The sequence below is a fragment of the Durio zibethinus genome, chromosome 2 (genome assembly GCF_047325235.1).
Source record: "Durio zibethinus cultivar Kanyao isolate XHJ-2024 chromosome 2, ASM4732523v1, whole genome shotgun sequence".
Taxonomy (NCBI): Eukaryota; Viridiplantae; Streptophyta; class Magnoliopsida; order Malvales; family Malvaceae; genus Durio; species Durio zibethinus.
In genome coordinates, this window is record NC_143163.1 from 5,995,836 (window position 1) to 6,065,830 (window position 69,995).

At 32.1% G+C, this 69,995-nt stretch overlaps 6 protein-coding genes, 1 long non-coding RNA gene and 1 pseudogene across 16 annotated transcripts; 2 read left to right on the forward strand and 6 right to left on the reverse strand.

The window, feature by feature from the left end:
* Positions 1-10,374: 10,374 nt before the first annotated feature.
* Positions 10,375-11,895, reverse strand: LOC111308338 (uncharacterized). Its single transcript, XR_016326969.1, has 3 exons — positions 11,634-11,895; positions 11,135-11,514; positions 10,375-11,051 (listed from the first exon to the last, which is right to left on the reverse strand). It is a non-coding gene; the product is annotated as an uncharacterized LOC111308338 (long non-coding RNA).
* A 6,923-nt stretch (positions 11,896-18,818) lies between these two features.
* LOC111309068 (dynamin-related protein 3A-like) lies at positions 18,819-26,807 on the forward strand. The gene is made up of 20 exons (XM_022907892.2): positions 18,819-19,313; positions 19,894-20,176; positions 20,268-20,296; positions 20,400-20,501; positions 21,398-21,466; positions 21,554-21,613; positions 22,095-22,208; positions 22,302-22,350; positions 22,459-22,568; positions 23,093-23,185; positions 23,335-23,427; positions 23,516-23,653; positions 23,805-23,918; positions 24,018-24,113; positions 24,255-24,297; positions 24,557-24,705; positions 24,801-24,947; positions 25,553-25,605; positions 25,711-25,810; positions 26,063-26,807. The coding sequence occupies exons 1-20, from the start codon at positions 18,948-18,950 to the stop codon at positions 26,339-26,341; spliced, it is 2,487 nt and encodes an 828-aa protein (XP_022763627.2). The 5' UTR covers positions 18,819-18,947; the 3' UTR covers positions 26,342-26,807.
* LOC111308065 (putative glycosyltransferase At5g20260) lies at positions 26,368-29,215 on the forward strand (annotated as a pseudogene). The gene is made up of 10 exons (XR_016332026.1): positions 26,368-26,373; positions 26,417-26,478; positions 26,552-26,614; positions 26,697-26,790; positions 27,127-27,217; positions 27,262-27,578; positions 27,714-28,000; positions 28,185-28,417; positions 28,575-28,732; positions 28,940-29,215. The product of XR_016332026.1 is annotated as a putative glycosyltransferase At5g20260 (transcript).
* A 254-nt stretch (positions 29,216-29,469) lies between these two features.
* Positions 29,470-35,689, reverse strand: LOC111309070 (GATA transcription factor 24-like). Of its 4 annotated transcripts, none has more exons than XM_022907896.2 (11): positions 35,298-35,689; positions 34,131-34,217; positions 33,910-34,043; positions 33,188-33,283; positions 32,976-33,090; positions 32,127-32,186; positions 31,897-31,965; positions 31,594-31,662; positions 31,090-31,158; positions 29,962-30,030; positions 29,470-29,832 (listed from the first exon to the last, which is right to left on the reverse strand). In XM_022907896.2, exons 1-11 carry the CDS (start codon positions 35,538-35,540, stop codon positions 29,785-29,787), a joined length of 1,059 nt encoding a protein of 352 aa, XP_022763631.2. In that variant the 5' UTR covers positions 35,541-35,689; the 3' UTR covers positions 29,470-29,784. The 4 variants fall into 4 exon arrangements, with proteins under 4 accessions (XP_022763631.2, XP_089604107.1, XP_022763633.2 ...); XM_089747981.1 differs by having other exon boundaries at positions 29,962-30,038; positions 31,089-31,158; positions 35,298-35,688; XM_022907898.2 differs by lacking the exon at positions 31,594-31,662 and having other exon boundaries at positions 35,298-35,688.
* A 1,395-nt stretch (positions 35,690-37,084) lies between these two features.
* LOC111309071 (synaptotagmin-1-like) lies at positions 37,085-43,190 on the reverse strand. Of its 2 annotated transcripts, XM_022907899.2 has the most exons (12): positions 42,856-43,190; positions 42,235-42,333; positions 42,064-42,114; positions 41,840-41,963; positions 41,162-41,280; positions 40,949-41,050; positions 39,955-40,029; positions 39,553-39,629; positions 39,205-39,451; positions 38,775-39,125; positions 38,147-38,278; positions 37,085-37,495 (listed from the first exon to the last, which is right to left on the reverse strand). In XM_022907899.2, exons 1-12 carry the CDS (start codon positions 42,964-42,966, stop codon positions 37,367-37,369), a joined length of 1,617 nt encoding a protein of 538 aa, XP_022763634.1. In that variant the 5' UTR covers positions 42,967-43,190; the 3' UTR covers positions 37,085-37,366. The 2 variants fall into 2 exon arrangements, with proteins under 2 accessions (XP_022763634.1, XP_022763635.1); XM_022907900.2 differs by lacking the exon at positions 38,147-38,278 and having other exon boundaries at positions 42,856-43,137.
* A 1,305-nt stretch (positions 43,191-44,495) lies between these two features.
* On the reverse strand, positions 44,496-54,850 carry LOC149519935 (GATA transcription factor 24-like). Of its 4 annotated transcripts, none has more exons than XM_089748005.1 (8): positions 54,739-54,850; positions 48,032-48,363; positions 47,163-47,246; positions 46,930-47,063; positions 46,705-46,827; positions 46,425-46,530; positions 45,098-45,169; positions 44,496-44,990 (listed from the first exon to the last, which is right to left on the reverse strand). In XM_089748005.1, exons 2-8 carry the CDS (start codon positions 48,359-48,361, stop codon positions 44,892-44,894), a joined length of 948 nt encoding a protein of 315 aa, XP_089604131.1. In that variant the 5' UTR covers positions 48,362-48,363; positions 54,739-54,850; the 3' UTR covers positions 44,496-44,891. The 4 variants fall into 4 exon arrangements, 3 of the variants coding, with proteins under 3 accessions (XP_089604131.1, XP_089604132.1, XP_089604130.1); XM_089748006.1 differs by lacking the exon at positions 54,739-54,850 and adding an exon at positions 49,393-49,501; XR_016330086.1 differs by lacking the exon at positions 54,739-54,850 and adding an exon at positions 45,744-45,811 and having other exon boundaries at positions 44,929-44,990; positions 48,032-48,570.
* LOC111309072 (KH domain-containing protein HEN4) lies at positions 53,544-59,135 on the reverse strand. Its single transcript, XM_022907911.2, has 7 exons — positions 58,183-59,135; positions 56,358-57,053; positions 55,987-56,262; positions 55,249-55,545; positions 55,044-55,126; positions 54,739-54,850; positions 53,544-53,982 (listed from the first exon to the last, which is right to left on the reverse strand). The coding sequence occupies exons 1-4, from the start codon at positions 58,786-58,788 to the stop codon at positions 55,396-55,398; spliced, it is 1,728 nt and encodes a 575-aa protein (XP_022763646.2). The 5' UTR covers positions 58,789-59,135; the 3' UTR covers positions 53,544-53,982; positions 54,739-54,850; positions 55,044-55,126; positions 55,249-55,395.
* Positions 59,136-59,990: 855 nt separating this feature from the next.
* LOC111309074 (Inositol monophosphatase family protein) lies at positions 59,991-62,433 on the reverse strand. Of its 2 annotated transcripts, XR_002692342.2 has the most exons (4): positions 61,798-62,433; positions 60,982-61,378; positions 60,262-60,732; positions 59,991-60,095 (listed from the first exon to the last, which is right to left on the reverse strand). XR_002692342.2 is itself a non-coding variant. In XM_022907915.2 (3 exons), exons 1-3 carry the CDS (start codon positions 62,212-62,214, stop codon positions 60,332-60,334), a joined length of 1,215 nt encoding a protein of 404 aa, XP_022763650.1. In that variant the 5' UTR covers positions 62,215-62,433; the 3' UTR covers positions 60,138-60,331. The 2 variants fall into 2 exon arrangements, 1 of the variants encoding a protein (XP_022763650.1); XM_022907915.2 differs by lacking the exon at positions 59,991-60,095 and having other exon boundaries at positions 60,138-60,732.
* Positions 62,434-69,995: the final 7,562 nt, after the last annotated feature.

Sequence of the window (69,995 nt, forward strand, 5' to 3'; positions counted from 1 at the left end):
TAAAGACACATATGTAAAATAACGTTGAACTCCTCAAATCAAGTCACTAATAGACTGGAGCCACATCAACTTTACGTGTATTAGAATTCGATCATGGCTGGTATGAGGTTTTCACTTCATCATTTATTCATTTTAATTTTTAATTCTTACAATTTGGCCATCACTCAGCTCACCTGAATTATATTCAGTATATTCTATTATATTCAAGTCATTGATAGACTAGAGCCATATCAATTTTATGTATATTAGGATTCGTTCATGGCTGGTATAAGGTTTTTACTTAATTATTTATTCATTTTAATTTTTAATTCTTACAATTTGACCATTATTCAGCTCACGCTGAATTTTATTCGATACATAGTTGCTTTTATTATTCTTTGTCAATAACTAAATATTGTTCCTTATTTTTCTCTATTCAAAGAGTTTTTCTCTTTTAGAAAATATCCTAGTGATAGCAAGTGATTTTATATCACAGCTCAGCCAAATAAAAAATTTCTCATCGATTATCTGAGCTCAATAAAAAATTAAAAGCTACTTTTTCTATACCTTGAAAAATAAAAGGCAAATAAAGATTGTAAGCTCAATGTTGAGGCCTGAGAAATAAGAAGTACACTTGTTCCTTTGTGGACATGTTGGTGACCCTTTTCATCATTGATTTATCAAATCTAAATAAGATTTTAGATTTTATACATAGGAAAAACTCATTATCAATGCTTACAGGCTGACCTCCCCGAAAGTAATAAGCAATATAAAGTATTGGGGTAAATTTGAGATAACTTATATGGTTTTGTTTAAGTTAATTTTTCTTCTAATTATTAGCTCTATTTTACAGAGATGGCCAATGATAAGAACTTCGATGTCTTGTTATACCAACATGCCTCGATGCCCAAAATGGGCCAAAAGAAGATCCAACTCAAGGCCACATCTTGCGAGAGAGAGAAGGTGGTTAGTACCTTTATACCTCACTCTTTTTTATGTCAAAAGTTAAAAACTAAGGCAGGTCAGGACTGTCCTCTACATCAGTACTAACACTATTTTTTCTAGCCAAAAGACCATGAGTGAAGACCTTTTTCGTTGTTCCTAAGAACCCTGAAGCTAGGGTGCTAAGGCTTAGTTTAGAGAGAATATCCGTGAAGTTAGAGTATGCTCTAATGAATGACTCTATCTCTAATTTTGATGTTGTGAGGAGGTTCTACAAGGTCATAATTCCTCTTTTGGATGAATATCTCTTGACCTTAACTTGCTTTCTTGTTATTATTTTTATTTTTATTTTTCTAAGTCTACGATTTTTTTGTGCAATCTAAAAAAAATTATCACCTCAGCTTGTGAAAAATAACAGTTAGACCCTTCGTCATACTTATCTTGCTATAGGATATATGCTGAAGGTTAAAAAAGATATGGCTACCATTATCGATGAGCACAAAAAGAGCTTAAAGGCATTGGGCAACGTAAAATTGAGCCTCAGTGTGTCCCACAAGAAAGAGGCCAAACTGAAAAAAATATAGACAAGCTGGAGGCCATCTTGGTTAAAAAGGCCTTAATTAAATCTATGAAAGAACAAGCCAAGCTGAGGCTTAATGATGCTTAAGTCGAAATCACAAGGTTGAGGTTCAAGCTGAATGTGCGGGATAAAAGGGAGAAGGAGCTAAAGGTGAAAGCTGTGGATGAGTGTAAAGCCTCTGATAAGTGTCTTCGGGTGAAAGTAGAGTTTTCAAAAAAAATGTACTTGGTGCTTTCCAATTGGCCAAAGATAAGGTATAATTCAAATTCTTCTATTTTAATCTCGACTTCTATGATATTGACATTAACAATATCAAATTGAAGCCTTATTCAAATCAACCTAAAAAAGATAAGAAAGAGGAAGATGAAGATGAAGCCCTAAATGATGAGCTTAAAGTTACCCTAGGGATAAAAAAAGAAGTTATGAAGGTAATCGAAGGTGAGGTCATCCCTTCTGCTCCCATTAATGAGAGTGCTTCCCTTACTACTACTGCTGCTGATGAATAAATTCTATAATTTTTTATTTTTAACTTTGTAAATTTTTAACTTTGAGGTTAGCTTTTTGTAATGACCTTTCATACTTTAACATATGTATTTTGTTACAATAAAATATAAAGGAAAATTTTTTCAAGTTTCAACTTTGGTTTACCATCATTTTTTTTTATTTACACAAGTTTGAGAACGATTAACCAATCTAAAGGTGGATAATTGGATTGAAGACTTATATAATTGCTTAAATCATTTGAACATAATTACAAGTTCTAGATCATATTTTTTAAATCACTAAAATAAAAGCTTGCTAAATATAATTTAATTCATGTGTTCGTATACAAAATAATACAAGTGTAAGCTCGATTTGAATTGATCTACTGGCAATAAACTTGACTTGTATTTCACATCCTTGAGGATGGCATGCTATTCATAAAATAATGCAAGTATAAGCTTGGTTTACACGGTGCTACTGATAATAAATCTTTAAGTTATTTGTAGTTCACGTTCTTGGGATGATGTCACCATTTAGATACTGTAATTTGCAGGTCACGTCATGAATGACCTTTTTAACAATATATGATATTTCTCACTCTAGGGCTAATTTGTCACCTCGATCATCTACCTCTAAAGCTTTAACTTTTTTAAGTACTAGGTCACCCTTTCTAATATGCTTACATCAGACCTTCTTATTATAATAGTTGAATACTTTTTACTGGTAAGCTATAATCTGTGTTAGAGCTATGTCTCTTTATTCTTCAATAAGCTTGAGGTCGGCCTTAAGCGTCTTTTCATTTTTTTTCTTTCGAAGCCAATTCAATTTTTAAGCTCGATAAACTGATCTTAACCCACACTATAGCCTTTATTCCAAATGTTAAGTGAAAAAAGGTTTCACTAATGGGCACCTTTGTGGTCATCTTCAGGACCTACAAAACTTCTGGTAGCTTGTTGGTCTACTTTTCTTTTTATCACATTAAGCCTTTTTTTTCAAAGCTTTTAATATTATCTTATTTGCAGCTTTGGCTTGCCCATTGGATTGGGGGTAGACAATTGACATGAACCTAAAGTCAATGTGAAGATTTGAGCACCATTCCTTGAACCTTGAATTTTTGAATTATTTGCCATTGTCCATTATTATAGACCAAGATAATTTGAATCTACAAATTATATTTTTTCACACAAATTTCTCAACTTATGCTTTGGTGGTAGTGGTTAGGGCTTTGGCTTTTAACCATTTTGTAAAGCTATCTATTACTATTAAGATAAATCTCATCTAACTCGTGGTCAGGATAAATGGTTCGAAGACATCCATTCTCCACTGCATAAATGGCCACAAGCTAATGATATGAGTTAGCTTGATTGAAGGGACATATTGCACGTGGATAACTCTCTAACATTTGTCACATCTTTTAACCAGTTTGTCATATCTTTTCTTATGGTAGGTCGATAATAGCCCTACCTTAGCACTTTATAGGCCAAAGACTGAGGTCTAAGATAACTTCCACATATTCCTTTATAGTTTTCTTGTAAGATGTAGTATGCCTTTTATTCGTTAACACATCTTAAGTAGGGTAAGCTAAAGGATTTTCTATATAATTTTTCTTTAATCATTGTGTACTAAGGGGCCTTTCTTATCAGTACCTTAGCCTAAACTCTTTCATCAAGTAACACTCTCGTGGTCAAGTATGTTTTAATTAACGTCATCCAGGTTTCTTTCACTGTGACTTATACCATGAACTTGTCTTTAGTGCTTTTATTCGTTAGTTTTTCTACTAGAACTTGGTTCGAACTTCCCATTACTGCTCCTAAAGCTAACTTAAACAGAGAGTCTACTATTAAATTTTTTAAACTCGATATCTTTTTACCTTAATTTTTTTAAAGCTAGTTGTCAAGGCTAGCGCTTTATCGAAATACCTTTGAATTATGTCTTTTCAAGCTTTGAACTCTCTATTTATCTAACCAACCATCAATTAAGAGTTGTTATAAACAATTATATGTTGAATGTTTAGCTTGGTTGCCAATCTTAAGTCAGTTATCAACGTCTCATATTTCGTGTTATTGTTAGATGCCCTAAACTTGAATCTCAAAGTATATGGGAAATGTGACCCTTTTAGGCTGATTAGAATGAGGTCGACTCCTTCATCCTAGCCTGTAGTTGATCCATTAACATAGAGCTTCTAATCATCTTTATCTAAAGTTTCTTTTTTTTTTCTCATACTATCCTTCCTATTGTACTAAGGTGCACTCTATTAAGGTTATAAATGAACCAAATCGAGCCAAGTATTACCTTGTTTAAGTTCAGTTCAGTTGGAACTAAGTAAGCTTATAAATGAACGAACTCTTTTCGAGCTAAAAAAACATAAGTTCGAGTTTGATTCACCTATTTTTAATGAGCTTAAGCTGAACACGAATAAGCTCAAGTTTTATTTTAATATTTAGACTTACTCCTTCATACAGCCCAAAACTTGCTTTACGTCACAATATTTGGACTTTTTTCTTATTAAACCCATAATCGTGATATCCATAACCAACTAATGAATTGGTTTAATGAATAAGAGAAAGAGGGTGAGAATTTATAGGCTTTACCCATCCATTATTTTGGTTTTTAAGCGATGTAGGATTCATTCAAACACGAAGAGATGTCTAGTAAAGAAAGATGATGGGAATATATAAGCTTTACCTATCACTTGTTTTAGTTTTTAAGCAATATAAGATTTATGTTTATGCACATAGGTATAGTAGTGGAAGAAGATTGAGATTTATAGGCTTTACATATCTCTTTTTTTCGTTGTTAAGTGATGTAGGATTTAAGAATTTATACGCAGATGTGCGACAGTGAAAGAAGATAGAGATTTATAAGCTTTACCTATTCTTTCTTTTTTGTTGTTAAGCGATGTGGGATTTAAGAGTTTATGCATAGATGTGTGGCAATGAAAGAGGATGTGAATATATAGGTTGTACTTATCCCTTCTTTTCGTTATTAAGCGATGTAGGATTCAAGATGTATAGCAAAGGAAAAAGATGAGAATTTATACACTTTACCCATATTTTGTTATGATTGTTAAACAATGTGAGATTCATTGTATATGAACATATGTGCAACTGAGGTTGAGGATAAAACCTTATAAAATTTACCCATCACTTGTTTTAATTCTTTATCTATGTGAGATTGTTAAAAATAGGTTTCTATTCTTTCAAACTTCATTCAAAGTTATTATCCAATTTTTAAGGATATAAAAAAAGTTATTTAGTAATAATATTTTTAAAATGTTAAAAATTATTTTTATCTATGTCATATATAATTTTTAATGATATAAATTTTATATGATAATTTATAGATTAATAAAAAATATTAATCTTTAAATAATTAACTTTTAATGTTTTAAACAAATTAAATCAAATTTGTTCATAGACATTAAACGAGCTTATTTGTGAACATAAACGAATCGAACAGACCTCTGTTTATGTTTGATTCTTTTAACAAATGAACATATAAATGTTGTTCAAGATCATTTGTTAAGCATAATAAATGAATATAAACGAACAAAAATTGAACATGTTCATAAATAATTCGTTGAAAGCTCTATTCATTTACACCATTACCTTTTACAATTAAATCTGTCAACACTCATGATTTTAATGTCGATATGGGTGAAATGTATAAATCAAATTCACTGAGCTCTACTACCCATTGATTAACTTTTTTGGCATTTTAAGCTTCTGTAAAACTTACCTTAATGGTTTATCAGTCAAGATGTGGATCATGTGGGCTTATAAGTAGAACCTAAGTTTCTTGGTCGAGGTGACAATGGCTTAGCCTAATTTTTCTATGTCGTTGTAGTTAACTTCAGGCTCTATCAATACTTTACTTATAAAATAGATTGATCATTCTTTTTTTTTCTTAGACTAAGATCAAGCTAACAACTTGATTTGTACTGGCTAAGTATAAGTACAGTGTTTCACCAATCCTTGGTTTAAACAAAATAGACAGGGAGGATAAGAACTCTTTGAGTTCATTAAAAACTTTTTGGCATTGAAGAGTCCACCTGAAGTTAGAGACATTTTTTAGAATTTTGAAGAACGGTAGACATTGTTTTGTTGATCCGGACATGAATCGACTGAAGGTGACTATTTTGCCTGTTAACCTTTGCACTTCTTTTATCAAGATTGGTGCTTTCATTTCTAGGATTGCCTGAACCTTTTCGAGATTCGCTTCTATCCCCCTTTAGTTAATCATGTACTTGAGAAACTTGCCTAATGTAACCTCAAAAGCACATTTGCTTGGGTTAAATCTCATATTATACTTTTGTCAAAGTGTTGAAAGTTTCTTTGAAGTCCTCTAGATGCTCGATCAAACTTTTACTTTTGATACATGTTATTTACATATACCTTTATATTATGGTCGATCTGGTCTTTAAATACTTTTTTCACCAATCTTTGGTAGGTCACCCCTGTATTATTTAATCTAAATAGCATGACCTTGTAACAGTAAATGTCTTTTTTAATAATAAAGGTCATTTTATCCTCTTTTTTTTCAACATTTTGATATGATTGTAGCTAGAATAGGCATCCATGAAGCTAAAAAGGATACGTTCGGCACTATCAATTACTAGTTAATCTATGCTAGGAATGGGGAAGCTATCTTTCGAACAAGCTTTATTAAGTCGATAAAGTCCACACATATTCTTTATTTTCTACTATACTTTTTTATTATGATCACATTGGCTATCCACTCAAGGTAGTAGACCTCTCTGATAAAGTTAGCTCGTAATAATTTGTTAATTTCTTCCTCAATGGCCTATTGTCTTTCAAGGGTAAAAGTTTTTTTTCTTTTGTTGAATTACTTTTACCTCGAGATTAGTGTGTAGTCTATGAGCATCATTTTAGTATCAATTTCAGGCATGTTAGATGGTGTCTAAGCAAACAAGTCAGCATTATCATTTATGAATTGAATCAATTGTTATTTATGTTGGAGCTTGGCTTCGATCTATATTTATTATTAAGGAATGTTTTTCTAGAATGAGATTGTCATGAAGTCCTCAGCTGACTTAGGTCAGTTTGTGTCTAATTCTAATCTTTAATCAATTATTTTTTTGTACAATTAGGTCAAGATAATTTTCTACAAAAATAGATCTCGCGTGATGATTAATTTATTAAAAAACTTGTTGAACGTATTAGTAAAAGTAAAGTATAATCTTCATTTCATGTTGTACTTTAGCCTGCATATTAGCTTTATCCAAGTAACATCAAATTATTCACACCGATTTAAGAGCTCGATCGTTTCTAATGTTGTCTCAAAAAATTTTAAAAATACAACAAAACTAAAGTTTTTTAGAGCTTAGGAGCTCAAAACAACTTAAAAGTGCATTTCTCCTAGGTTGATCTTACTTTTTTATGCTTTTATTAGTGATTTCCAGTTTCTTATTAATTTTTTATGTTGGTTTTTCTTTGCTTTCAACCTCAATATTGATCGAGCTACTTGTCTGCTTCCTAGTCCTACCCTTTATTGTTGTGACGTAACATTGTTGTGTCATGAACTAGTCTGTTTGAACTTTTCTAACCCTTCAAAGTGTTAGAAATTTCACTTTCAAATGGAGAGTTAAGCTTATAAACCATATAACAGATTGGCTTGGTTAACCTAATATCATGTTATAGGTAGATGGGGCATCCACTATTATAAATTCTACAACTGAGGTAATTATCTTTATTTTAGTCCTTAAGAAGATCAGGAGCTTGATAGTTCCTCTTATGGGCACCTGCTCATTCCCAAACGCCACTAATGTGGTGGGGATTGACTTCAATTAATCTTTGCCAATCCTCATTTTCTTCAAATAATCGTAGTATATGATGTAGGTCAAACTGTCATTATCAAATAGGATTATTTTGACCACATAATTATACATTAAGGCTGTGATCACTATGGCATCATCGTATAGGTGTTGGATTTCCTCCAGATATTTCGAGCTAAATGAGATCGATTTGTCTCTTTAATCTTTTTCTTTTTTGGTCGAGGTGCCTACTGCCATTACCATGCTGGGGTTAAACGTTCTTTTCGTCGAGGTAAAGCTACCTCCTGTGATTATATTAATCACCTTGACAATTGGCCTACTATTGCCAGCTCGACCTTTTTTCTTAATTTGGCTCTTTTCTTTAGGCATTCTTTCTTTCCTGCTCTGTTCTTCTTTTTTTGCCCTGAATAGGCACTTTGTGGTCTTGTTTGTAGTTATTCTAAGTTGGTCTTTTCTTTTCTATCCTATAAATCTTTTCAACTGACTTTGTCTTATCAATGCTTCAATCTTGTTTTTTATGTTGACATAATCTTCGATATTATGATCGATGTCTCTATGAAAGGCATTTTTTTATCAGATTCTTGTGTTTTGTCTTAGTGGCTTAGGCCATCTGAGGTCAAAATTTATTTTGATTTGCATCAAAATCCTCTTATAAGAAGTATTCAATACAATGTAGCTTTTTTCTTTACTGGAGCTTCTAACCCTATGTCGTCTTCCTATTAGGGAAAGATCGTAGAAATCTTTGCCTTTTTCAAATCGAAGAGGAAGGATGAGCCTCTCTCACTTTGACCATCAAGAAGAGGGATAAAGGGGGATGAGCCTCTTTCGCCTTGGTTAGTTTTCATTGTAGCTTCAGCATTAGTGTATTTCTCTACTATTAGTAGGATGTTGGCCAGAGTTTTGGGTGGTTCTAGCGATAATGTTAGCTTTAAGTGTTACTTTTTATCATTGAGTTTACTTGTCAGTGTGAAAACAGCAACTGTCTGTTCCAAATTTTTAACTTGTAGAGCTTTTGCGTTAAAGCGTGTGACATAACTTTTCAAAGTCTCATTCCACCCTTAATGAGTTGACGTCAAACTTACAATCATTTTTTTTGCTCTTCGACTACTCACAAATTTGGACAAGAATGAGTGGCTGAGCTCTTTGAATGTAATGATTGACCTCAACTTCAAACTACTATACCAAGATCGAGTTGTACCTTTTAACATAGTGGTTAGACCTTTGCACCTTAAAACCTCGTCTACCCCCTATATATCATCATGTTGGTTCTATAAAGTTCTAAATAATCAAAAGGGTAAAAAGTACCATCATATGTCTCCAAGGTTGCCATTTTAAATCCTTTGATAGGCATGGCTTTGTCAATTTCCTCAGTAAAATGTGAGATATCTAGGAACTTGAGTTCATCCTTAAATGCCACTGCCTTCGTTTTCAACTCTTTTTTCATGGCTTGCATCTGTGCTTCCAAATCTCTGTTCGATTGAAATCATGGTCTGTTTGTTTGGATTTATGGGTTGTGGCATGTGTGGAATTATGGCTTGGGCGGTGATGAGTTTGGTTTATATGTTTTTCTTCTCTATAGGCTAATGAGGCTTATGCCTTTTTGTAGCTTGGTTATCCCATAACGGCTTCTTAGCCAGGTGTGATTAAGTTCAGCATTTTTGAGACTTATGATGGGGTTATAATTTGCAGCATCTGCTTGAGAGCTTGTATTTGTTCTGTTAGGGCTTGAAATTGTTTTATGTTTGGTTTCACCTGTCATTGAGCTGGGCAGATAAAATGTTGGCTAAGGTAAGTTTCTGTTCCAGCTGGGATGGCTACCTTTATTTCCTTTAGGTTTTTTTTTTTGGTGGCATTGTTTTGTGCTTGGCTAAAATGAAATGATCCCCTACCTAGCGCACCAAATGTAGATGCCAAGTTCTGACCTGAGGGTATTTTTGTAAATGTAAAAGAGAATGACGATTACTGGCAAAGGCATAAGGTGTTCCCTGCGTTTGCACTTTAATGTGCAAATCAGTAAAGATCAAGTTGGGAAGAAATAAGAAAGAGAGAGATAAAGAAGTAGGATGAACATGACTTCATAGTATCTAAATTTTTATATTTATAGGTAAGTTGAAAGGAACCATAAAGGTACAATTAAGATAAGGCTGAGTTGAGGTGGCACTAACTATGTCAAATCAGGTTACACAAATGACAAATATACCCTTGGCTATCTGCTGAAGGCTTATAGAAAGGGAAAAGATCATTATACTTTTTTGACCATCAAATGCCTCTAATAGTTGAATATGTGGTGATTAGCCCTAAAGATTGATCTAATCAGTTTCATTCACATTTAATAATTTACAGGAAAATAATTTATAGGAAAAGGGCTTGTTCAATCTGAGAGATACAGCTTGGGAGTACAAGAATATATATTTGATAGTGATAAAAAATAAGGAAATCGACATTAACCCATAGATCAGTTCTTAATTAGTTTTTTGGTTGAATAAACTAACATAATAAAGCAAACAACAAGAAATAGATAAAGAATTTTAAGCACATAGGATTGAAACAATTGATCAGACCACGATCATCTAGCCCTGATTCATTAAATATTTAACGACGCTATGATCAAGCAAACTCTGAACAACCTGTGTTGCAGTGGGCCTATCAGTTTGAAAGTGTTCGATGCATCGCATTGCGAGCTTGGAGACTGCATCTCCGTCCCCAGCATCATAAGATGGTTCTTTTTGAAGGGTTTCGTGTACAAGAGAGACCGACTGCTGATCCATTCGGGATCGGATTGGGAACATGAAATCATCCGATCTATACTCGTTATCGGTGCAATTTATTTGTTTTGCTATATGGTCGTCTGACCAAGCAACAAGTCTTTTACTCAGTAGACTTAGGAGAACGATCCCATATGAGTAAACATCACATGATACTGTCGAAACATACTATGCCAAAAAACTTAAATTCAAGATTATTATGAAAAAAAAGCTTAAATTTGTACACAAATATTACCAGATTGTCTAGATTTTTTTTTTTTATTTACGATTGAGATTCGAATTAGAGACCTTTAATGTTGAGTCGATTTCAATATTATTGAGTTAAATCAAACTATCTATCTATTTATATAAAGATCGACTAAGCAAACACTTCGTAAATACTAATCATTAAACCTGTATGACAGGGAAACAAGCAAAATTTATGAAGTCCATGCGTATCAGCCTTCTTATATTCGCCAATAATTCCTCCTTTTAACAAACCGAAGTCAATTAACATAGGGTTGAAATCCTGCCCAAATTAAGAAAGTAAATCTTTTACAGTTAGATGGAATATTAGTTTGAAAACTGCAGAAGAAATTAACAAGGTCCAACCTGGTCAAGCAATGGATGTGCAGCATCAATATTCAAAACCAGATACGGTGAGCTTCGATTGTGCAAAAATTCCAATAGACGTGCCAGCCCAAGTGCTACCTTCATTCTTTGCACCCACGTAAAACTGTCTGAATTAAATTATAGAACAATTTTAATGGATGCAAATTTAAAGTTTTAAGCAATGAAAATTTTGCGAGGAAAATTAAAGTTTAAATTCATACTGTTGTCAAACCTTTATCTATTATGTTCTGCAATGTATCTTCTGGGTTTATATCATAGACAGCACCATATATTGTTGTATCCTGGCAGCAATGCCCTATTAATTTCACCATGCCTGGATGGCTTTACACACTTGGATCTTTCAGGAATTTCATTTCATCCTAGAAAAATACCAATATATGTGACAAAATAATAGAAAAATTAAAAAAAAAAAACACAATTAAAACATGCAATTTTAATATATAAAAATGGAGGGATACTGGTCTTTGAATACACAAACTTCAAGTCTACTATTCGTGTCATCTGGAGAAAGATCAGTGCGGGTTGTATTTGCAGCATCTTTCTATACCTTCACCGTCCCTTTTTTTGCATCCCTCGAGTTTGAGCCTTTTGGAATAAACTTTCCTCTGTACAATTTCCCGAACTGGGTTCTCCCCACCAAGTTTTCTTTGCTAAAATCTTCAGTCATATGTTTTAAATCCTCTGTAGATAATTTAATTGGTGCCATTTCTTTGTTCATCCACAAAATTAAAAGACACAAGTTATAAGTTAGACATTTTTTCTTGAATCGATCATAATGATAACTAATTGTGAGATTTATTGATAAAATATTAAAATTTTAATTTTAATGATTAGAGTTTAAATAATGAAACTTTAATTATCCCAAAAAAATTTTTTTTTTTGATGTTTATTTTACTAGATATATATAATATTAGATATTTAGAGACCTTGATTTTTTATAGAAATTTCTTAGAATACATTTTCTCTTAGCTCCTGGAAAATGGTGATATTATTGTCAAACAAGTAAACGTAGAAAAAAAAAACTTTTTCCTTGGTGGTCGTAGTTTGCAAGCAACATTATAAAAGAGTATTATATAAGTTAAGGTTTACGATGACATGTATAATTTTGAATTGCAAGATTTAAAGCTCACCACGTATGTATATAAATATTTGTTATTTTTAAAAAATAATTAAAAAATAAAAAATTACACGTATCAAGATTTGATTTATTCTCGTACTATTTACTAGCTAGTTAATTATTTGGCATGCCTTTTATTTTGTTGACTTATTCAATCGATCTAGCATCTATATCGACTCAAAATTGTATTATTTAAAATAATTAACAAATAATTAGCTGGTAGGAAATTGCGTGCAATCCAAAAATTAATGCCACAGTTAAGCTGGAAATTCCATGGTAATGATAATTAAGCACGTAGCATTAACTCGCAGACTCCCTGCACCAAAAAATGGATGAATCTAAACATCAAACTCAATATTTCATTGCACCAATTACAAAATTATGAGAATCTAATTAGCTTTAAAAGTATTTTTATTAAATATCAAATTAGATTTTAACTAAGATATATTCGATTTTTTGCCAAAAAGCTATAGTTTAATTCGAGTAAGTGTTAAATTAAGGTATTATTAATATTCAAAGTAAAATTTGAAAAAAAATCAATTTGAAGTTTTACTATAGTTAATATTTCAAGAGACATAAATATATTTTTCAAACTAATAGCTATAAGTTATTTTCAATAAAATTTCATGGATGATAATTATATATATATATATATATATATATATATTATCTTCTATCTTTCCCTCTTTTTTCATTAGTTTTTTCTTTTAAACACCTCCGAGGATTTAGTGTAGTTTTTTATCATTGATAAGAAGAGTTTTTCAAACTAAAAGGGGTAAGAGAAATTTTCACTAAATTCAATTACTTTTCCATTAATTAGTGTTTGATATCTTTTACATAATCATCATAGTAATGTAATTATTGGATGATTTATTATTGAGATGATCTTAACATTCATAATTTGAAATTATTTTATTTGATTAAAAATGATTAATTATTAGAAATTAAAGATCATTATATTCGGTGTTATTAAAAATTAAACATTATTTTATTTAAAAGTACAAAAAAAAATCTTGCATATTTAATAATTACATAAATTAAAAATTTTATGGTTGTTCAAATATAATAATTTGTAAAATATTAGTAATATTTGTTATTTTATAATAAAATATAGTTAAATTATTAAATTTATTTATTGATAGATAAATTTATTTTTATAATATAAATTATAAAAAAATATTTAAATTAAAAAATGAAACCAACTTATTAAATTCATAATACAAAAAATTATATGATATATAAAATATTAAAAAGTAAAAAATATATACAAATTATTTTGAACTTGTTATAATAAATATTAATTTGAAAATATAAAAATTTATAATATAAATAATTTAAATTTTAAGATGCAACAAGATTTTAATTCACATATTAAATAGATAAAATTAATTATTATTAATTTTACATATCAATTTCTTTCGAAGATAAAAATTTCTTATAATTTTATATGAGAATTAAATCACCTTCCAAAATAGTGATCTGATCACTTTTGGTGATCTAAGATCACTGTCATTTATGATCATCAAGTGCTTACCAAACACGATTTAATTATCATGTGTAAATCATCCTATTTTTAAAATGATCACTTTATACTAAACATTACCTTAGATAATTTCTATATTCACAAGTTGAATTTAGCTTTGGAAAGAGAAAAAGGCGCAAGGAAATTGTCATTATGCAAAAAAACAATGGTAATAGTAAATATTTGAAATAAAATATAATAAAAATGATAAATTTACATACCAACAGTTAATCTAAAGATAATTTTGTCATATTTCAAGATATTTACTATTTTTTTTTTTCCAAATCATGCTTCGCCAGCAAAAGCACCGACAAATGGCTTTTGCTGTTGATCAAAAGATACTGCCAAAAAGTGCTTTTATGCCTCCTTAATTGTCAAGATTATTTTCACTATCCTTACTCTAGATGGATTTGGGGTTTTCATATGTTTTAGGTTAGTAACGGACTTTATCTGCGGCTAATTCAATAAGGACTTGGTGGGTGGTAAATATTAACAATTTCATATAAAATACTAGGTTAAAATGATATAAAAACCCTAAAATTTTATAACTTTCTTTATATAAATTCCTATATTTTTATTGCACCAAAATAAACCATAAACCTTTAATTGTATTCAAAGTCCTTAATTTTTAATTTGTACCTAAAAAAGCTTTTAACATGATAAATAATTCATATAAGATATCAGTTTCTCACAGTCATAAATACTTGAAGTAAAATTTTTACTTATATAAAGAATTCATTTTTACATGACTACAAAAACTAGAAAAAAATTGCATTAATTAGTTTGAAAAAATAGTTTATTTGGATACAAATTAAAATATAATGACTTATTTAAATGTAATAAAAATATAAAGATTTTTATAAATAAAATGATAAAGTTTAAGGGTATCTTAGTTTATCAATTCTTATATTCTTAGAAGAAAAGTGATTTAAGGGGAAAGTGATATTGAAAGAAAATGTTTAACTCTTGAGATTTTATTGAATTAAAAAATATAAGATTTTTATGTTTAATTCATAAGAATGTAAGGTTATCTAATAAAATATTTTACTATGTTGTACTTAATAACATGTAACATTTATAATAATGACATGTGAATGACATATCACACGTAAATAATAAGTTGTTTTCATTAAAATTAAGTAATTATGAAAAATCATTTTTATTTTTTTAATAAATATAATTTTATAATTCTAATTATTATCATAACATTAATTGGTCTTATGCAAAAAAAGAAAAAAATGTTGGTCAACCTTCGTGATAAGATTGACATGAAGGTTGAAAAGGAGTAGTAAACCCCCTTTCCAGGGGTTCTAAGGGCGAAGCTCCCAAAGGCAAAGCTCCTTAAACAAATTTTATATATAATAATATTACGTAAATATATTTTAGATTTTATATGTAATAATATTAAGTAAAAATATTTTATTTTTATTTTTATTTTTTTCATATTTTCAACAAATATTATTTTTTTATTTTAGAAAAGTTATTTTTTTAACAAAAATTATATTTTTATCTTAAAAACATCATCTTTTATTAAATTCTGAAAAATATATATTTTTATTTTTTAATAAAAATTATTTTTTTATCTTAAAAATATCTTCTTTTCAAGAAAGACTGCATTTTTTATTTTAGAAGCATCGTTTTTGTTGAGTTCTGAAAAATATTTTTTTTATGTTTTGAATAAAGACTGTGTTTTTATCTTTAAAATGTCATCTTTTAAACAAAAACTAGTTTTCTATTTTAGAAAATTGTCTTTGTTTAATTTTGAAAAATATTTTCATGTTTTTAATAAAAGGCTATGTTTTTTTTTTTTAAATCTTAGAAGCATTATCTTTGTTAAATTTTGAAAAAAAATATTTTTTTATATTTTCAATAAAAATTACGTTTTCTATCTTAGAAATGTCGTCTTTGTTAAATTTTAAAAGATATTCTTTATATTTTCAACAAATATTATATTTTTATCTTAGAAATGTCCATGAATCCAGCGAATTCATAAATTTTAAATCTAAATCAATATCACTTTCATCTTAAATCACTTTTCATCTTTTAATTATTATTTTTTATCAATTACTAAGTTTTCGTACTAAAAAATGTTGTTGATATTGAAAATATAAAATTTATTTTGTTATTATTTTTTACCATCAATTACATTTCATATATTAAAAAAGTAACACTTTTGAAATTATAAAAAAATCAAAATTAAAAATTTTTAACAATCTATAACATTTTTATTTTAAAAATGTTTTTATTATAATTATTTTTTTCATAACATATTACAATATATCACTATATTTCTAACATAGTAACATTGTGTAAATGAAAATTTTTGAATTTATTTCGATTTTATTTTATATAAGATCAACTACATTGTATAATTATGAAACATTATCTTTCTAAAATTTTATTAGTTACAATCAAATATTTAAATTTATAAATGTTCAATTACACTTGATTATTGCTAGGTATCCAGTCATATGGTTAGAAATGAATCTGTACATGTTAGAATAGGTCTTGATTTTATCATATAATTACATTGATTTTTAAGGATAAAATAGACAATAAAAAATTATTATTGATGGTAAATGTGGGACAAATTTTACATTCCATTAGGAAATTTAAAAAACCTTAGGGAAATATGGGTTTTTAATTCAAGGCTATCACTTTAAAAAAAAAAAAAACTATTGGGAACCTTGGAAAACCTTAAGAATTAGATTTCATCAACTAAACTAAGAAACCAGATTACGAAAAGTAAGATTTCAACCAGTAATCTAATTTTTCTCGAACCAAATACCTTCTAAAAACATTTTTAGCCTTTTACCCAAAATATTATTATATTAATAATCCATATAATCACTTTTTTTAAATGATGTTCATTAAATTTAATATTTAAAATTTAATATCTCTATATTTTTTTTATTTTTAACTATTATCTCTTTTATAAAAAATTAATTAATACTCCTACTAATCTATACAACACCAGATTAAAAAGATCTCCAAAGATCCTGATCTTGACATCTAACATTTTTCTATTTCAATGTTCTTTTCTATCTTTGTTTTGTAAATGGGGTGTGAATGTGTAATTCGCTCAAATGATTTTGTGTTAGCAAATGAAAAAATGTTAATTGATATTTGTTATGTTGTATGCTAAATTAAGTTGACATTTGGTATTATGAAGTTAACATATGTCATATAAGTTTTTAAAATTAAAATAATAACATAAAAAAATAAAAAATAAAAGGATACATTTCTAATAAATAACAAGGATAAAAAAAAAAAAAAAAAAGAAGTGATATAGCAACTAGCCAAATATAAAAGAGAAAAGCGGAAGAACCAAAAAAAAAGAAAAGAAAGTATTGGTGAAAAAGAGGAGAACCTCTTGGATGAGTAAGTTTTTTTTTTTTTTTTTTTTTTTTTGTTATGAATTGAAGGATTGAATTTTTTTTTTTGTTTTATCTTTCAGGTTTGAATAAGAAAAAAAAAAATAAGTAAAAGGTTTTGTGTTAGATTTTTTTTTATTTTTTTGAGTTTTTAAAAAATCTTTTTCTAATTTTGAATTAATGCAAGTATAAAGTTGAAAATAAAATATTCCAATGAGATCAATGTTGATAGTTTGCTTTATGTTCATGATATTTTTTGATTTGACAAATGAGTATTTTTATCTCTTATCTCTTTTTTTTTTTTTTTTCATTTTTACAAAATTTTTAATATTCCTTGATTTAGGTTTTTAGTTTTAAGTTAATTAATAAAAAAATTTTGCTAATGATTAACAAGTAATCAAGGTGAAGCCATTTGTCCAATTTGCTTTAAGTTACAATACTTTTATTAATAGTATTTTACGATAGATTTGATAAATTTTATTTATATAATATAAAATATTGATAATTTATGTATTCGTATTATTTTTATATAAAATTATATGTCATAATTCGTATTAATATAAAAAAGATAATATCCCATTTGAATTAGTAATTTGTGTATTTATATTATTTTTATATAAAAATTATGTGTTATAAATCATATCAATACAAAAAAAAAAATAATATCTCACATGACCTCCTATGATTTATTACACTTTTCTAATGTAATACCTAAAATTTTTTTAATCCGGTATATAAACTTTATTTTTGTGTATTAAATTATCCAACCCCTTAACACCAATAAAATAATATTAATGTGACATTTAAATACTATCATAGGTTATATATTATTGTCATGTAATTTGAGATATAGCAATCATGTATTATTTTTTAAAATAAAAAAAATTTGCAAATATAATTTGAAAAAATGATACATGGTAGTCATATTATTGTTACATGATAGTCATATATCATATACATCAGTATTTAAATATTATATCAATATTATTTTAATAGTATTAAAGGTTGAAACAATTTTATATGCAAAAAATAAAGTTTAGATATTTAATTAGAAATTTTTTTAATTTAGATATTATATTAGATAAATTATAATAATTCAATGTCAAATGAAATATTATCCCTAAAAAACCAAAATATTTATTTTTTAATTTTTATTAAAATTTTAACTTGTATTATTTTTATGTTTTTATTTATATTATTTTAAAATCATATCAGTATTTTAAATTTCCTTAATTTATTTTATTGTGCTGCTACGTGACCAAAAGCCATCTTTCTTTTCCGTTCTGAATGTTTTGCGTGAGGCTTCCTACTTTGAATTTTCATTTTTCTTTAAAAAATAAAATAATTTTCAAAACTTAGTTTCCGCACAAATAATTTTCCTTTAAATTAATTTTTTTTTCAAAACCCTTTTTTTTTTTAAAACAAAAACACATAACCTACTAATCTTTATTTTCCATCACCTATCTCACTAGCGATTAGTATTCTTTTTTAAAAACAAAAACACGTAACCTACTGATCTTTATTTTCCATTACCTTTATCACTACTGTTTAGTAGTAATACCTAAAAAATACTACAGTAAGTAATTTTATTTTTTAAAAAAAATCCCCCAAAATATTTTCAAAACCAAGATTAAATTTGCCCCTTTAATCATACGATCAAAGATTCAAGATCTCTCTCCCTCTCTCTAAAAAAAAAAGTTCCAAGATCCTAGGGTTCATAAAATTTTCATCTCTAATTCTCTTATCTTTTTCGTCAATCGATCAATCATTTGAAAACCAATGGCAGAAGAGGCAGCAGCATCGACGCCCCCTCAATCATCCGCGGCTCCATTGGGATCTTCCGTTATACCCATAGTGAACAAGCTACAGGACATATTCGCTCAGCTTGGTAGCCATTCCACGATAGAGTTGCCGCAAGTGGCGGTGGTCGGAAGCCAGAGTAGTGGCAAGTCCAGCGTGCTTGAATCTCTCGTTGGCCGTGACTTTTTGCCTCGCGGTTCCGATATCTGCACGCGCCGCCCTCTCGTCCTTCAGCTCCTCCAGACCAAGCGTAAACCTGATGGTTCTGAGGAGGAGTATGGCGAGTTTCTTCACTTGCCTGGCAAGCGCTTCTCTGACTTCTCCGAGATTCGCAGGGAGATTCAGGTTCTTTATTGCTTGCCTTTTATGATTGAGAAGTTCAAAAGTTAGGCTTTTTTATTATTCAATTAAAAAAAGTTAGGGTTTTTAGTATGTGTTTTTGTGAAGTTCGGTCTTTTTGAATTTTCCTGTGCTGACTGGTTGCTTAAGGAGTATTAGAATTGCGAGATAAATATTGAAGCGAGAAAGATATTAATTAGATGATTAAGATACCGTAGCTGGTGGCACAATAGGTTGTGGTTAGGGAAATTGAGGGCTTGCCAAAAGGAATAATTAGGCTTTAGGTGACAGTGATATTGAATTCAATACATAGTTTTTGGGCTTTAGATGGATAGTTACAGCGAGTAGAAAAGAGAATCACTTAATTTAGAGGTTCTTGGCTGAGGATCTTAGTTAGATTTTTTGGCTTTCCCATTAGGTATCTAACAAACTCTAGCCTTTTATTGCTTGCCAGTTAATAATAGTTTTTATCAGATCAAGAACGAAAGTTATATAATATGTGGCATTGAGGTTTTTTTTTTTTTTTTTTTTGTATGAAAAAAAATGAAAAATATCTTTATGTTAAGTAAATCTCTATTGACTGCAGGCTGAGACTGATAGGGAGGCTGGAGGAAACAAAGGTGTGTCAGATAAGCAGATTCGACTTAAGATTTTCTCACCAAATGTTCTTGATATCACTCTTGTGGATCTTCCTGGAATCACAAAGGTTCCTGTGGGTGACCAGCCCTCTGACATTGAGGCTCGAATTAGAACAATGATCATGTCATACATTAAACAGCCTAGCTGTCTGATTCTTGCTGTTACTCCAGCAAATTCAGACTTAGCAAACTCTGATGCACTTCAAATTGCAGGAAATGCTGATCCTGATGGTAATTTCTACTATCAAAATCCCAACTTCTTCATTGAGTTGCTGTTTGATGTTTATTTAATTGAACAGTTTTGCAAATTTTCTTTTGGCAGGTTATAGAACCATTGGTGTTATTACAAAGGTGCATCTATCAATGTGACAATCTCCTTTTCAAATTATGACAAACTTATATTTAAGCTGTTTTAGGTTTCTGATTAGTTTTTGCTTATATGAATATGAATCAGTTGGATATAATGGACAGAGGTACTGATGCTCGTAACCTGTTGCTTGGAAAAGTGATTCCTCTTCGACTTGGTTATATAGGTGTTGTGAATCGTAGTCAGGAGGTAACCATGGAACCTAACAGAAATGAAGATATTAATTCATCAACTTGTATTTTATTACTGTTTTTAAATAAATTATTTCTATGATTTTGTTAATGTGGATGATTGATCATTTTTGCAGTTATTTTTTTTAAATATTATGCTATATTTATTACTTCAAAATGCTCTAATGACATTTTCATCTTTCTTCAAGTTGCTCCTTTGAATTAGAACATATATTAATCTTTTCATGCCATTTTGCATGGTGAGATCTTCCTGTCCATTTAAATGTCCTGTCATTTTGTTTCTTGTGGTCATATGCCATTTTCACTTCACTGTCCATTTCAAATGGCGTGTGATATCCTCAAAACTTTTATGTTTCTAGGCAACCTGAAGTATATATAGTGTAGAGAAAAATGGAGCTTGGGTTTGATGGTAGATGTTTAGTCAAAGGCATCAAAATAGATTACTAAAACGTTTCAAGGGTGCAAAAGCCAAGTACATGGCTGATTTTACATCATAACATATCAATAAATATTATACTAGAGCTTTGATATGAGTAACACTACTGCCTGAGAAACCCTTTTATTTCCTTCCCTTCGCAAAAGCAACTTTAAACTTATTTGATGGGAAGTAACTTATCATAGTTTTGCTTCTAGATGACTTCTTTTTTATTTTTTTAGTCATACCATGCATACAAGAGCTTTGACATGGATAATTCTTCTATCTCAAAAACCCTTTTATTTCTTCCCTCTACAAAACAACTAAAAGTATTTTAATGATTAGTAAATTATCATAGTTTTGCTTCTAGATGTTTTCCTTTTTGCACTTAATTGTATATCATATACTGCTTATGAGGCATCTTGTTCTACTAGTGTGCTGATAGTTTGATTGCACTTTTAATGTTCTCCTCTAAACAGGATATTTTACTAAACCAGAGTATCAAGGATGCCCTTGTGGCAGAGGAAAAGTTCTTCCGAAGTCGTCCGGTATGGCTGTACCAGCATTTAGCAATTGTTCATGGTTTGATACAGTTTCCATCATCAGTTTGCTTATTTCTTTTTACTGGTATGCAGGTATATAATGGTCTAGCTGATCGTTGTGGTGTTCCTCAGTTGGCAAAGAAGTTGAACCAGGTAAATTATTTGCAAGATGAAGTTTCCAAAACTTTTATGGGGTGTAATTCAAAATTTGGAATGTCAATGCTTTGCTCTAGTGTCCACACTTTCTGTTAATATTTACTTACCTCTGTCCTTCTATTTATTCTCCTTTATGTTATGCATTGGTGAAAACGAAATGTCCCATTTCCTTCTGAGCAGATTGTAAACTTGCATCATTCTACTCTATCAGTCTATCTAGAGCAATTTTCTGTAGGCCTAGTTATATCTGGAGGATTCCTGCTTTCCTTTGTTTCTTTACATTAATCAAGTCACCTTCATGCTTATAGGATCTGTTGAAGGCTTTATGGTAGTTGGGGACTTCATTTGCAATCCTCTCAGTTCAGCCTTGTGACCTAGTTGTGCATGGCATAGAGACATGTACAGCTTGGCAATCGAGGAATTTCTGTATTTTTCTTTTATCTCGTTGTTGATTCTTTTTATGCTTTTTCAAATGTAGATTTTAGTTCAACATATCAAGGCAATACTTCCTGGGCTGAAATCACGCATTAGTTCTGCACTGGTTTCTGTGGCAAAGGAGCATGCAAGCTATGGAGAAATCACAGAATCAAAGGCATGTATATTTGTTTGTCTACCATGAACTTGGTTGAGAAAAAGTATCTGAAATAATTTTCTTATGACAAGATTATGGTTTTATAACCCATAGGCTGGCCAGGGAGCTCTTCTATTGAATATTCTTTCAAAATACTGTGAAGGTAAATGTTTTGTTTGGTTATCTGTAAATTTTCTTATTAATATTCTGATATCATATATATTCTACTAATTGGTAATGATTCCATGAATCAATGCTTTGTTGGAAACAGCATTCTCATCAATGGTAGAGGGGAAAAATGGAGAAATGTCTACACATGAGCTGTCTGGTGGAGCTAGGATTCATTATATTTTCCAATCAATCTTTGTTAAGAGCTTAGAGGTATGTAGACTGATATTTGCGCCTTGATATTTGCATGCCTTTGCACTCTGAGGAATTTTTAGTTGGCTGGATTTCTTTTCCATTCCATTTTAGAGGTGCATTCTATTATACATCTCTTTATCTTCAGGGTGTTTCTTGACATCACTGTACAAAAGTTGGTTGTTAATTACTTTTCACATCATTTTACTAAATATTGGTAATATATTACTATCTTTGATCATTAACATTTCTGTTGATTCTGCTAATGTGTGCATTTCACTCCCACATGGGTGATTTTGTGCATGGTATCTGTAAGGACAGGATAAAAAGTGGTTAGCTGGGTTCATGATATTAATTTCTCACCTTCTCTGTTTTTGATAATAAAATAAAACCTTCTGAAATTTTGCTCAGAGCTACTGCTTCATTTAAAACACAGACATTAGGGGTCCTACATTGCAACTCTACAAATTGATGATGCATAGAACGTGCCTCTGTATGAGTGCTTTTATGTAAATATTTTCTCTGTTAACTGATTTGTTTTACAGGAGGTTGATCCATGTGAAGACTTAACTGATGATGACATTCGAACTGCCATTCAGAATGCAACTGGTCCTCGATCTGCACTATTTGTACCAGAAGTAGGTCTTAGTCTCTGCTACTTCAAATGTCTAATCTAAGAATATTTTTGTTTTTATACAGATCTACATTGCTGTTTTCCAAATTGTTGTGTGGGATTATTTTATGTTAAACTTGGTGCATATTGTTATAATTCAACATTTATGTATAGGTCCCGTTTGAAGTACTTGTTCGAAGGCAAATAGCACGTTTGCTAGATCCAAGCCTTCAATGTGCCAGGTTCATATATGATGAGTTAATAAAGGTGGATTTATCTTCCAGATTATCATTGTAGTCTCACAGCTCTATCACTTGACAATCTAGATTTTCTAATAGAATAATTTTTTTCCCAGATTAGCCATCGCTGTATGGTGAGTGAATTGCAGCGGTTTCCTGTTCTAAGAAAGCATATGGACCAAGTTATTGGGAACTTTCTCCGAGAAGGCCTTGAACCATCTGAGACAATGATAGGACATATTATTGAAATGGAGGTATGCTAATTTTAACTTCATATTATTTTATGTTTCTATTCCTAATCCTGTTACAAGATATGAACTTGGTACAGTTGAATGCAATACATGTTTTATTCATATGTTCTTTTCATCTTTAGTGATTTGTGATATATGCCATTAAATTTTGCAGATGGATTACATAAATACTTCCCACCCAAATTTTATTGGTGGGAGCAAGGCTGTAGAGCTTGCCAATCAGCAGATTAAGAATTCCAGGGTTCCTTTGTCTATATCTAGATCAAAGGTCTCTACTAATGGTCATTTCTCTGGTATTATTGCTTTTATTTAATCCCAATTCCTCTTGATTTTCATTCTTTCTCCGTTTTTTTGTTGACTTAATCAGGATAGTTTGGAGCCTGATAAGGCTCCTACTTCTGAAAGAGGTATTAAATCTTGGGCTATTCTTGCAAGACAAGTTAATGGAAACGTGGCTGATCAGGCATGAAAATTTGTGTTTCTGCTGCCAAATACATGCTCTCCTTACCCGTCTGTTCCTTTTTGCTTTTCCGATCTTTTTCTTCCTCATCTGTCTGTTTTCTATTATAAATGACTTGCAACGTTTTACTCCATTTGTGTGCAGGGAGTACGTCCTGTTGCAGATGTGGAAAAAGTTTTATCCACTGGTAATGCATTTTAGGCTGTCATTTTGAATTTGTTATATCTTTCTTTAACATCTGATGGTTCTTTTCTGATAGTTTTGTGATAAGAGTAGGACAGCCAAATATTCAGGGTTCTCTGTCTCTCTCTCCTTTTTTTTCCCTGAAAGGGGTCTGGTGGATTTTGCGGTGTGAATTTTGTATTTTTAATAGTTCTCACCCTATTTTGATATAATTATCAAGCATCATAAGAGTAAAATGATGTCTTATATGTGGGTTTTATCAGGAAGTACAAGTGGTTCAACTTGGGGTATTTCATCAATATTTGGCGGCAGTGATAACCGATCATCAGTGAAAGAGAGCTTGACAAACAAGCCATATAGTGAACCTGTTCATAACATGGAACAGTCCTTTACCATGATCCATCTTAGAGAGGTGCCTACACATCAGATAAATCCATCAAGGATCCGGTGCTGAATTTAAAAATGTGTTAATTCGATCTTGACAAGCATGTTTTTTATTCTTTTCAGCCCCCACCTGTCTTAAGGCCTTCAGAAGACCGTTCAGAAACTGAAGCTATTGAAATTGCTATCACCAAATTGCTCTTAAGATCATACTATGACATTGTTAGGAAGAATATAGAGGATTCTGTGCCTAAAGCAATTATGCACTTCTTGGTAAGTTTTAAACTGAGTAGATTTGCATTTTACATTTCCTTGTTTCTTTTCGCTATTTTATCCATTTCACGGCCAAGTTCCTGATAACTATGAAATTCTGAAAAGCACTATGGTGTTCTATTTAGGAGATTGTAAATCTTGTTAGCCAAATTAATTTCCAGTTTTCAGCTTATATTAGTTTGGTACATCTATGTGGCTTGACCTAAACAATATTTGGTTCTAAGTATGTTGATTTCCATCCTCCACTAGTTTAATCTGGAGAGAAGCATATATCGTGGCTGATGAACAAGGTTACTATTTTATTTTCTGCGTGTGGGTTGATGTATTTTAGTTACAGTAGAATAGTCATGCATTGTATGAAGGTTGTATCCAGTTTTACTTGTCCAATTATAACATGGAGCTAGCCAGTTAGTCAAAAAGTTTGCTTGAGCTTTAAGAGGTTATGTTTACCATATATTTCTTATTTTGGGACCTGAAACTGTTGTGATTTCTTTTAAATATAAGCTGTGTCTTCCTAAAAATAATTTGTGTTGCAATATTGCATTGTTAAACCGAAGCATTACATGAGTTTTTGATCTCTGTCTGTTGATAATATCTATATCCAGGTAAACCATACGAAACGGGAACTTCACAATGTCTTTATCAAAAAACTTTACAGGTGATATAGAGTTTTGTGCCATTGGACTTGATTTCAATTATTTATCCTTTTGATAATCTCTTTGTTGACTGTTGAGTATCCTGTATGTCTTATGATCCAAAACAGGGAAAATCTGTTTGAAGAAATGTTACAGGAACCTGATGAGATTGCTTCTAAGAGAAAACGTACTCGAGAAACACTCCGAGTTCTCCAACAGGCATTCAGGGTGGGTTCTCTTTTCTGCATATCTGCATGTTAACATGTCAACATGTCACATCATTAGAATGATCACTAGAGTTTTCATCTGTTTGTTAAGAGTACAAATGCCAAATGTCGTTTTCCATTTTTACATGCATGTCAATACGTCATCATATTAATATTTGCTTAATTTTGTTTTCTAACTAAATTAGAACATTAAGTGCTGAAGGAAGTTTTAACTAAATTTATTGGTTTTTCTTTTTAAAATCCTTTCGAATAGACGTTGGACGAATTGCCATTGGAAGCTGAAACAGTTGAGAGGGGATACAGTTTGGGGTCTGATCCAACGGGCCTACCAAAGATCCATGGACTGCCTACATCATCAATGTATTCTACAAGTAGTGGTTCCAATGATTCCTATGCAGCTTCTCCTAAAAACCCAAAATCTCGCAAGTCATCTCACTCGGGGGAACTACAGTCACACTTGTATGCCAATGCAGATTCAAATGGAAGTGGACGTAGTTACATGCCAGGCCTCTATCCTACAGTTGATCTGTAAGCCGCTTGAATGTGCAATTGTCAAATATGGAGGCATTATATTCCTTTGATTTCTTAGTCTAATTTCTCCCTCAAGATCTTTGGAATTCCTCCAACCGAAGCTAGCTCAAGGGTAAATTGCAGTTATCTTCTAGCTGGGTATCTGCAAGTCAGCTATTATGCATTTGCTTTTTGCTCCATAAATTTTCCTTGTTCTACTACCATATTATAGGGTTATAATCGCATTGTTTATTGCTCCAGAAATGAATAATGGGAGTGAGAAACTTGCTTTTTTGTTAGAAAAAAATAGTTTTTCCGTTTCCTTAACAATTCTTTATGCAGTCTGTTTTTTCTCCCTTCATATTTGTTGACATCAGGCAGTTTACGCGGTCCTACTACATGGGTGATAATGTATCTAGATCAAGAATGCTAGCCATGTTGTTTATATCCAATGTTATTTCATATATCAATGTAAAATTTGAGTGTCCTCGATTTCGGTTTTGCCTGTAAAGAAACGGGTAATTGTAATTTTCCATTTTATAATATGGAAGAACTTGTTGAGTAATAATAATAATAATAATACGGGGCCTTTAGGCCTTTACTAGTGCTACGTAACTTGACTCTAACACTCTTCTAAACCTGTTATAAGCCCTTTCCTACCTCTGCTATTCAAAGAAAACTCATTTTCTCTAGAAAATTCCCATATTTTCCCAAGAAATTAATAATGCCAAGAATCTCTGCATCCTGTTTCCGACTACGTCTACGTTAAGTCCTGTTTTCCGCACCTGCCACTTTTCTTATGTACAGTTTGTGGGTCGGCTTCTTTCTTTCACAAGAGTCCACCTATTGGTATTTGATCAGTTGCCTCCGACGCCAGTTCCACTATACTTTTCGTCTGGTACTCATTTTCCTTCTCTTTTCCTCACTTCTTTCATTAATTCTTTTCACTTTCTTTTGATAAATTTTATGGAAGGTTTTTTGAATGGTGGAGCAACCCAAAGAGTAAAATTTCTTCAATCTTTCACTCTCCGGAGGTTTTCAAGCTGAACTATGCAGAGAAGGAGAGACGTTTCAAGATCTGCGTACCCAGATGGAGACCATAATACGTATTATCATACACCAAGGAGTCTTTCGTGGAATTATACGAGTGAAGGGTATTTCTTTAAGAATATTAGAGAAAGTCGGTTTCTTACTAATCATCCTGAAAAAAGGCTCATCTCTTCTTTATTCCCATTTCCTGTCATAAAATGAGAGGCAAGGTAATCTTTTACGTCTCTTTTTTTGCGTTCTTTTTACAGTACTATTTCTCTGTCAATTTTTTTTTTTGTTTTTTACTGATTTTTTTTTCCTGAATTCTATCACTTTCTGGGGAACTCGTTGGCTCTGATGTGCAGGGACTCTCTTACGAGAACATGACAAGTACTGTCCAGGAATATGTTGAGAGCTTAATCATCAAGTACCCTTTCTGGAATAGAACTTTAGGTGCTGATCATTTTTTCGTGACTTGCCACGACATTGGCTTGAATGTTGCTGCCCGAGTGCCACATCTTGTCAAAAATTCAATTCGAGTTGGGTGTACACCCCGAGATGATGATGGATATATCCCACACAAGGATTTTCCTCTCCCTCAAATAATTCAGCCATTTTCTCTTCAAGCTGCTAGATTTGACCGTAAGAACAGGTAGCTTCGGTATAACATGCCATTGACCCAATACATGCTCTTGAAACATATAAATGCGAATCCCGAAACATTGATTCATCATTAAACTGATGGTAATTTATACTACATTCTTCTATCTGTGACTTGCACACCAATTTACCTCTAAAATTACACGAATCAACTGGCGCACGTATTTACGTTGCAGGACTACACTCGGATTTTGGTCAGGCAATAGCAATTCTAAGTTGAAACGTCAACTGGTTAGTGCTTCGAAGAATGATACAGAGCTTGACATCCAGAGCAAACGTATAAATAATGCCACCGGAAAATTCCCACACCTAGATAAGTTTAACACGGCTAAATTTTGCATTCGTCCTGGTTGGTCAAAAGTTCATGGCTCACGCATAGCACTCTCCATTCACCTTGGACGTGTTCCTCGTGAGATCCTATTCCAATATCTCATTTATAAATGTTTTTTTCTTGGCCTCCTTTTCTTAATTAGCTTTTAAAAGGGTCATGTGTTGTGGTTCAATGTTCCCATTTCCTTCATCTATTGTGATTGGCTTCCAAGCTGTTGCTCTTCTTCTTCTTCCAGTTACATCGTCAGACCACTATGATTTGCCATTCAATGATATTCTTGACTGGAGGAAGTTTTCCATAATAGTCAAGGAAGATGACATTCGACAGCTCAAGCGTATTCTTAAGAGAATACCTTACCGCAAATTCAGATTTCTACATTACAAGACAGTGCAGGTAACGAATGCTGGTTATCCCCTTTTGCTTTAAGGCATTGCACGCAAAGCTCAATAGTCTCCAACTTGTATTGAATTAGAAAAATAGGCCAGGATAACAGAATCTGCATGCTAAAACCTATGTGATGAATCTTTTCTCTGTTTCATTCTTTGTATTAAGCATTTTAAGAGACTACGATTTTTATTATTTCGTGTGCCTGCAAATCAGGTCCAGGGTCACCTGCAGTGGAACTCGCCTCCCATCGAAAATGACGCATTTCATATGGTCATGTATCAACTCTGGCTGCGCCGTCATGTTAGTAAGTACTGGTTTGATTGTGCTGCAATTGCTTCCGCAATTTAAGTGATGGTCGCTCTCTTCCTCTTGATCGACACAGTGAAAATTGTAGACTGGTATGGCAGTAACGCTGGTTTTAAGTGCTGAGGTTGAAAATTGTTCAAACTACTGCATTCAGGAATATTGTGCATATATTCTCTTATATGATTGTACCTTCCAAAATTTACTGGTTTCTTCTTTTGTTTTCATTCTTAATCCTCCTAGGCTGAAGAACACCTTAAAATGTACACCAGCCAGGTTAGCTGGATGTCGAGTTCACATTTTCTCATCCTAACAAGAAATATCTGGTAATTTAAGCAGGCAATTAAGTAGCGCCACTATTTATCTAATTTACGCCTCATACTGCATTTTGTCCCACTTAACATGGCCGAATTACTACTTCACTGTACATTAACACTGGCTGACTACAAAAGCCTATACTTAAATGCACATCAAATGCCTGTTGGATTCACAACTTACAACTACATAGGTTTAATGGAAGAAGCAGAAATGAAGGTGAAATAAGGCACAACATATTATTCACATTACATAAAATAACAAAATGCCTGCGTTAAGTCTAGCAACTCACATACAGGGGAATCCTGTGTCCATAAACGGCACATCTCCGGAAATCTATTGTTAGTCAAAACCAGCTCTGCCTGATCAAACATGTCACAAAAAAAAAAAAAAAAACCTGCATCTGGAAGGATTGAACGTCATATGCACATTGCCAGATCTTAAGCCTCAGGCCATGCGGTCCCAACGTTGTTATCATCAATGTCAACCTGTAAGTTTTGTGTAAGTTTTGTACTCGTGAACTCGAAGATGTTATAACATTTTTAGCTATTAAGCCAATCTGAAGTATATGGTTAGTCTCCTATATGATAGATGCCAGGTTGATAAAAATTCAGTACCTGCTCATCAAAATGTGAAGGAATCTCAAAATCTGACCCAGAAGCGTCGGCAAGCTCTTCCAATGTTTCCTGCATGTCCAATGCAAATAGACAAATTTACTAAGAGAGTAAAATATGCCTTCAAGAGCTCCTAATAAATGTTCTGCAACAAGTCTTTTAACCAAAAGAAGAAATAATCTCTCCCTTGTGCAATTACTTAAGAGAACAATATTACTATTTAACATCAGAGCTTTCTAAAATGATACGGAAAAAATAGTTGCCATCAAACCCATAAAAGTTAAATTGCTTGTATTAGCCAAAAATACAATAAGGTAGCATTTGATATCTTTTACAAGATCACCATGGTAATATAATTACTGATTGACACTCATGATTTGAAATTACTTTATTTGGTTAATAATAATTAATTCTTAGAAATTAAAGATCACTGTGTTTGATATTACTAAAAATCAAATATTATTTTATTTAAAAGTACGAAAATAACTATGCATATTGTAATGTTATACAAATTAATAATTTTAAAGTTGTTTAAAGATAATAATTTACAAAATATTAATAATATTTATTTATTTATTTGTTTTATAATAAAATATATTTAAATTATTAAATTAATAAATATATTTATTAATAGGTAAATTGATTTTTATAATATAAATTATATCGAAAAAATTTGAATTAGAAAATAAAACTAATATATTAAATTCATAATAAAAAAATTATATTATATAAATTATTAAAAAAATAAAAAAAAAAACACAAATTATTTTGAACTTGTTACAATGAATATTAATTTGAAAATATAAAATATATAATATAAAATAATTACAATTTTAAGATGCAACAAATTTTTAATTCACATATTAAATGAGTAAAATTGACTATTGTTAATTTTACATATTACTTCACCTTAGTGATAAAAGTTTTCAACTCTGTTATATGGGAATTAGATCACCCTCCAAGACAGTGATCTAATCACTCTCGATGATCCAAAATTACTGTCATGCAGGATCACTTAGTGCTCACCAAACAAAGTGATCTAATCACCATGTGTAGATCATTATAATTTTTAGAGTGATCACCCTATATCAAACACTACCTAAAATAAATTGCTTACGACCAACAAAATACCTCATCATCAAGGTTGACTGAGGAATTCTCCACTTGGACGGGAAAAGGATGTGAATTTTCTGCAAATTCCTGCATATCAGTGGACAACATTTGGTAAATCAACAAAATGCAATCACTGACAACCTAATATGGACAACATTTGGTGAATCAGAAAAAAAGCAATTACTTGCGAATTAATGATTCTAGATATTGACGTTATGTGGCAACAAGAAAACATAATATGAGAAGTAAAATACAATAAAATACAATAGGTGCACACTTCTGTTATATTTTGATAAAGGCTCATTATATGGAGGATAGCTTCTCATGCATCTCTACATGGAAAGATTCAAACAAGACCACATCCTCACCGACATGACATATAATGAACTCACTTTGATTGTCACTACTGAAAAAAGAAATCTTGGTACATCAAGTCTGAAATATCATCTCATCTCAGAATCTGTCTTATAATTGGAAAATCACAAGATAAATCCCTCCCATCCACCATTAATAGAACCTCACCTGTTCGTTTGATCTTATCAAGTGATTTTCATGATCCCAAGGTACAGGTTTGGTCTCTTCTGGGCTTCCCTGATGATAGAAAATGAGAAGTCCAAAGAGTCATGCCATGATAAAGCATCAATGGTCTGTGTTTCACAGTTAACGTTACTTCTATTTATGAAACAAAAGTACATTAGATGGGACAACTAACAACAAGCCTAGCTAAAAGTAAATGCATAACACTTAGTGCATCAACAAACTTTGCAGTTGCAAATTATCATGTTACATTCATGTTAGTTTTAACTTATCCAAGGAAATCAATACCTGCTCATCCTCGTTGGCAAAAGAATTTTCTGGTTCCATGGTTGAAGGCTTAATATCAGCTGGAGTTTCCTGTGAGATAAAACGACTTACAAATGAAATAAATAAAATATCTACCTGGTTCACAACAAAAAAAGACACTAATAACAACTGAGAATGAGATCGTAAATTAAGTGAAGAATTTTAACCCTATGGTAGTGAAGGAGAAGGCATCAGTATCTCCATTTACATACCAGTTCATTTGAATCAAAGTGAGCATTCCTCCCTCCTTTTCTAAGATCTCTCAGTGTTCCCTTGAAATAATGAAAATAAAGAAAATATGGTAAGTCACACAAAAGACTAGTATTGTTGTCATGGATACTAAAGCATCTATTTTAGTTGGAATGTGCCTACTGTCCAGTAGAAAATCAAGAACCAGGCTATAGAACAAAGTTATCATGCCAAAGAGATTCAACAAGAAATGGTAAGAGCAGGCCCACTGCATTTACCCCCAATCCCTCCTCTATAGGGAGAAGAGCATGTATGCTCGTGTTCAAATACATATTTTCTCCATTTTCTTCTCTTTTAACAACCAATCAGTATCATGTAATTGCATACCTAGTGCACTATCAGAGCCAAGGGTACTCTCATACCCTTGGCCATACTTTCAACAATGATCTTTCTATAAAACAATGTCATAATCTAATTAACTATGTTCAATCAGCGGTAGCCACGGAGGTATGTAGCCTGCATCTAATAATAATTTAAATGAATGTTGTGTCCAGCATATATGTGAAGAAGGTAATAAAGTTAACTCCTCTCAATAGAAAGGAAAATCAATCCCCCAAATAATTCAAAATCTGATAATGACATTATAGAAGGTTGTCTCAAGTGAGACTTGTCATAGCTTGCACCTACAAGTGTTACAAAAGTGTATAAGCCACCAATCAACAAAATCAAGCAAAATTCAATAAATTTCATTACACAATTAAATTCAAGTTTGAATGTCTTCAAAGATGCATAATTATGTCATCAAAAACTAATTATAAGTACCCAAGAAGAAAAGATTCATATATAGCAACTTACGACTATTCTACACCTACCTTGTTTGCCCACATAAGGCCACAGGCATTGCAAAGTGTTCTGGGACCAGCTGGCCCCCTACGCATTGCTGGAGTTAACTTCTCACTGATCCCACAATGTTGACAACTACCCAAACTGATAAGAAAAGCAAAAATGCAGAAGAAAAACATAAATACCACCGTTAACACAATTAACATCAACAAGAAAGAAACAAAGTAAGCTTCAAACTTACGCAGATTCCGGAGTGTTATCACTTTGATCCCAGCTTCCATCAGCTGAGTTGTAGCACTCCTTCAATGATGCAAACTGTCCATTCTTACGGTGCATCCTAGCAGGCAAGCAAATTTGAAGTGCACTTAAAAAACTAGTGAACAAACAATAGAAGTGCTTTGGAGATGAGTTAGTTCCAAATTTACCAGCTTAAGGAAAGCTTGCACATTTGTAGAATGATATTATGTAGTCTTTATCATTTATTTTTTTAGCAGCTCAAGTCCAGAACATGCAATAAACTATTTTAAGGCCCCACATTGAATTATTCGAAAAGCTTATCCCTACAGAATCCACCCTATCCAGTAAACCTATCCAAGGGAAAGGTTACAAAGCCTAGATTATATACCAATGACATCCTTAAGAAGAATATTTCAAGCATACATGAGACCTGAAAGTTGAGATGTCAAGAACAGTTTGATGAAGGATAATAAAGCTATTTTGTAATAGCTAGCAAACTTTAGTAAATATATGCAATAGTGATGCTCCATAAAGGACTATACAACCACAAACAAAACTTGAAAGAATAGACTTTGTAAACATGTCATCTAATTAAAGGGTAACAGCGGTAAACTTTATCACATGAACAAGCTAAATTAGCTTATTAAACTTCTTATAAGTAAAATCTCAGTTCAGCTACAAGTCCTACAGTCTAAGAGTTATTTATCAACAAACAAGGCAACATACCTGTGCGCGACCTCTTTTCGGCAAGTATAACGTATTTTCTTTTCAAAGCATCTCTCTTTCCGCTTTTCACGAAATCTTACTAGGGATGCAATTCTTCGTGAAAGCTTTGAGCCTCGTGAGGAATCACCCACAGCCTTGAACATATTTTAAGGAAATATTAACAACCGAACCCATAGATTCAAATAAATTTCACAAAGCAATGTCATATGCATAAAGAATACCTTGACCTTTTCTTGTAGTAGGAACTCGGAGCTGGGCACATTAATTGATGCATCATGTCCTCCCAGTAGTAATAACACTGCTTGCACCTGTGAAATCCAAGCAAATCAACATATAAAAACCCAATTGTTCAAGAGGGTTAAATGTATGTCCTTATGCTTTATTTCTAGTTGAAGCAATAATGGAAATTGTTTTACATCATCTAATAAATCCCTTTCCCAACTAACAGAAAAAAAGCCTCATATTACATAACTAGCTGGGTAGCTGAGGTCAGCTGAGAAGTGAACAGAAAAGTTTAAATAGAAAATTCCTTTTTATAGGTTCAAAATAATGATAACCTATTCAGGCACAATGAAACTGCCCTTAACACCAGTAAGAATTTTAATTAAGGGTTGTCCACAATGGGTTATCCCCACACCAGTAAGAAACAGGTGATGTCAATCTCATTTACCCACCCTATTGGCACACGTGAAATAGGGCATTCATATGCCATAACTCCACCAATGGAATGAAACTTTCCCCCCCAAAACCATAAGAAGTCCTGAATATCTGATGAAGAAACAGAAACAAAATAATAATAAAAAAAAGACCAATAAAAGGCATGCGCAACTAAGCCTAATCAAATTAATTACATTCCAAGACCTTCCAAAGCAATCTGGGATCATTGCATGGTCAGATAGTTAACAATTAATTTTAAACCTATAACTTCAGATTTGGGGGGCTATGGACATCATTATTGATTAGGCAACATCTTATGTCTCAAAATCACTTAGAGAAGCAAATAATCGACATGATCACCAAACACAAATAAGAAAGAAGCTGTCATAGTAAAATACAAGATCTCCTCAGTTAATATTGAAAATGGCAATACCTAAGCAAAAACAACTAATCTCAACAGCATCATTCCTAATTTTGACTGAATCGTAAAACTCAGCAATTTTAGTAAGATTTAGCAAAGCCAATGTATCGTGTTAATTCACAATTCTCAAGAAATATCCTCCTCTGTTTACATTTAGGTAAGACTGACAACACAAAAGTACTCATCAACCTAACCGTTTAACTCCCCACATTTCCAAATGAACAGTTTATTCCAACAAAAAAAACTACAAATAAAAGGTCCACATGCAACCAAACAATTAAAAACCTAAAAAATAAAAAGAAAATCAAACCTTTTCCGAAGTAACTGCGGGGAAGACATAGACCTCACCCTCGAAAGCGATGGTGAGTTCACTGGTTCGAGTCGCTTGAACAAAGCCTCCTCCTCCAACTCCATTGCCATGGTTTACTGAACTCATTACTCCATTCATGACCACCTCGTGAGCTCCGTTAATGTGTTTCCGCTCAAATCCTGCATCATCATCTTCATATCCACACGGTCTCGCTAGCAATCTCCGCTGGTTCACCGTATCCATTGCTACACCATCACTCAACTAAAACCGCCCCCTATATCTTCTAGAACTTACCAAATACCCTAAAACCCTAACCCTAAAAATTAGATACAATTTTTTTTTTTAAATGGAGAGAAGAAAGCAGTTTGTTGAAGAGTGAAAATTGGTTATTAAAATTAAACCCTAATAACAATGGTAATATAGAAAGCAATAGAGTTTGTTTTACGAGAAATTGTTTAATTCCCAGTAAGTAGAGCATTTTAAGGTCACAAGAGATACTAACAAGATGATATATGTTTCATTTTGGTTAATTAATTTTTTTTAATTTAATTTTATTTGTGAAATTAAAAAATTTAATAAGATAAAAGTGAATAATACAATAAAACTAGCAAATTATTAGTAATAAATAAGATAAATAAATAAATAAATAAATTTGAATTTAAAAAAGAGTAAATAAAAAATTCAGTTTTGAGCTTTTTTTTAAGAGTAAAATAATAAAAAACACTTAAATTTTATTATTTTATTTAGATAAATTTTTATACTTTTATTATAGTTAAATAAATCCTTAATTTTTATGTTATACTTAAATATATATTTAAATTTTAATTTGTATCTAAATAAAATTTTTAATTTGTATATAAATAAATTATTAATATAAATTAATTTTTTTATTTAACATAAAAATATATTTGAATACAAATCAAAAGATAAAAATTAATTTAGATAAAATAAAAAAGATATTATTTAAATAAAATGATAAAACTAAAAATTCTTTTAATATCTTAACATTGTTTAATTAATTTAATTTAACTGTAACTTTAAATAGAAGAATACAACTTAATTTATAATTCCACTCATTAAATTGGAGAAACTGCACGGGACGGAGTGTAAATAGTAATTATATTAATAAAAAAAACATAATCATGTTCTTGAAGTTTAACTTCTACCTTCTTTGACTTTATTTCATAGGTGATAGAATAATTTTACTTAAAAAAATAAGTTTAAATGAAAAGTTTTAAATGAAATTTGTAAAATTATTTATTAAAATTAATAAAATAAAAAAATTTTAAATTGATAAATTAAAATATTTTATTAAATAAATAAATAATTTTAATTTTAAAAAGTTTTAATATTTTTTTAAAATAAAGATTTTATTAAGAATTTTACAATATTTTACATCTAATAGATATTAATAATTTGAATTATAATTTTTTACATATTATCAGTGATCTTTTTATTAAATTTTAACAATTTATAGATTCAAATATTAAATTAAAAATTTTATTAATCTTCTTCTTATTGAACTCTGTCGATGCCTATCTTTACTTAAAAGTTTATCATTAATCTTAAAGACATTCCAAAGGCAACAAATTGCCCAATGTCTTTGTAAATTAAACTTAACAATTTTACATATGATACAATTACAATACGATAACACGACTAAAAAATGATATAAATAAAAAATAAAAAATTAATACGTTTTAAAATTTTAACTAAAATCATAAATAAATTTAACAAAACCTAAAAAATATATTTTATATTTTCATATCGACACTATGAGACATACGTTTTACATAAAATATGATACGAATATATATGAATTATCAATATTTTACATAACACAAACATTCGAATTATCATGTCTAATCACAAAGCAAACCAAAACAAAAAAAACACAATGAGTCGTCCTTTTCTCAGTTTGTTGGTGCTATTATTACAATCATCATGTACATAAAACAAACAAACAGAATGATGCATTATCTGAAAGACAAATTAAGAAATGGCTTCCTGTGGTGCTATAATCCTCAATTCAACATGTAAAGCTATAAAAAATGAAAGAAACGCTGAGCTCATTTAGTTCTCCATTGCAACTCAATCTGGATCTGTCCATTCTTTGAGTCTATAAGATGGTATCTCTCATTGATTCTTCTGTTGTTAACAACATCTGACAGATTGATATCAATGTAACCTAGGGTTTCCTGTTCATATAAACAAAATCTGGTTAATTCCGTAATAGCAAACTCCGAAACTACACCTTGAATACCCAAAAACAATAGCAACACATAAAATACGAATGTGTGTGTGTGTGTGTATAATATATCAAGTATACTTTATGGATGATTCCGGAGTTGGAACCACAAAAATCCTCAATATCCAAATACGTTCATCAACGAACTGTATTGCAGAACTCAACCAGGCTTCAATAAAGAGAAGTGGCAACTTTCCATTTTTCCAAAAAAAAAAAAAAAAACAGCGGAAACTTCCCGATGACAACCCATGCTATTTAAAACATTTCAAAGTTCAAACACAACAATTTTTATAATTTAATATCTATAGAGACTTTAACTCTTCATGCATCCAGAGCACAACAACCCCCCCCCCCCCCCCCCCCCCCCATTATAGACATTAATATTCGGGGTATAATCCTCCAAGTCCAAATACAAGGAAAATAACAATGAAATATTGAGCATGCCGGAGTCAAACATGGGTTCATTTCCAACACCCAAATCCAAGTCCAAGCAACATTGTTATCGTAACTATGCCTATAAAATGACAAACTGAAATTTGGCAAGTAAAATGAGTTGAAAGAGACATGCTAAAAAGCATGCAAGAAACCATGCAAACGCTACCTTTGGGTGCAGCAGGCCCATCCTTGATGAACTGCTGAGAACCTCCACATGCAATTTATCATTAATAGGTGGTTCATCTAACATAAATATAAACTCCTCTTCCCATCTTGGATCTCTGTTTTTCTTCACATACTGCACCAATAAAATTACCAATAACATACAAACAACTGACAAAAAATCAGGCTTTTTTTTTAACACTTTCAGTAACTCAATTATTCAAACTTAAAAGAAAACATGAATATCTAAAAGGATTCTTCCCACAAATGTTGCCTTTCTGTTCAATATTTTCTTCATCCAGTTGAAATGATTATCTCTTTAAAAAAAAAGAGCTATCACCAACCATCTTTCATTCGTTTTCATTAAAGATATAATTATAACAGAAAATACAAGGCGTGAATTTGGAAGGAATCAGTGAGCTCCCTAGGACAAACTACCAAGACCAGATGAAGATGAGGAAAATACTGGATAGCTGGAATATTGGCAAAGGTTGGAACAGTTTTCCAAGATGTTTTACAGGTAGGAAGTCTTTAAAAAAAACTATAGACTTTGCAAATAAAATTAACAACCAAAAGGGAGAAATTATTTTCTCAAAAAAAAAAGAAGATATTTTAAATGTTAATGTCATTACCTTGGTCTTTTTCTCCTCGCCTCTAAAGAGAATCCGCACATATGGATTAGTGTGGTGCTTTCCTTCAACATCCTGCGCCTCATGGACAATGACTACAAGCATACCTCCGCCATCAGGTGCAGTCACAGGAGCCTTCTGCACTGTTTTTGACTCCTCAAAAGTTTTTGGTATTTCATCTTCTTTGAAGGGCTTATATGTTAGTTCAACCACAAGCTGCCCACGTGACTTCTCATTTTGAGCATCATTTAAGTCCATATTTTTAAGGAGTTCAAGGGTCATAAGTTTTGGCTCCTCAGGAGTAAGTTCTTTCAAAGGAACCACATTCATTCCCATCTTATCATGCTTGCCAACCTGAGAAAGAACAAACATTTAAGGTAACAATAGAAACAAAAGATAAAACTTCAGATCAATAAAAAGTTGGAAAATGTGCCTTCTCCCAGTCAAAAACATGAAGCTCTAAAGCCTGGGTCTGAGGATCTTTAACAATTATATCAAATTTCTCATTCCATTCAGGGTTCAAATTCCTCTGCTTCACAGTGGTTTTCTTAGATGGAAGCTTATCCTCAGTTAGCCTTAGTTTAACATAAGGGTCTGATGCACCCAAAAGATCTTTCTTCCTTAGCTTCATTGCCCTTACAACTTTCACATGGAGAATTCCTACAGGCCTCTTACAAGCTCTGCAAGTTCGAATGGATTTTTAAGCCAAGACCAAAGAATTAAAAGTAAAAAAAGACAACATCAACTCATAATAAAATATGAGAACATCCTTGAAGCATACTTTGCTGGATCCAGAATTGGCACTTGAAGGGTTTTAGGCCAAAGGTACATGTTCGCAACCTGATTTTTGATGAGCTCCTGCATTACATCCCTTTATTAACATTCAAAGCTATGAACTATAAATTCATACAACAAAACCAACTGGGGCATTAATGAGAAATTTTTTCTTATGTCTGTAAATTATGAACACATCCTTCAAGAAGTTAGTATAGGTAAAACCACCACTAAAGAGGGGTCCACCAACTTCTATGATAAAAATTGTACATTTAGAAAAAGGTGCCTTGAACTGATTGCACTTTTGGTAAAAGAAATGCAATTTCAGACACTTAATAAAGCCTCATATAGCATCCACTTAGGTGACAAACTTAAAAAAATGAGAACAGGACATTATATGGCATTCTACCTGGACAAACCTGTAAAGACCAGGTATTGACATGAGATCAGCCCCTATAAGCTTCAATCCAAAGTCAACATGGGGCTGCAGATCAGAAGACATATGATTAAGAGAAATGAAAACTAATAAATATTCATAAAAAAAGTGTGCGTGCATGCGTGTGTGTGTGTGTGTGTGTGTGTGTGAGAGAGAGAGAGAGAGAGAGAGGCAATACATCCAAAAGAGAAGAGAGAACTAATTACTAGTGTATATATATCATATATAGGCTAATAAACCAGAGGCTATGAGATAGTTCTCCCATTCCCCAAATATAATTTGTGCACTAGAATACTTAAATCGTTCATTAAGCATTATCTAATGCTTTTATAAGAGTACCTGCACATATGAGCATTACCTCCAAATTCCTAAAGATAAGATGGTATTGAAAGCATTCCCAAAGGAAGCTAGGATTTATTTTTTGAAGGGTTATTTGTTTTGTTTCAAATTCAGAACTATCAAGTGCTTAATACCAAAATTTTACTAAAAATGTGACAAGGCAAAAAAAAATTATTTGATCAATTTTGGAGATTCAAATATCATTATGAAACTAAGTAATGCTTCCATCATGAAATATGCAAAACATGATGTCTTAAAGTGGAACTTGGCACTAGTGCATAAAATTTTCTATCTGATGCTAGATGAGAGTAATCTGGCCAGCTTTATATTTAGCATATTGAAAACTATTCTGTTTTCCATTAATTTATTTACAGACTAAATATATGTCCCACAGAGGACACATCTGGCATATACTTTATGTGGATAGCCACACAATTTGTAGTTAAAAATACTTTATAATATTAACTATTTACCTACTAAATACATATCTAACAAAGGGCACATCTGGCATATACTTCAGGTGGATAGCCACACAATTTGTAGTTAAAAATACTTTATCACATTAAAATGTCAATCCATCAAAGATCTAGATAATATAATTGAATTAATTTCATTCATAATCTCAAACCTTCTCCATCAAGGACACATAGATATTAGCAAAACATGGAAAGCTTGGGACCAAAGGCTTTAAGGTAATACGTGGTAGAGCAAACACTTGCAAATCCACAACCTGAAATTATCCAAGCAACACACAATTAACAAACAACATACTCTCAGCTCTCTAACGCAAGTAGTTAAGTGTAAAAAAGTATTCCTTTTTAAAGTAGGATAAAATAACAACCTGGACAGTTGCTTTAAGGCCAAATGCTTTTACAGCAACAATAACATTAGGATTTCCAGCCCACTTTATTGATGGTTCCATGATTAACTCCTTCTCATCTGTGACATAAACCTTCATACCTGTGAAAGAGAAGAACAGCAACAAGGTCAGTGTGATATCCAAAAAAAAAAGGGGGAGGGGGGTGGGGAGAAAGAAATCAACTACATCAAAACTGCACGAATATAGGTTTTGATCTTAAAATCTATGCTTTGGTCTAATAAGCACCAAATCTTAGGGGGTGATATATGTCGCTTTCACATCTAAACATCCAGGACCTACTCATCTAGTTTTGGGGGTAAGGGAAGAGGACTGCTACCAGAATTTATCTCGGAATGCAATGCAAAGTATTTGAATTAACATACATAGCTACATTCTTTTTTTGACTTCGATGTGACATGCTGACTCCAATAATTTGGCGTGCATCAAAGCAATCAAATCCTAGACAGCGGCATTCCAAAATAATTATTCATGCTTAGTACAATACAATTTATGCTAACTCCAATACCTATTCAAGATTACCAAGAAGAGATCGAAAAATTTATCCAGCTTTTCTTCGCAATGCCTTTCCAAGTAAAAAGATAAGTGGCATAACATTTGCAAGTGGCAGAACAACCATTAAAGAGTAATTGATTGATTAACCTTGGAAAGTTGGCGGCAAAGATCCTAATGTAAGTTTTTCAAACTCAACAGCATCAATTTTGTACTTAGGAATTTGCTCCTCAATTATGGGTTTGGCAATATTCTTGGCAGTCATGCAAATGGCCTACAAAAGAGTAAGTAAAAGGAAAAGAGCTGAGAACAAACATATAAAGAAGGAAGAAGATACGGAGAAAAGAGATGTTTGTGGGGACCAGAAGTCAAACCTTGTCAAGATAAGGCCACATATATTCCAAAAACTTATTTATCCAGTCAACCTTCACATACACCAAAAAGAAAAAAAAATGTAGTTTTCAGAATACAAGGCAGCAAAACATATGTAGAAGGACAAGGGAAGAATGTGATAGACACTAATAACAATAATGACATCGACGTACACGGTCATAGTCTGGGTTTTTTACCCAGAGCGGTATCTCTGGAAGCATCCTTTGTAAAGTCTCTGAATCTTGTTCAACCAATGGACGGATTTCAGGATCCTGATAAAAGCACATATACATCTAAATAAACTCCATAAAATGCAAACAAAGGTGACAGATATCAAATATTGACGCATACAACAATCTTTCCTTCAGCTCTCCCATTATGTTCCTTTTTTCCTCATTTATCATATGAACAAATAACAAAAAAAAAAAAAAAAAAAACAAGTCACCCCATTGTGGCTTATTCTTCTTTAAACTCAGCTCTAGGGCCCCCGGTACTAGAATCATAACTAAACCCCGAAATTCAAACATGCATTCGAAATTTCAAACACATTATTGAAGAATTTAACTAGTTAATTCGTTCATTCTACGGATGCAAAATGACAAAAGAAACGAGTTTTAGAACTGTCAATTAGCAACACGAATACCATCAAATATCACAGTAAGTCATGTTGATGTAGAACAAGCAAGGGAAAGAGGTAGAAAAATAAAAAGAATTCAATCTAAAAAGAACCCAAAGCTTAAAATAAGTTCTCTATAAGATTTAACACAAAAGAACATAGAAAGAAGAAATATTACCTTGACATCGTTAGGCTGGAAGTAGGTGAAGAGGAAATACCCGATCACAAGACCCGTTGAAATCCCAACTCCGAATCCACAAAAACCCAGTACATTACTGACAAAACCCATCAATTCCAAGGAAAAAAAACAAACAAACAATAATCCTTTTTTTGTAAAGATGATGCGATCGGTTAGTTTGATGGGTTTGTTATAGCAGGGATGCGCTTAAGAGTGACGTTTTGGATCTGTAAGTTGAGTGCTCATTTGAAGAAGTTGGATTCCACAAAGAAAACAGTTCTTGGGATTTGCTTCCGTCACCATGTCATTAAAATTATTACTACTAGCAGTTGGTTATTGTTAATTTCCATTTTAAGGTTGAAATGTCTTTTTTTTTTTTTTTTGTTCTTTTTTTACGGGAAAAAAACAAAAAGGTTTTTCTCAACTTTTTTTTTTTTCTTTGTCGTTTCTTACAGTATTTTTCTGCGGATTAACGTGGAGCAAATTTTTTTATTTGAATAATTTTTTAATATATACGTTATCATCAATATATTTATATTTCGAACAACATAAGATTAATATTAAAATTAAAAATAATGTATTTATTTATCTATATTATGTGTAAAACTTCAGATTAAATTGGTATAAAAAATTGACATCAACTCAATTGAAAAATTACATAAAAATTAATTTAATAATAATAAATACAAAATTTAAGGTACATAAAGTCATTTTACTTTTATATGAACTCTTTTAAGGAAAACTTACCCAATTCTAAAAAAATTATCACATTTTTACTTAAATAAATTTTCTTTTCTTTATAAAACACTTAAATGAAACCCACATAGTGAGTAGCAAAATTCTAATTTTTCATAAACTACATAATTTATATTGTGAATGTACATATAGTTGTAGATGTAATTGATATGTTTTATTTATATAAATATTTTTATTTTATTATATAATTAACCTATATTAATATTTTTTATATAAAGATATATTAATGTTCCTATTATTAAAACATGTATTATCCAAATAATTTGATTTCATATATAATAACAAAAATTATAATTTGTCATATTTTATTTGTGTTTATTTATATTCTTTCGTATAAGCATATTATAATCGGACATACTTTACAAATGTGAGTTTCAAAATCATTTAGAAAACATTTTTATATTAGTAATTAATATTAAATGAATATCTTTATTTAATTATATGATTTTTTTTATAAACTATTATCTCCTAAAATTGATCAAAGAGTCAATTCTTTGTGAGGTTTCAAAGGGATTTCTCATTTAGGAAATTTTAGAAAGATTTTCACTTAAAATGCGGATCCTCAGATACGGATTCCCCAAACAATCCTTATGAACTTTGAGATCCAATAATTTAAAACATCATATGATAATACAAATATGATACAATAATGAAATATGAAAATAACTCGATTTATATTTTCGTAATAACTATAAATGCTATATATGAGTTTATCTAAATCAAAAAATATATTTTATGTTTTTTATGTTGACACAAATTATAACATAATTTTCATATAAAATATTACATAAATACACAAATTTTAATATTTTATTACACAATACGAATGCAGATATAGCCAAGATTTAATAATTGGTGAGAAACGGTGAGCCGAAGTGAGAAAATAAGAAAAAGACAAGCGGCCATTCTTTGGCATAGCAGCCTCAAAAACTGGGACATTCAATGGTTCAAGCTCCCTTTATCAAAGTTATTTTTCACACACAAGTATTTCCACTTTTGTGTGATAAGAAAGGAAATTGTCAAAACAAGCTGCTAGTTTCAACATATAGTGAAACAAGAACAATTGCTAATGTTAAAGTGATCCTAAGTTTTGTTTTACTCCTGACTGACAGAAACTAATTAGGCTGTATTTTGCAATTGCGCAATCATTTACATAAGGATCATAGGCAATGAACCATATCTACAGTTGTCAAACGAACTCAATTATTACAACAAAGTTTGACATCTGCTTTCAAACAGCAAGTAACATAGCACTCACCACAATGGAAGGAACTTGTTACTCATCTTTCAGCAGTCACAGCGGAGTTATCTCCATTAGATAAAGATACAACGTCTGTAGTCAAAGTTACACCCTCTGACTCACTAGCTTCAGCATCATTCTGATAAACACCCATGAAGTAACAATGTAATAAGATTCAAGGAAATAACTCAATGAAAACGAGTAATTAATAACTATGATTAATATTGTTTTATGAGTCAGCAATACCTGCTCAGTAGTCTTTGCAGTCGGATCCTGGTTTGCTACTGTGGAAACCTTTGAAAGGTCTCTCAAGACACCCTGCAAATCAAAACTTCCAAAGTGAATGACCAAAGAATCAAAAGCGATTATCAGAAATTATATTTTCTAAGAGCTATGAGTTATCCTCAGCAAGTTACTAAACTTCAGAAGACATGACTAACCACTTAAAGGATATATTTACTTCATAAGTCACCGAACAAATTGAGGTTAGGTGGTGCCAGAAACGAATAGACCAGAAGTAGAAAACTGAATTTCAAGGCTGTATCTTTCAAAACTTTGATTCTATGGCTTGTTCCTTTCCACGGAGGTTATGAGATCATTATATTACTAGATCATCAGATAAGAAAGCCCAAAGTTTAGTCTTAGGCTTTTGAAGAACTTTAAGGTTTGTTTAATTATGCACCCAAAAAAAGAGGTTTTTTTTCCCATATTTCCCATCTAAGAAACTAAAGTGACTGATGGCAAATCAAAATGTTGAAGCCGTTGGTATAAGGCCAAGGATGGTCCATAGCTTTCCATCACAATAAGTTGTCAAGGGAAGAAGAAACTAAATTAATCTTTAGAAACATCAATAGCAAATATTGGACAAAAATAACTCAAAACAAGATGGTACCTTTAGTTTGTATTCAAGCCCTTTCATGATGATGTTCCCTAATTTCAAATTCACTATCAATTCAGAGCCTAAGGATGAAGAAATATTGGAGGTGAGTTTTTCAAGTTGGATCAACTAACTGATTTTTGAAGTGAGACGTGTCCACACGTCTTTAATTAATATCCAGCAAATAACAAGTATAATTATGGCTGATTCATCTAACCAGTAAGTTTTCTTATATATATTTCATACAAAGAATAAGTAGCTCAAAGACTTAACTTCGCATCATAAAAGTAATTAATTTCAACAAAACTTGAGAAGACTTTGAAAGGGCTGATTTGTCCAAATTTTAAAATTAGAAGGATGAAAATAAATTTGCTTGCACCACAAGGTTTCATCCATCTTAACTTTCGATTTTTAAACTTGTAATAATCATAATTTGACATGTGGACTAAATATCTTCTACACTACTTAAAAATAAGCTTCACGAGATAATCAGTCATATTCTTGAGATATGCCTTTCTAACAATCACAAGTATTAATCATAATCTTGTGTGATTAAATATCATTAGATCTACAAAGAACACATTATTAACATAAAGTTAGAGGGCTGTCAATAATCTCATAGTATGCTCTCTTGAGTCTGCATGCAATTAAATGAGGAATAGACTTATGAACAACTCTTTCCTGGTTTAGACAAACCTTATTTGCCCACTTAAGTCCGCATGCATTGCAAAGAGTCCTTGGACCAGCAGGTCCACGACGCATCATAGGAGTTTTCTTAGAACTAATTCCACAGTGTGTACATCTACACAGAAAATTTCACAAAATAAAGAAGAGAATCTACATAAATCCCTTTCATTAGCCCATAACAAATGATAGCTGGAGCACAAACTTGAAACTAACATCTTCGAGTGAGTTGTAATACCAATCTAATGACAAATTAAAAGAAAGTTATTTGATCATAGGACAAGCTACTCACAAAATTTCTTGCATGCTCTCATCTTGTCCAGAACCTGCTGCTCCACTCCAGCCTGAAGAGGCTGAGGCTACTTCATCAGAAATCGCCTTCGATGATGTGAACTGACCCTTCTTACGTTGCATCCTGATGAACCACACCTAGCATGTTAGAAAGTGGCCTGAAGAACAAGCTCAAAATGAATAAAGAAGAATGTGGAAAAAGAAGAGAAACTGATCATTGGAATACCTGAGAGCCACTTCTTTCCGCACGGTATAGCGGATTTTCTTATCAAAGCACCGCTCTTTTCTCTTCTCCCGGAACCGGTTTAAAGAAGCAGCTCTCTGTGGTTGAATTGACCTCCCAGGAAAGTCACCCATGCCCTATGAGAACGCCATGAAAGAAGCAAAAATATGAACAAAACAGAACCTCCTTAAAAGAACAAGTGACAAGATAACTAGGATGATTGAGCTAACGCATACCCTTTGAGTAACAGAAACTGTTCCCAACGCAGGAATGCCTGAAGGGATTTCATACCCACCAAGAAGTAACAATACTTCCTGTACCTGAAAAAATCAAGCACAAATAATTATGATTTTCCTCTTGTTACTTCATATCTGAAACTTCTAGGCCTAATAGCACCCACTTCAATTCATCTGCTAATACATCATTATTTTTACACGATCAATAAAAAAAATCCATGTAAGTCTTATATCATAATCACCTAATGTTGAACTGTACACTTGAATTTACAGAAATGACCCCAAAAAAGTAAGAAAATGAAAGAGGTCCATGACTTGGTGGTGTAACTCTAATTAAATGTTATCCTAACACTTAATAAAACTAACGAGTGGTCTGCTGTTACTCCCTCTTTTTTGCCAATAGTCGTGTGGTCTATCGGTAAAGTGCTAGACTCTTAGTTCTAGTGATTAGGGTTCAAATTTAGATAATCTCAAATACCAAGAAATAAACAAATGCACAGCATACCAAGCAGATATAACTAATTCAGAAAAAAAAAATTTATGTAAATTGAGGAGAAGAGGGGGCCTTTCTTCATTTGAATAAAGTCATTAATGCACAATAGTCCACATTACTTTAAACAAAGTAAGAGTAAATGACCATATAAACCAGAACATGGATGGAAAACCAATGCTTTTCAGCTAAATTAGCATTAAAACACAAAGGGCCACTACATAATTCGCCAAATTAGCAAATAAACTCATTAATTCATCCAATCAAGCTAAACACAGAAGCAAAAAGTAAACAATTTAAAGAAAAATTAGCATAAAAACTTTAGCAAAAAATAATACTTATCAAAAACTAAAAAGCCCACATGAAAAGAAAAACGAACCTTGTCAGGAGAAACGGAATCGAATACGTAAACCTCCCCTTGAAACGAGAGGGTAAGCTGATCTGCGCCAGCATTACCGGGAACGGCGGTTAAATCTGATCCTTGACCATAAATATTGGCATGAGAAGCTTCTTCCGTGCCATTATTCATAACCGTAACAACGCCACCGCTTTCTTGGAATCCAATCTGAGGGTTATCCACCGGCTCTTCCCCTCGTCCCCCACCGCCTCCGCCAGGAACATCGTCATCTTCTTCTTCTCCTAGGTTTTGTTGGATGTTAATGGCACCGGAATCGTACATTGATGTTGGCAGGTGATTCGAATTTTCCATTCCTTTTGCATCGAAATTACCAAAAACTTTTGAGTTTTAATCTCAGAATAAAGTTGTCAGAAAGGGAAACAAAGTAACTAAAGAAAACTAAGAGGAGAATTCAAAAACTGCGGCTAAAAAGGAATAAAAAATGGTAAAAAAATTAAAATTTATAAAAAAAAATGTTACTTAAAGTATTAATTCTGGTTTCAGGAAATGATTAATTTATTTATGTGAAGCGACCGGAGACGGGATAGAAGAAGAAGATTGTGGGGAGGGAAGACAAGATGAGAGATAAAGAAAAGACCCCTGATCAATGACGATATTTACGGTTAATGCCACTGAGGTGGAACGGCCTGGCCACTCACAAGAAAGAATTTAGGGTTAGTGGGCTCACTGGGCTTAACAACAGATCGACGCGAAAAGAGGGACCGATGATTTACGTTTTAGGACCAAGTAAAGGGGATGAATTATCCGATGGTTTGTTTAATTTATTTATTTTTACATCATCTGACAAAGTTGTCCATTAAAAAAACATGGATGCCTGTCTCCGACGTACAGAAGCTCATAAGAGAAAACCAGACAGATGCTATTTTATTGTTTTTTAGGAACTGAAGACAATGAACGTAGTAGAAGAGGTGAAGCGACTCAATCAAGAAATCCGAAGACTTGGCAAGATCCAACTTGATGGTTCTTACAAGGTTTCTTTTCCTCTCTCACTTTCTCCTTTTTTTCTGGGTTTTAATTTTTATGTTATTTGGACATATCTGGATCTGGTTTGGTCCATCTTTCCTGTATAACTATGACAATGAGATCTGTTTTTCTTTACCGTTCTCAGCTTTACTACAGAGGGTATGAACTTTAATACAAAGTTATGATCAAAGATATAAAAAACCATTGCTGTGGCCTCTAAGAGGGTTGAACCATGAAAGAGAGAAGGAAGGTAAAGCCAACACAACATAAACAATACTGGAAAAGTTTGGGGGGCGAAAACTGATAAGGCATTGATATGTAATTAAAATTCCAAGTAACAAGTGTCTCTAGCTTAGTACAGATTTTACTGTCCAGTCGTGTCCTCCAAGAGGCATTAGTTGGATCTTGAAACATTTCCCCCTTTGCCATTGTAGAATAAGTGACAAGCTTTGCTCCACTCAAACCATTCTGCAAAACCAATGAAATAAAAACCTTTGTAGTTTTATCTGGCAGAACTTAACTCCATAAAATGGCATATTGAAGAACGCAACCCTGATTCGATTTCCATGATCCATTAGTGCCAAGGACCAAATTTTTTAATTTTCACAATGCCAGTGCTAATGCACGAATTCAATTTCTAACATGCTAACATTTTCGTTCTTCAAAGTACCAATTTCTTCTAGATTCAAGCAAAGATGCCCTGAAAGTCCTACGGAAACTATTTTAATTCTACTTATATATTTATGTCCAATATTCTTCTGTTTATCTCCTGGTGAAGCCGTTGTAAGACACCTTATACATTCACGGGCTCAGCTGTCTTAAATTTGCGTTCTGGGTTTTCTTTGAAATTTGCAAATTGGAAAAATATTTGGGGTGAGCACAACAGAAAATTCCTTGTGAATATCTTTGCTGCTGACAAACACTCAGTCTTTTTCTGTTTTTGCCTAAGAGGAGATGGCACATAACATCCAAGTATTCTCTATTCTTTTTGGTTTTGAAATGCCTGATGGAGGAACCATATTCTGCCTCGTTATTAAGATTTGAAGCTTGATGGTCATTAACACGTTTTTTTTTTCTTTTTTTTTGGTTTGGGGGGGGGGGGGGGGGGGTTCTGGGCTACCTTTTATAGTTAAGGATTTGTTTGGCATTAAGAGAGGTTATACATATAATTTTTATTTGAATTACGTGAAAAAGGAGAGGCTATTTAGTGATAATCATAACGGGCATTAGCTTTGGCACTAATATGCTTAATTTAATTATTGTTTTTCCTAATTAAATTTCATGATTTGCTTTTTGATTCTTACTGTTACCATTTACAACAAATTTAAATAAAAACCAGAATTAAATTTGAGAAGCATATGATTCAGATATAATAATATATAAAAGTAAAATTATGGTTTTTTTTTTTTTTACGCAAAGAAGTCAAAACCTGGAAGAATTAGGCAAGAGGTTGACACAGTAGGGTTTTTTTTGTTTTGAGTAATAGAACCCATATTATATATTCAAAAGGTGGCAAAAAATTAACACTATTGTATATACAATATGGGTCATGCATGTTCATATCATCTGAAACTGCACTTGCAAAGTTGGATGATTCGTGGTACGATTTCCCATGTTGCTACAACGGTATGAAATTTTGTTGTCCCATATGTTCAAAGGTGTGCTATTCATGATGATCGGTGTGCAACCATTTTCGAAGCACTAGTTGGGACACTAAGAGCAGCAAAGAAACGTAAAGTTGTTACGTATGATGGTGAACTACTGCTCCAAGGAGTTGATGACAATGTGGAAATTACACTAAAAGCAATAGAAACTCTGCAGTACAATTCCAGCAAGGCTTGATTTGCTATATATACAATTAAATGTTAATCTTGCTTTGAATCTTGGTTCGGCGTAACGTTAATTTTTTTAGAAACTCTTTGCTTGATTAATGTTTTCCCAAGAGTGAGCTCTTGCTGGTCACTGGTATACTGCACCCAGATCTGTATATGTTTGGTTTATATTCAAAAACTGGAAACAGGGTTAGTCTTTACTTATTATTTGCTTTCAGTGGCATCAACTACGTGTATGGTTGTATAATTATAAATTCAGGGAAAGAAAAAAGAAAGAAAGAAATGAGATGAAAGGTAAAGAGAGAGAGAGAGAGAGAGAGAGAGAGAGAGAGAGAGAGAGAGAGAAAGAAGATATGAAATTTCTTCAAAACTTCTAGCAGAGTTAGAAGTCAATACTTAAGACTTCAAATTCAAAGATCTCATATTCAAACCTTAAGAAAAAGAGTGAGGATTATGAAAATATAGTTAAAGACTCAGTGTACTTGCATGCATAGACCAAAAAGAAAAGTTAGAAAGAATTATGCAAGAGACAAAAACAATGTAATATGCATTTTCAGAAAAATAACGTATGATAAAAGAGAAGAAAGAGTTGATGGGCGCCTAACATACAATTAAATTATTCAAAGACAGAGATCTTAGGACTGGGATTACTTAGAAAACAAAACTTATTTTGTTGGTATGATCGGCTAAGGCCATAGGGAGAGGGGAGTTTGAATGTTGGATTTCAATCCTCTATAAAATATTGATGCTCCCTTTTACATGGCATTTCAAATTCTGCCTGGAAGCACATTACCAGATCAAAGAAAAAGAACATGGTGTATCAGACCAAATCTTTCAACTTAGAGATGGGATTTATCTTACCAAAAGCTTTGAGTATTCTCTGCTTGCATCTCTTTTAAAAAAATTTTCCAACTGATTCTATATTAATGTAGAATTGTAGCATCTATCACTTTTCAACTATCAGTTTTATGACAAACTTACAAGAAAAATTTAAGAATGCAAACGAGCTCTCTTAATTAATTTATTTTTTTTCATCCACACAATCAAACTGCAAGTGAATATTTATTTGAATTGTTTTGGTGATGCTAGTTTAGGCTGACTCAAGAGTTGTGCCTGAGATAAGGAAAGTCAGTGAAAGAAATAACAGAGCTATCTCATATCTCCTCACCACCAGCCCTGAGAGTACTAATCATAACATAATACCCATAGGGTGTGTTTGATGCATAAAATTATGATAGGATAAGATAAGATGATATTATGATTAGTATTAGATTAAACAATGTTATATAATCTTGTGTTTTAATGTGTGCATGGATTACGATAAGATAATTTATTTATTGGTCAAAATTATCCTTCCTTAAAGTATGTACAATTTAAATTATTGATGTAATTTTTAAAAATATAATAGAACGTGTAAATTTAATCTCATGGATTAAAAATAATTCTCTCCACTTTGGGAAGATTGAATTATCCTATGCCAAGAAGATGATTAATACTCCTTATAATCCTATTCCGTTCTTTAGATACAACCCAAACATAGTATAGGATTGATTATCAGCCTATCTTATCCATCATCCTATGCTTCAAACATAGCCATAACTTCTCATGAAGGGATTGATGAATAGAATTAGTGTACACTGTCTGGAATAGAAAAAAACCAATGAAAAGCAATTAATTAGGCAATGGTTTCAAGTGTTTTTCTCCTTTTGTGGAAAATTTTATGCTTAAATGGGAAGAACTATCATGATGATAAATGAGTGAGGATGAATTCTTGAGGGTATCTCATAACTGTCGCATTTTATAACTTTCAATTAGAAGAAAAAGGAGAGTGGTTTTAGGAGGAGAGAGTTACCACTAATTGTATAATAAAAAGCTTATTGGACCTCCACATTCCACAACTACCAAAAACAGATTAAAAAGGTATCATAAGAGAGAATTATAATTGTAAAATATTTTCAAAAAGTAATTAGATAAAGACAATAAAGAAAGGAGTTGACATCTTTTTATTTAAGCATACAGAAATACTTAAAATAAATGAGTGAGTGAGTGAGAGAGAGAGAGACAAATAGAATATTGGTTACCTGAGATACCAATTTATTGTATTGGCACAATTGGATAAGGCCATGGTAAGGGTGATTTGGACCTTCACTGGAAGGGACGCAACATTCTATGAAAAATCGGTATAGATGTTTAATAACACATGCATTACAACTCTGTCAGGAAGCACATTTTCTAGACTAAAACAGTACTGATGCTGGATGAATTTGTCCTACAACTCCACCAATCTCTAAACCTAGAGCTTGAAGTTTATCTTTATCAAATACTTGAAAGAATTCATCATAGAGGAACTTGTTCAAAACATCTAGTCTGAATACTTTCTGCTTAAGTTATATATATTCTAGCTGATTCTTTATCGAGGACTTGAAGTATGGGTTTATTTTCAGCTAAAGAATTTCACTGACAAACTTACAACAGAACAATCTAAGAATGTGTGAGTTCTCTCCTTTTAGTGGTTATATCACACATACTCATCTTGCACCGAAATTATTAGTGAAGGTTCATTTGAATTGTACTTATGATGCCGAATTTAGGCTCACCAAGAGCCATAGGGCAGCAAGAGCAAGGCCAAGGGTTCAAATAACAACATAGCAGGCCATGACCCTAATCACAAGGCCAACTAACCATATTAAATAGAACTTCTTACCAATGTTTAAAAAAGAAACCCAAAACTAGACGAGAAATGAAGGAAACAACAGAAAACAGTGACATCTATAGGCCATTTGCTACAAAACATTTTGTAAATGATGAGGACTAAATTATTGTCACCAAAGAACAGGGCTTGCATAGATGGCTAGACTAGCGTACACAGCTTGAAAAAAAAGAACAAAATAAAAAGGGAAGAAAAGCAGCTAAATAGGCAAAAGCTTCAAGTTTTTCTTCTCCTTTTGTGATAACATTAGGTTTAAATGAAAGATTTCAGCGTGATGGACCAGTGAGGATGAATGCTTGAAGGAGGCTCTGAGCCGCCTGGGTTTGATCGGGTGTCCCAGATATTACAATAATCCTGTCACTTGTTCCTATTTGAGGTTCATGCACTATGACCTTGGCACCAGAGATCTGATTGAAGAACACCAGAGGAAAAGTTGATGTTGATTTAAAGATCAGATATCTTGAAAATATTTTATATTGACAGCAATATGGTATGTTGGTGAAGGAAAGACGCTAGTAAGGAGGATAATTTTTAATTCACTCATTCTTTTTTGTGTGCATAAACCAATAACTCTAAAGGTGTAAGAAATTCAGTGTAAGCTTTCAAACATATTGTGAGCATATTTCCCAAAAAGTTTTATTTTAAAATTTCAAGGCACAAGGCTTGTTCTTAACTGTTATACAAGTGGGGATTTGAACAGACTGTTTTTAGTAATGACTTCAAATTATGTTTTTCAAAAGTGGCATGGTTGCATTTACATCAGTAATGACTACTCAAAAAGGAGGTTTAACTTTTTAAATTGTTAAAGGGGCATGATTTGTGAAAAGCAGGCTTTAAGTAATAACTTTTAGGAGTTTCTACACAGTTGTCTTGAATATATATGTCTAACTAGGGAATTTTGTCCAATGGGTGTGGTGAAGTCGTTTTATTTTGATTGCCTTTTCAGTCTCAGATTCTTGTGGTTGGATTTTCAGTTTTCTGGCAGTTTTGCCTAGGTTCTTCACTAAGTTCTATCATAGATTAAGTTGTTTCGATGGCGCTTGTATATTTCTCAGTAGAATTAGGAGCAGCACCACTCTAACCTACTAAATATCATTCCAAACAATTTTTTTTAAAACAATGCAAATAGAATAATATAGAAACAATATAAAAAAAAGTGTTACCTCTCTTAAGCGAGCTAGATTGCGACCATTCTCCCCATAAACAGAGTCAATAACATTCTCAGGAACTCTAATCTCTACAGTTGTATTTGTCACAATAGCAGATTTGTTTCCACTGCAATATGAGATGAAAGGGTCATTAGCTATGAGATATTGTCTAAAAAGTCTTTCTTCTCCACATTCCGCACTCCCAATTTTATTTGACTCCATATAACGCCATTAAGCATAGCATTAGAAAAACAACATCAATTATCAAACTTCTATGTAATTGTTTGTGCAACACACAAGTTTTGCAGTAAGCTACCAACCTGCCAAGTTCAAATCCACCTCTAAAAGAAGTTAATCCTCTGCCAATATCTACGATGTTCCTTGGATTCAGTCCAGTAGCCATCTGCTATTAAAACCCAGCCACAGGTAAGTACAAAGGTGCAACAATTCAATTCTAGCATGTATATTTGTGCTCATGAGTGAGACTAGGGTGCATGTATATACACTCTTGTATGTAAAGCATACCTCTGATGTCCACAATCCTGGTGATCGAGGGCGATCTGAACTATGAGAAAGTCCAAGGGGATCCATACGATTCAATGCTAATGTAGTATGCCGACTAAGACTATGAGAAACACCACTCAACACTTGCAAGCCAAAAGGGTTAGCATCCTACAATCTTTCATAAGGACTGGTCTCAGTTAAAACCAAGGAACTGCTTCTTGCTCCAGCACTTTTCAGTGTGGTAGAAAATAGGTTTTCTCGTAGTCTACCAGTCACATGATATATAGCATCTCTTACATTCAAATACCCTCCTGAAATCTGTTAAAAAAACTAACAATTTAAGCAAATCACTTAAGAAAAACCAGGCTTATTATTTTTAGAAAATCTCTCATGACACAACATAACAGTTAATTAAGTGACAACGTATCCGCAGAAAGGAATATATGGAGATCCTTCCTCAGCAAGGATCAGAATATGATGGAACAACTGGGAAATATGGTAGTTGGACTCAACAGTCATAACATGGAACAAAAATTGTGGGATAACCTATGTTATGAACAGATCAGATGTCATGATTTCTTTTTCACTCTAACCTCTAAATATTAGAATCATTTGTCCATATTTCTAGGAGATAACTCTTTGATTAAAAATTTGAAAATCAGAGATATTTACTACTTTCCCCCCAAAGATTTTTAAAAGAGAAGCTATTTCTATGTCTGTGAACCTTTATAAACATAATTAAAGAAAGCTCCAGCTAACCTGCACCACTTGATCATTTTCAGTGACACACTTAGGGACCTGGTCAGTTCCCAAAATTCGCATGATGGTACCAGTTGCTTTACGCATTTCAGAAATTATTGCCCCTCCTTTTCCCAAGAGACAACCAACTTGGCTTGATGGAACTACGACCCGAGTAGTCACATTTGAAACCTTACCTGAGCCTGAATCTAGCCCTTTTTCAATTGAGGCCTCAAAAGCTCTTACAAAAACAAGGACAACAGCCTTTTGTGCCGGAGAATACCGTGATTCTGGGTTCTACAGGATATCAAGTCAACGAAAGCATATAAATAGCATAAACAACACATTATTAGCACATGTAAAATGTCATAGAAGATCACAAGAAGACTGACCTCTGATGCAGTAACAGTAATCAACCGTTCATCACAATCAGTGATTGTAGCTCCAATAGTAATAGTAGCACCTGTATCACTTTGAAGAGCCTTAATAATTGCACCTCCCTTTCCAATAACACCCCCAACCCTACCACTGGGGCAAAGAATTTTGAAAACCACTTCCTGCTGCATTGTTTTTGTATCCAAAGGGGGAGCCTTCTCGGACTCCAGAGACAAAGGATGAGCTCTGGTAGCATAACTGATGGAGTTACCAGGTATACTAGGTACCAGGGAACTACGCTGTGAAAGATGATCTACATGCAGATCAGATAAAGCCTCCTGCGAAACAACCTCAATATGTCTATGAAAAAATTCCTGTGGAACAACATCAATCGGTCTGCACAATGGGTCCAGGGGAACCACCTCTATAGGTCTGCGCAAAGTCTCCTGGGGAAGTAAGTCAATAGGTCTGCACAAAGTCTCCTGGGGAAGTAAGTCAATAGGTCTGTGCAAAGTCTCCTTGGGAAGTAAGTCAATTGGTCTGTGCAAAGTCTCCTCAGGAAGTAACTCAATAGGTCTATGTAAAGTCTCTGGCAGAACTGATTCAATGGTTCTGTTTCCAGTAACCTTTGTTTTATTGACAGGAGGACAATCTTGGAGGCGGTGTGAGACAGCAACGAGCGCTTTCTTTACCGCTAAAACACCTCCTTCAATCTACAAAATATACACGAAGGAACAAGAAATAATGTTTCTACTTAAGTATAACAACAAGAATAAGCAAAAGCTTTAGAAAATGAGAAGCTTAGGCAATGTTGGATTGTATCGAAAAACTTTCAACAAAATTCCCCTTTCATGAAAACTTCTTTGTCCCATTTAAATAAGGACAATAAATTTCCTCATCAGAATTTGGCCCAAATTTTCTTTCCTTGTTCCTTGGATATCCATATAAAAAGAAATGGGTTTTACACGGTCTCAAGAACAGAAATACCATAATTTTTACCATATGCGCAATTTAAAAGCTAAATAAATAAAGTTAGCGTTTTTCCAATGAGAACCTAAAGGGCACTTCTTAAGGTGCTGTTTATGGAAATATTTTGATATTAAACACAGCAGTTGGTTGTTAATGCAACAATTGTCCATGAATTGACTGAAGAGAATTCCTTAAATAATACACAACAACCAACTAAATCAAACATGCCTAAAAGAACTTATCAACAACACATTCTAAGTTTCCCAAGTTAGAACTAATGTGAGCTAACTAAACTAGTACAAAGTAAGGAATTCAAATTTGTTCATAGCTACAAAATAGAACCCAATTGCCACAATGGAAGAAGAAAAAGAAAAGAAGCAACATTTTGAACATAAAAAGTCAACAAATCGTAAGACCCAGAAACCGTCAAACAGTTTGGGTTTTGCCATGGAGTAGCGAAAGGGCACTTCTTACAGTGCTGTTTATAGATATATTTGATCTTAAATGCAACACTTGACTGTAAATCAGACGACTTTCATTACATCGACTGAAGAGAATTCCTTAAATAATAACCATAACAAGGCACTTGCTAGCAACATCCTAATAAACAAAAATTGCCTTAAAAAAAAAAAAAACTATGAATTCAAGGCTTGCCAAGTTAGAATTTTTCATGATCTAACTAAACTAGAAAAAAAAAAAAAAAAAAGAAAGGAATTTTCATTTGTTCATAAGCTGAATAATTACCACAATGAAAAAAAAAAACAAAAAAAAAAAAACTAAAAAAGCAACTTTTCGAAAATAAAACAGTCAACAAACCCTAAGACCAAAGAAACAGAAACCCTAATTCAAGAATTCCCAGTATAAACTTCCTACCTCCACAATCTCCTCCGTGGGGCCGGCACAAGCAGGTAGCTTATCCGTCAAAACCCTAATTTTGGTCCCGGTATCCTCCCTTATCTTCTCCACCACTTTACCTCCTTTCCCTATCACGCTCCCAACTTGCTTAACCTCCGCCAATAACCGACAAGAAACCATCCCCAAGGCTGCTCCATTGCTCTCCGCCGCCACCTCCAGAATCCTCTCGAACACCCTCACTAATGCCTCCTGAGCCTTGGAAACATCGATTTCCTCAACTCTACTATCGTCACCATTGCCAAGGCTACCAATATTCAGCATAATCTTGGTATTAACAGCACTCGGCCCTACGACGGTAATAACCCTGTCAGGGCTTTCGGCGGGGGCATCCTCAATTCGGATCTTGGAACCGGTAACCTGCTGCAGTTGCTTGATGACGCTACCTGACTTGCCGATGATGCCGCCGACACGGGACACGTGGCAAAGGAGACGGAAGGCAACGTGGGCAGGGGGAATACAGAGAGGAGTAGACGGAGGCTTGGAACGCTTGGAGGGTCCGTTGGAAGAAGCGGTCGGGTCGGGCATGGCTCGCTTTGTTGGAATAGAGAGAAATGTGCTGCCCATAGCAAAATTAATTTAAGCGATTAAAACTCTCAAAAAATAAAAAAACAAAAGGTCCAAAACGCTCTCACCCTTAATGGGTTAATTAAAATTTTAATTAATTAATTAATAGTAGCGCCTTGGTTTTGTCTCCTTGAAAAAAAAAAGAAGTTGCAGACAGAAGGGAAGAGAGAGGGCTTTAGAGTTTCTGAAAATTTGAGATTTTCTTAAAGCGAGCGAGAGGCCTAAGGGCGTAGGATGTACGTTATAGTTGTCAACTTGAGATGTTGGCCGCTGGATTGATATAACGGGAATGTATCCAACGGTAGGAACTTTTTTTTTTAAATTGCAACGCCCTTTTCTTTTTCCTAATCCACTCGCCTTTTAATAGTAGTCATACTGTAATAGTAGCTTTTTGGTACTGTAATCTTAGCCTTTGATATGGTATCTTATACTAGCTTTCTTGAAGAATTTAACCTTTTTTAGCTTTTTTTTTGTGAAAGAAAAAATATGACAACTTTATTATTATTTTGCTTTTTGCAATAGATGATTAAATTTTTATATATCATTACATGGGTGAAAAAAAAATTTAATTGAAAAAATAAAGTTAAAAGTTATGTTAACAATAGAAACTATTGGGTATCAATTGAATGTTAGAAATTTTTCAAAATAAAATTAATTATTTTTTTAATTTTATATTAATGATATTTATATGTTTTATATTATATATATATATATATTTACTATGATGTAATCTGGATTTTGGGTCAATTCACCAACTCAATTAGCTACTTTATTAATTTAAGAATTATATGCAAATATTAGTAGTAGTAGTACATTTTTACCAAAAAAGAATTTTAAGGATGAACCATTAAAAATGAAAAATACTAGTCGTAATATGAGATTGCTTGCTTCTTACATGGTTGCGTTTAGTTTGTTTTGTTCTTTTTAGTATTGGGTAGGAACTTACAACAACCAAATCTAAAACTTGTTAGAACACTGCCAAATCTTTGTCACTCTTGGCTTTCACATTTAGCCTTAGCTGGCTGACAAATTGATTTTGTAATAACAGCACATTTTGCTTTTACAGTGTTCCTGAATTTTAGTATCTTTTCTTGGATATGAATCTTTCATCTTTTAACTGATGAGTGGTGAGGAAGCCAATGAGTCAAAGGCCGGAGGTTAAGCAGCCAGAAAGATTGTTTAAGAAAACTTTGAGCAACCTCTTCATGGAATATTTAACCTATGATTATAATCCCGTTCCCCTCCTCTTACATTGGATTGGATGAACGGATCTTAGTTTCAATTATAATCTCAACGCATAAAACTCACTGTCAACAAGAAGAAGAAAAAACATTGTTAAACAAAGAAGATGGAGAAGATAATTTATTTTGTATTGTGATCTTCAGCCTAAAATTCTCATGTAACATCCTGCCATTGAGAAAATGAAGAAAGAAATATTAACAATGCAGAGGAGGAGCTGTCATGTGAACTTACAGAAACAGAGCAGCAGAGCAGAGAAGAGCTGGTTTTATACCATATCAATCTGTTCAAAAGAACAAAGTCGTTAAACTTCATACCCAGGGTTTACTTTCTGTTGAACATCTCTATAACTTTCCAACTCATCTATATCCTCCAAACTACCCAAAAAGAGAGGCAATCTTTGATGCAGTTTGACTGGTTGGATTGAAAGAATCCTACTTTTACCATTGGATCCTTTGCCTCCAGCTTGCTCCGCAAGAAAACTGAGAGGATTTGCCTCGTACACCAGGCGCAGATGGTCCCTTGGATTCATTGCTATTCCACCATACAAGAGAGTCCTGTGGAAATCAGCAACCAACGAACATATATACCGTGCTGAATATTTCTTGGGATATTTGCCTTTGCCTTGTCTCATAGTGTCAATGTATAGTCTTAGACCTTCAGGCCAGTCAAAATACCGTGCATCATTGACAGAGTATATTTGACCTGGAATCATTGAGTAGCCAGTGCATCGTTAACTGGATTGAAAGAAAACAATATCCGTTTCATACCTTATGTTGTTTATAAACAATAAAGAGTTCCCATTTAATCAAACTGCTAATGAAGACCATCATCAGTAAGAAATCCAAATAGGATTCCATTGAATTTGTGAAATCAGGGAGTAACTATCAGACAAATCTCATTTAAATGAATTCATGAGCATAACATTTTAACAGCCAAGATTCTGTATGTTACCTCGAGGAGGAATTCTAATGCTTGGATGTGTGAGAATAAAGTCTCCTGTTGAATGATCTAATGTAAATGCATGTGTTCCTGAGCCAAAGCTAGCACACAGAATTGTGGCAGATGAATAGAGGACATAGCCAGCAGCTACAAGCTTTGCCCCACTCTGTAGCGAATTCAGTGATGCCTTCTCCTCTGTGGGTAGATGATCTAGCTCCACAAGCCGCTTATATATCCCAAAAATTGTTCCAGTGGGAATGGAAGCATCTATATTTCGAGAACCATCAAGGGGATCCAATACCACCACAAATGTGCCATCATCATTGATCCAAATTGGTACATCATCTTCTTCTGAAGCCATGACTGAAACTTTTCCTGAATTTCTAAGAGAGGACAAGATGATTTCATTCTGCAGATAAAACAAAATTTAGCAGATCAGAAGACTTTAATTCTTTCCATACACAAGTCCTTATACTCTTAAGGAAATAAAATGGACAGGGACATTGCAAACCAAAAATTCAACTGGTTACATCTTTAAAATCAACCTGTTTCTACATCAACTCAACCTCTCAACCAGAAATTTCCTGCTTTAAACAATTCATCAGTCATTTGCAATGATTTCATCGTTCATAAGATTAAGAATTCATATAAATTATAATCAGATATGAGCCACATTTGAAACAAATTCCTAGGATGACAATAACAGCCAAACTATTTAAGATAATATACCCAATAATAGCACCAGTGCACCACCAAAATACTATTTAAGGGGAAAAAAGAGCAATATTTCTTGAAATTCAATAACAAAATTAGCATAGTAAAACATACTGCCACAATATCAAGCGGCTTTGGCTTATCCCTATCAGAAGCACCAGCCCCGGATGTCCCACCAGTAAGACCTGAATGTTTCCCGAGAGCAGAGTTAAAAGGAGAAGCCACAAGAGCAGCAATTCTCTTGCAAGCATATTGGATATGATAAAGCAAAACTACTAAATCATCTCCCACATCTAGTCCTCCCTTCCCAACATACTCCATCAGTGTAGAAAACCCATTTGTATCACCAGCAACAGCAGTCATTTCCATCTGGGACTTAGCTAAAAACCCAGAAAAAGAAGCCATTTTTGGTGGGGTATAGAAGCTCAAGCTGTCTCTTAGACAAAATTGGTGTTTTCGAGAGACAGGATGGGAACTTAGAGGGAAAAGTAGAGATGGGTACGAGGTGGTGGGAGACAATAATTGTCGCATATTCGTAAATGGAATTCTTTTATGTGTTAGAAGAGTGAAGTGGTTGGGGAACTGAAAATGGGAAATGGAATCATGAGATCAGATCAGAGCTTGGAGATTGAATTTTTTCAAAGGAATTCAAGGTGGGTTTTTGTTTTGGATATAGCGTATCGGTGTCGATGTGAGGTTAGAAAATAGCTTAACGAAAGGGATAAAGCCATAAGGGATAGAAATAAAGTCAGAAGTGGTGCTTTAACAGTGCATTTTAAATGGATGAGAAGATTGATTTTGGTAAAATTAAAAATAATAACAAAAATTATTATAATTATTATTAAAAATATTTATTGTAATTATAATTGAAAAAATTATAAATAATTTTATTAAAATTAATATTTAAATTTAACTGATAATATTATAAGTTTAACTTCATCAAACAATAAATTTGATAAAATATAAACTTTTACTAAATCGGTTGTCTTAGCTGTCTTTTTTTCTTTTTCAAGGTATTCCAAATATCATTTTTTTTTTCAATATTTCCCAAAGTCATTTTAAGAAAAAAGAAAAAGAAACACTCAGGGGAGACTATATTTATGGAATTTTGAGCACCTGAAATGTTAGCAAGTAATGTAAGAAACAAAATTAGGGGTATGAAGAAGAAAATGATTTATTTGGAACAGTTTTTGTTAGGGTTAAAGGAAAAACGAAAGAGTAATTAGTACTACCACAAATAACTATTTTGATTGTTGATAACAAAATATAAGCAAGGGACATTATTCATTTCAACTATCAAGTCAAGATATAATGTAAGAATTAGCAATAATTTATAGATCATTTACAAAGAAAATTATTAATAATGAAAATATTTGAATTTAAATTTTATAAATAAATATTTTATTTTTATCACTTCAATTTCGTTAACAAAAATAATTTTAATAGAAATTAAAAAGTTGTCAAATGAGCTGCTATCTCGGATGCATCATTTTTTTTTAATTTGCTTTGCTGATTATCTTTTTATTTTACCTCTCTGTTTATCAAAAAAGAAATGCCATATCGATTTTTCATTCAAGAATTTGATCGTTAGACGTAAAAAATTAGACTTCGATATTAATTTTTTTTATCGGGATGCGATTGACCAACAATCCAATCTTTTGATTTACGAATTTGAAGTTAGGTTCAGGAGTATAATTACGTTCAGAGAAAGTTATAGCACTCCTACAATATCCGTTTGAAAATGGTACTAATTAATCTTATATGATCATAAATTGGTCTCGTTTAAATAGTTTTTTTTATTTATTATCTTATCATTTTTTTATTTTTTATTTTTATTGAAAATTTTTAAAGTTATTTTGGATGTTTTCAATATAACTTAAGAAATTTTCTTACCTTAAAAATATTAAAAGAAATCATTTATTTTCTTAAAAGGGCTTATTTGCTAATTTTATTTTAATATTTTGAAGTGAAGTAGTATTATTTAAAAAATTAAAGGAAAATTAACACTTGTGATTTTCTCTTAATTTTATTATTGACGAAAAATTTAATTTAGTTTGAAATGTTTATTTATTGTTTATTTTTATTATTGAGAAAAAAATTCATGGGTTGAATTCTCAAAATATTTTCAACACTTTTGGAATCTTTGGAAAAAATTGTTTGCCTAATAAATTTTGATAAAATCACTCATCGTAACTTTTATTCTTGTAAAATTTTATTTACTTTGACAATTTAAGTGTTTTATATTTTATTAATTTTTATTAAAAAGATTTTCAAAAATCTTAACAATATATATTCATTATTTGAGAACCTACAAAGAGGTAAGATTAAGAGAATATTGGCACACAACATTGGCATGGCAAGAAAAATAAAAATGAATAAATGAATGAAAACAATAGAAGAAATGTAAATGCATCTTCTAAGTTTTTTATTAAAATGACAAGCATTACATAAAAGATCTTCCAATGCTTATGGAACAAGCAATTAGGGATTTAAAATTTCATAACATATTACTTTTCAAAAGTTATAAAGATAACAGGTAGTTTTATCACTTTATAATTATTCAACTCAAAATCCAAAAGACAAAGGCACATGAACAAATCTTTGTCCTGACTCTTCCTTTTTTTCTTACCCACCATCTGAATGGGTAGTTTAAAAAAACTTTCAAAAATTTTACATTTGGGGCTTCAAGTGAATTGGATATATATATCATTCTAATTAGAAAAAATCATAAAAGGTAAAAAAAAAACCATCAATTTCGACTTTGGCTCGCATCCTTTAAGATTAGCCAATCTCTTTTCTTTTTTCTCATTCATCATTTTCATTTTGTCCCCTCTTATTGGCTTATAGCCCAAGTCAAATCTATCTTTCTTATCATATATAGTTGGCGGCTTCATGATTCTTTGCAGATTCTTTCCAAGCTCTATTCCAAGTTGTCATCCCATTCCAATAAGCTGCTTGACAACCATTTGAGTAGTAGTAGACAAGTGTGATGAATACAATTTAGACCTTTCATATATATATATATATTGCATTGGCAATCTCAAAAGATTTATAAGAACAATCCAAAGCTTTGTCTATAGCTTTCACATAAAAGGTATTCACAGGTTAAGTTATCAATAAATCTTTTTCTCTTGCTACAAATGTTAACTTTTCATTAACAATGAATTTAACTTTCTAGTGCAGCAAAGATGGAACAGCACCTGTTATATGAATCTATGACTTAACCAACAAGCAACTGTAAGAGTGTGAGATATCCATAGCTTGAAATTTCACATTAAAAGTGTAAGAACCAATCTGCAATGGCATTTCTATATCCCTTAAGACCTCTCGTCGAGTTCTATCGAAGGTCCGAACAACCATATGACTGGGTTTTATACAAGATACATCCACAGTTAGTTTTGCCAATATAGTCATAGGCATGACATTAATTAAAGAGCCATTGCCAATTAGAACCTTTACCAATATATGACTTTTGCACTTTATAGTAATGTGAAAAGCCTTAGTACTATTCCTGTGGAGGAATCTCTTCATCACTAAAAGAAATATAGTTTGAAACCATTAGATTACCACCAAGCTGTTTTACATACTTAACGGATATTACAAGACACATGCATGATTCAATACCTTTAATAAAGCGTTGCGATGAGATTCTGAACTTAACAAAAGTGACAATAATGATAATAGTGAAATTTTAGCTTGCATCTTATTCAACTATTTGATGATGCTATATTCACTATGTCTTATCAGCTTCAAAAATTCACAAGCTTTTTATTTTTAAAGAATGACTTTTGGTATTCTTTATTAAAGACTGTAACAGAGTTATTTAAAATTTTTTTTTTACCTTAGATTTTTCTTTCTTAACTTTTTTTAGCATTTTCGGAGTGTAACATCGCCCATTCTGAGTTACACCTCCTACTCATATTATGTTTGCAATATCTAGATTAATCATAACATCAAAATCATACTTTTATGGTACTGATTTATCGTTCTGAGATGAAAAATGACTAGAAACTTTAATAGTCACTACTGGTTGAAAGATAGGCCTTTCCAGTATTGGGGTTGGCTTTTTATCATAATAAATGGTCACAGTTTTACACATGAATTTTATCAGTGTATCAAAGATGGCCATTTCAACTTTTATCAAATCTTCTCTTTCTTTATAAAACTCTATCTAACCTATGTCCCTTAATTTTTGTACCTTTTGACGAAATTGATCACAGTTTTTAATAGAATGGCCAAAACACCCTTATGATAGTCATAACTTTTAACAAATTTAATCATCTCATGGCATTTATAAGGCTATTTTAGTTTCAACATATCAACCTTAACTAAAGCTTTAAAAACTTAAGCCATTAACGTTTTAACTTCGTCTATCTTTTTTTTAACGTAGCATTCATGGTCATTAATCAAAGCTTTTATTGTTGGCCTAGTATGATTTGGCAGAGGATTTTCATTAATATTTGGAGCTCATTGCTAGCTATTATTAAAGTTTAACATTCTTTTTTTTATTAACTCTTGTACCTTATATTTTAAAATAGTACAATTTTCTATAGAATGACCTACATTTTTATAATGATAATCACAATATGCATTCGTATTCGTACCATTTAAGATACAAAGATTTCAATGATTCTCAAAGAATAGGTATAAATAAATGATTCTTCATAAGCTGAAGGAGTAGGTCAATATATGTCATGGGGATAAAGTAAAAAAAGGCTTTTACTTGAGCATTTCTAAGGGCTCTTAGACCACTACCTTGGTTGGGTCTCTATTTAGTCTAATGGCTGCAACAAGACAATTATACATATAGGTGGGTGTTTGAAAATATGGCTAAAAAAGGGGTGGATAAGCTGATTGTTAAACTGACTGATATGGATAAGGGATGGATGTCACATTATTTATATAAGGGTAATGGGTGTGGTACACTAGTATAGGATATTGGGTAAATCCTTTGATTTATTGGCCCACATAGTTCACTGCTTGCATTTTTTTTAGGCGTTTCATTTTTTTTGTGCTACTTATTTCTCGTGTATCAAGCTTATCATTTTTTATGATATTTTTAATAATCTCGCCTGCGATCACTATGTCTGTAAAATTTTTTGTTGTATTTTTTATCAGTCTCTCATAATATGGTGCTTTTAAGATATTGGCAAATAGGATAATTATTTTTTTCTCAACAAAGAGAGGCTGTACTTGTGCAACCATATCTCTTCACTTTTGTGCATCTTTTTTGAAGCTCTTGTTTTTTTTTTTTTTCATGCTATATAGAGATAAGCAATTTAGATCTAGATTTATAACATGCTAGTATTAAGTAAAGATTACATTCATGAGCTTTTTTCAATAGTAGATACGAGTCTTATCTAATTAAACATACCATATAACTGTAGAATTTGTAAGGCTATCCTAGAATATATGCATTAATAGTTTTTTAACACGAGCATATGCAGTCATTTTTTGGTAATACAAGGTCATATGAGTCATTGGGCATTTGGTTCCTTCATACTTCTCAAACTTTAGAGCTTTGAATTTAGGTGGAATGATCACGTCCGGAACTAAACAAAGCTCAACCATGTCTATAGAGCCATAAAATCCATTCTTTTTATAGCTCTAAGTCTTTCTTTTAGCAATTTCATTTTTTTCTTGAAACTTGAATCTTTCACTATCCCTAGTGTTTTCATTTCTAACTTTTCTATCTCTTTAGGATTATCCAAATTTGGTACCTAAATCAAATATGAAGACTTTATTCTTGAGGCAGAATAGCTTGTCCCTGAAATTAGGTAGGTCTAACTATTATAAGTATGCTAAGATAGATATATGGGTACCTTTCAATGAATGGCGTTGCTTTTGGTTATACCCCTTGAGAGGTCTGGGCTCGATGTGGAGTAAAACTTAGTGGATATGAAGGATCTTCATCATTTTATTGTTGGTGGCCTTCTTGAGCAACTTTTTCTCTAACCATTTTCTGTCATATGTCCATTTTTTTCATCATTTCCATCATCATATTAATCTATTTTTTTTTCATCTTGTGTTTTTTTTATCTTATCCATCCAACTGAGTTGTTCTTGTTTCATAATTTTTGTTTAAATCCTGGTATTGTATGAATGACGAGTAAGCTGAATTAAAATTTTTAGTGGATGAGCTATTCTTAATCCTCTATTACCATAATTATTGTGAATTAGGATATTATATTTTGATGTTTTATTCAAACAAGTGCATGAATGAATGCATAAATGGAAAATAGACTAAAATAAACAAAATGATCATGATGCATTAAGATAAATAAATTAATAACAAATAGTTTTTATTACTGATCCAAAGTTACATCTATAGAAGCTCAAAGTCTACTATCTACCAAAGGAACTTTTTTATCTATTGATATTGATCCTGTGACTCATTAAGAAAGTTTAGTAGATTCAAGCCATATGTCTCAATTTTTGGTACTCCTATCTTCAATTCTTTAACCTTGTCTTCCATTTCTGCAACCCTATGTAAAGCCATACTAATTTGTTCAAACAAGTGTTTCAAGTGTTCTTGATTTACCATATATGTATTTTTTCATTATTCTCTTCTATTAAGGTATTCTTGGCATTTCTCTTCTAGAATGAAAACCTAAGCTTTGACCTAATTGACAACCTTTTGAAACATCAAATTATACCTTTGAATTTCTAAAAATGTATATTTTTTTCTTGTATTTTTTCTTATAGTTTATTCTTTTTTAGAAATTGAGCTAGTTCAAGAATGGTAGATGAATGTGTCTTGTTTAAATCAGTGAACAAATTCTTCCATCCATCTCTATTTTGACTAATTTGCTGAATTTTTCTTTCTTGTTGCTACATACTTTCTTTTATTTCTTTTTTAAGCCTTTTTTTTCATGTTTCAAAATTTTTTTCTTTTTGTAACTTTCATTTCGCAATTTCTGCTTCTAGCAACAAATCTCAAGGCTTTGAAGAAACTAGAATAAATAGGTTACTTGAACTATATTCATCTAGAATCATAACTTTTTTAGCTCGCTTAGTGCACCACATAAATATTCTAGGCTAATCTTATTAGTGTGCCTATTTTAATCCATTTCTTTGTCTATTTCCATTCCTGGACAATCTCTCATGTCATCTTTATAAAATAAGGTTCACCGTATGCAAAACCTAACTGATTAGGTCCATGAATCATTAGAACAAACCTTTCATATCCGAATTGTTTTAGCACCATTAGTGGATCATAATTGGTTGCACTTTAAAAGCCTAAAAGTGAAACCTAAGGTTTGTCCCTAGAGTTGTGAAAAACTAAATCATATGGCATCCAGGGCGCCTTTCACACCACTTGTTAGCTTATCAAATTTCATAAATACAATATCCATTATTTCTCAAAGTTTAATTCAAGCCATTTGATGTAATAAAATTATTTCAAATGAATGCTAGAGGCGAGATAAGATTTATGAAATTTGCCCTTATTAGCTTCAAAGTGGCTCTTTATCCACACATAAAAGAGTTGTATGCATCTTATAAAATGGCATTTCCTTCTAATCGAGAAAAATTCAAGGATATAATGGTTTCTACCAAAATAATTGGTGCTGGATTGACATTGTTCTCAACTTGTCTATATACCTAAGTCCTTTTATGAACACCATCATCCCATACAAAGCTAGAGCAAATAGAGTCATGCATTGTTTGTCATTTGTAGTTTTGATGATGTGATTATGTAAGAAATCTTAAGAAATATATGCATTCTCATCTTTTCTTTTAATATGTTTGTCAACCTCTTTCACACTGATTTCCATCATCACGGTAAGTTTTTTACAGTAGCCTATGCTTTTATTTCATAGATAAACTTTGTAAAGACATGAAGGGGTAAGGGAAGCAATGATACTCCTCAATTACGGGCACCATATCCACTTTGTTGAACATGAAGCATCTATATGAAGGATCCCAAAACCACATCATAGCTCTAATAAGCTATTTATCCACCTTTACCGAAAGAAGTAATACTAAGTATTTATATTTCTTTCAAAATTTTTCTCGCATAGTATTGTTTCACTGCTTTCAAATCAAAGCCAAACTGGAAATGTCATTTTACCTCAAATTAAGATGAACCTTCTTGTGAAGAGAGGACACATAATCTACCGACAAATAAGTTTTTTTTTACTTTATGTTTCCTCTAATATGATTTTCAAGGCATCATATTGGATCGATGTGAATTGAGGCTACTCTAAGCTTTTTATGGATATAATTGAGATTTGTTTTGTCAAAATTGGTATGTGGCAAACAACTCCCTATATGAAAATACAATGATGCATAAAATAAATAATAAAAAGTTTA

Bases quoted from the DNA above. Each gene is read 5' to 3' on its own strand.
- LOC111309068 (XM_022907892.2), top strand. From the start codon at position 18,948: ATGGCAGAAGAGGCAGCAGCATCGACGCCCCCTCAATCATCCGCGGCT. The intron at 21,614-22,094 runs GTAAATTATTTG...TTTCAAATGTAG, and splicing joins TGGCAAAGAAGTTGAACCAG to ATTTTAGTTCAACATATCAA. The intron at 23,428-23,515 runs GTGGATTTATCT...TTTTTTTCCCAG, and splicing joins TATATGATGAGTTAATAAAG to ATTAGCCATCGCTGTATGGT.
- LOC111309070 (XM_089747981.1), bottom strand. From the start codon at position 35,540: ATGGATACGGTGAACCAGCGGAGATTGCTAGCGAGACCGTGTGGATAT. The intron at 34,218-35,297 runs GTTTGATTTTCT...TGGATTTCACAG, and splicing joins CCGCAGTTACTTCGGAAAAG to GTGCAAGCAGTGTTATTACT. The intron at 33,284-33,909 runs GTATGTTGCCTT...CTTGCCTGCTAG, and splicing joins CGAAAAGAGGTCGCGCACAG to GATGCACCGTAAGAATGGAC.
- LOC111309071 (XM_022907899.2), bottom strand. From the start codon at position 42,966: ATGGGTTTTGTCAGTAATGTACTGGGTTTTTGTGGATTCGGAGTTGGG. The intron at 39,126-39,204 runs GCACATTTTCCA...GTTCTTTCTCAG, and splicing joins ATGTTTTTGACTGGGAGAAG to GTTGGCAAGCATGATAAGAT. The intron at 38,279-38,774 runs GTAATGACATTA...TTATTGGTGCAG, and splicing joins GCGAGGAGAAAAAGACCAAG to TATGTGAAGAAAAACAGAGA.
- LOC149519935 (XM_089748005.1), bottom strand. From the start codon at position 48,361: ATGGAAAATTCGAATCACCTGCCAACATCAATGTACGATTCCGGTGCC. The intron at 46,828-46,929 runs GTATTCCAATGA...GTGGTTCATCAG, and splicing joins CGGAAAGAAGTGGCTCTCAG to GATGCAACGTAAGAAGGGTC. The intron at 44,991-45,097 runs GTATTGCTGACT...GGTGTTTATCAG, and splicing joins CTGCAAAGACTACTGAGCAG to AATGATGCTGAAGCTAGTGA.
- LOC111309072 (XM_022907911.2), bottom strand. From the start codon at position 58,788: ATGGGCAGCACATTTCTCTCTATTCCAACAAAGCGAGCCATGCCCGAC. The intron at 57,054-58,182 runs GTAGGAAGTTTA...TATATTTTGTAG, and splicing joins CCACGGAGGAGATTGTGGAG to ATTGAAGGAGGTGTTTTAGC. The intron at 55,546-55,986 runs GTTAGCTGGAGC...TTTTTTTAACAG, and splicing joins AAAATGATCAAGTGGTGCAG to ATTTCAGGAGGGTATTTGAA.
- LOC111309074 (XM_022907915.2), bottom strand. From the start codon at position 62,214: ATGCGACAATTATTGTCTCCCACCACCTCGTACCCATCTCTACTTTTC. The intron at 61,379-61,797 runs GTATGTTTTACT...TTTTATCTGCAG, and splicing joins AGCCGCTTGATATTGTGGCA to AATGAAATCATCTTGTCCTC. The intron at 60,733-60,981 runs GTAACATACAGA...CAATGATTCCAG, and splicing joins CATTAGAATTCCTCCTCGAG to GTCAAATATACTCTGTCAAT.